The sequence below is a fragment of the Sycon ciliatum genome, chromosome 9 (assembly GCF_964019385.1).
Source record: "Sycon ciliatum chromosome 9, ocSycCili1.1, whole genome shotgun sequence".
NCBI lineage: Eukaryota > Metazoa > Porifera > Calcarea > Leucosolenida > Sycettidae > Sycon > Sycon ciliatum.
The window spans coordinates 1,103,211-1,173,811 of record NC_088651.1 but is presented as its reverse complement, the minus strand read 5'-3'; the positions used below and the strand labels follow the sequence as shown (position 1 = coordinate 1,173,811).

General features: G+C 49.0%; 2 protein-coding genes across 2 annotated transcripts; one reads left to right on the top strand and one right to left on the bottom strand.

Moving 5' to 3' along the window:
- Positions 1-13,773: 13,773 nt before the first annotated feature.
- LOC135824448 (uncharacterized) lies at positions 13,774-32,878 on the top strand. The gene is made up of 8 exons (XM_065337184.1): positions 13,774-14,515; positions 15,834-16,079; positions 18,135-18,268; positions 18,715-26,996; positions 28,076-28,246; positions 28,943-29,106; positions 29,264-29,470; positions 31,769-32,878. Exons 1-8 carry the CDS (start codon positions 14,379-14,381, stop codon positions 31,908-31,910), a joined length of 9,483 nt encoding a protein of 3,160 aa, XP_065193256.1. The 5' UTR covers positions 13,774-14,378; the 3' UTR covers positions 31,911-32,878.
- Positions 32,879-33,932: 1,054 nt separating this feature from the next.
- On the bottom strand, positions 33,933-37,336 carry LOC135824446 (uncharacterized). Its single transcript, XM_065337182.1, has 2 exons — positions 35,432-37,336; positions 33,933-35,395 (listed from the first exon to the last, which is right to left on the bottom strand). The coding sequence occupies exons 1-2, from the start codon at positions 37,014-37,016 to the stop codon at positions 34,731-34,733; spliced, it is 2,250 nt and encodes a 749-aa protein (XP_065193254.1). The 5' UTR covers positions 37,017-37,336; the 3' UTR covers positions 33,933-34,730.
- Positions 37,337-70,601: the final 33,265 nt, after the last annotated feature.

Here is a 70,601-nt window from a genome sequence, read left to right as displayed (position 1 = left end):
GCTTTTTGCTTAGTGCAACATCAACCGCTAGGGTAGGGATAGCGGCCCGGCCGTAGCAGCAGAAAGGCAGTGTATGTACTGAATTCATGAACCCATTGTACCTGAGCGTATGACACGCTGGGACACGACGCTATGGAATTGTCTTCAATAGTAGTCTGCGGTGTGGCCATGCAAGTAATTAGTTACATTGCTGAAGCTGTACTATGCCAAGGCAAAACTCCCGATCATCACAACGTACACGTACACTGATCATTGATCTCTTTGTTGCATAAGGATAACCACTACATGTAGGTTCCTTCTTGGAGTCCATACTTTGTATTTTTTATCAAATTTTATGGATTCTCCACAGGCCTTAGCCTAAATCGAGGGAGCCTCCGTCAACAGCTTATGAAGGAGAAGAAGCTGAAAGAATACTCTTATCATTGTTGTGTTGCCCTGCTACTTCTCTCCTTCTTACGAGTAGGTTGTGTCTTCAGTAAAAACGAATGAAGCTTCAATCGAATGTTCATCAGTTAGGCCGCCATCAGCTTACACAGTCCATCGCTGAACCAAGACTCAACAGGCAAGAGTTCATAACCCGGGGTAACGAGGGATGCACCTAGTGTGCAAAGAGTACTCAAAATGCCGCGGAGGCAGAGCGTAGATCTACTACAGTCAAAATTAATAGTGGACAGAAAGTAACAGTAACTGTTATGTACTTTTGGTGTAGCCTCCGAACTAAACATCAAGTAATTAGTTGAACGTTCTGGCTATGCGACCACCTCTCAATGGGACCATTCTGATTATGCGACCACCTCTCAATGGGACCATTCTGATTATGCGACCACCTTTCAATGGTGTTGGGCTGACTGCTCAGCAAACTTTCTCTCTCCCACTCTATTGCTCTAAATCTTTACTATCTCCCAACCTTTCTGTCACAGCCTGTCAGGCTACCCGTGCTTTGGTCCCGCGTGCCGAACCTTCCCGTATGGCTTTGAGAAACGCTCGTATCGCGACGTTCAATGTTCGTGGACTGTGTTCGAACTCAAAACAGCAACAACTCGCTCGTGATTTACAAACGTATCGCGTCGACTTCTGTGGACTTCAGGAGCTGAGAGCAAAGGACCCGTTCGACAGAAGCATTAGTAAAACTCACAGGCTAGTGAGCTTTGGCCTGACAGACGACAGCCATGGCGGAATTGGCTTCGCTGTTTCAAAAAAATTCGAACCGTGCATTTCAAAAATCAAAAAACTGTCGGATCGAGTGGGCTATGTAATTGTTGACCTATCGTTTCCGCAAGCCAAGAACTCATCACTGCCAGTTCGGTTTGTTGTGGCACATGGACCCACGAACCCAAGGTCGAAGGAACAGCCTGAGCTCAGAGACCAGTTCTACGACGCACTATCTTCCGCATGGAATGGGACAAGCAAACGAACGCTTGTCATCGGAGTGGGGGACTTCAACAGGAAAGTGTTAGTTGGCAGCGCTGTCACCTCGTGTGTCGGAAATTACAGCAAAGGGACCCGCAACGAAAACGGCCAGGCGCTCGTGGACTGGGCAAACTCTCACCAGGTGTTGCTAGCCAACACAGTATTCCGCTATTCAATGCGCTACCGAACAACATGGACTGGACAGGTTAGAGACAGCAATACGAATCGTACTAAAAAAATCTACAACATGATCGACTATGTGGTGGTTCCATCGCATTGTAAGCCCATCATTAACAAGGCCCGATCGTATGCTGCTACAGAGGTGTTCAGCGACCACAAGCTAGTGATCGCTGACATGCTTTTCTGTGAGCTATTCAAAATCTTCCAAACAAAATCAAAAAAGGAGTCGCCGTATGCTGTCCATGGATTAATAGATGGCTCCCGTAGACCGGAATATCGCTCGGCTCTTCGGGCACACCTTCAAGTAACTCCGGCAAGTGATGCTCCCGTTGATGTCTGGTCAGCTGCCACATCTGCGATCAAGTCTGCAGCAGACACCGCCATTGGTCATCTGCACCGATCCGAGGCTAGGAACCGTTTCGTTCAACCAAACGCACAGGTTGCTCGGCTTTCACTGCGGCAACGGGAACTGCGAATATTAGCTGAGTCCGGACACCATGATGCTGCGCAGCTGAAGAAGGAGCGCAATCGTGTCATGCATGAAATCCGTAATATCCAACGGACCGAAGCCAACTCTCGCCTGGACAGAATTGCCGAGGCGGTTGAGAGCGCTCCAACCTCCGCGCAAATGTTTATAGCAGCCTCCCAGCTCAAACGTGGCAAGCCGCAGCAGCTCTTCGTCGAGTCGGCTGATGGTCACATCCTCATGCGCGATGAGGAAAAGGCATCTCGCATACGTGATCACTATCAGGGGCAGTTCAATACTTCTGATGACCTGCTGCCACCGCCAGCTCCGCACACACTGGAGACGCCCGTTTCCACCGAAGAAGTAGAGGCGGCTTTGAGGCGACTGCGAAATCAGAAAGCATGTGGGCCGGATGGTGTATGCGCAGAACTCCTCAAATACGGTGCTGAGTACATCTCCCCGATCATCACCACCATGATCAACAACAGCATCACCAGGGGCGACCACCTGTGTAGTGTTATTGGTCCAGGCATATTGATACCGTTACCAAAACCTAACAAGGCGCGGGGACCAGCTGCAAACCTGAGACCGATTGTATTGCTGAACACCCTGCGCAAGGTCATTTCACTCGTTGTGCTCAAACGTATCACACCACGTGTGTCGCATTATCTTGGATCCACTTCGTCTGGTTTCAGGCCTGGCCGTGGCACTGCCGATGTGGTGTGGACACAGCGCTGGATTTCGGCTAAGGCCACCCACTTCGTGTGGGATTGCCACGTCCTTGGCCTCGACATGTCGAAAGCATTCGACACCATTAGCCGCACAAAGCTCCTTGCTGTTATGTCAGAGATTACCGGACCTGATGAGGCTTGCCTGATTCACCATTTGCTGTATGGTACAACACTCTCTGTGAAAATGGGTGCCACTTCAGCGGAGGCGTTTGTTAGCACGCTAGGTACACCACAGGGTGATGGGCTGAGCCCGGTTCTGTTTGTTTGCTACCTGGAAGCAGCACTGAGGGAGACTCGAAGCAAACTACCACCACGGCCAGACACTGATGCAGCAATACCACAGGAAACAGGATATGCCGATGACATTTCCTTCTATTCGACTGAGCGACAATGGCTTGCCAACTCCCTACCCGTGATAGCTGACGGCCTGGGTGACTGGTCACTCCACGTTAACAGCAGCAAAACAGAGTGGCTTCACATCTCTGCCTCCACCACCGAATGGCGAAGATCGAAGCAACTTGGCTCTCTCTTGGGGGAAGAGGAGGACTTGAGCCGACGAATGGACCAAGCATCAACATCGTATGGCCGCATGTATTCGCTCTGGATACGACGTCAACTTGTATCCGAGGAAACCAGGCTTCGTCTCTACAATGCCATCGTCCTTCTAACACTGTTATACAACTGCAAAACCTGGGGACTGACAGAGGCTGCACTGGAGAAGCTGAACGCCTTCCATAGACGTCAACTACGGAACTTGTTCGGAATTAGGTATCCCGCCATCATCTCCAACAAAGACCTATATTCCAGAGCACACACACAGCCACTTTCGCACACCGTTGCTGTCCGCCGTTTCCGGATGTTGGGTCATGTTCTGAGGATGCCCTCAGATGCCCCGCCACAGCAGGCAATGGACAACTACTTCCGTCGAGATGTCACCGGTGTGCGTGGACGCCCGAAATCGAACCTGGCCACGGCAGTCAAGGCAAGCACAGCTGCCAGAGACATGCCACTGAAGACCATGACTGATCTGAGTGGGCTCAGAATGCGCGCTTTGGACAAGCAATCATGGAGGGAACTCTCAGCCTGAGCTGGTTTTGCTCGCGGCTGCAACGCACGGGGTAGTGAACCCAGGACAGAAGCGGACCAGGCATCATGACTTTGCACATCTATCGTTATGCTGCTTCATTACGCGACCTGTTTTATTATTCTTGAATTGTTTGCAGGCAACCTGCCTACACTCAAGAGAGCACTGCATTTCACACAAATCCATTGGTATCGTTACAACGTTTCGGTCTTTATGACCATCATCAGGAATGAAGTGGACATGGAAAGAACAGCAGTATAAAAGAAGGAGGCAAGCAAGCAAAGCGCGGTACATAGTGACAGCGCGCGTAGAGAAGTGCAAAGCACGTCATGGCGGGTGTGCATTACTACATATACATGACAACACAAGCACAAACGGCGAGGAAAGTAGATACTGCGCTACAGCAGTGATAACAGCCCAGTTCCAGTCTCACACCACCAGTGAGGTGTCTAGAGCCCCGCGCCACTCGCAGTAAGGTGGTGTTATAGCAGATCCCAGCCACTGTTATTGTTAATTTCCGGGGATCGCTCCCTGATATTGATCGCCTCCCGGATCCTCCTCCTGGGGCGGTCACGCTCAGAACCGAGAACCCGGATACCTGAGAAAGCCGTTGCTCCCAATGGCAATGGGTCAGATGCATGCTTGGCCGCGAAATGCTCACCCAGCGCGGTGCCGCTCACTGTGTTGCGTGCGTCGTCGTTGTGTTCTTTTGTCCTGGTAGCGAGGCTGCGGTACGTCTCTCCGACATATTTATCACCACATTTGCACTCCAGGTGGTATACAACATTTCGCTCCGTGCATGCCCCCGAACCGGACATGCAGGCGACACAAGCAGCTTTGGGCCGCCCCCGTTTACGGGGCCTGGACGGGTCTACATACCTGCGGCATGGTGGTTTGCGGAGGGCAGACGTGCAAATCATAGAACTTAGACGGCGGTTCCTGTAAATCAGCTGGGCATTTATCTTGTACTTCCGGTGTAATTTATGAATTTTGTTGTGGATATACTCGGTGTGAAACGGTAGGTTGAGGGTGACACGGTATTCATTCTGCACTCTGACACGTCGAGGGCGCATAGCTCGTTCACGTGCCGAAACTATAACTGACTCTGGGAAGTTGTTGAATTTTAGGATGTTGGTTACTTTTTCTTCACTTCTTTTTAGGGTGTCGGCATCGGAGGATAGGCGGACGGCACGCAGGAACTCAGAGGAAGCAATTGCTTTCTTTTGCTGGTTGGGAACTGACGAGTTGTAGTCTGATACCAGTCCGCTGTGACATGGCTTGCGGTATAGTTCATAGGATATAGATCCATCTGGTGAGACATGGACGGTCGTGTCCATGAAATTGATTGAGCCAGTCAACTCCGTGGATTGGTGAGTGAATTTAATATTAGGATCGGCATTATTGAAGTGATCTAGGAAACTCTGCAGAAGTTCCGGACCGAGGTTCCATACAATGAAAACATCATCGATGTAGCGCTTGTACAGAACTGGGCTGGCAGGTGCACTACGCAAGAGCGAACTCTCTAGGTCATGCATGTACAGGATGGCAAAGGGGGGCGCTAGGTTATTGCCCATAGCCACACCATCCTTCTGGTGGTACACCTGCGCTCCAAACCGGAAGTAGTTGGAGCTCAGCACATGTGCGAGGAGCTCCTTGACCTGCCCAATTCGGAAACCGAACAGATCGATGCTGCCCTCGTGTTGTCGGAGGACTCTCATGACTGCTGCAATGCCATCGTTAATCGGGATGCTAGGGTAAAGGGCCACCACATCCTGTTTTATTATTATTATTATTTCAATGGGACCATTCTGATTATGCGACCACCTGTGTCAGAGGGCCACTGTACACTGTACACCGGACCAACGCCTTTTCCATGCTACCATTGAACTCCGATCTGTGGGTTGGAGACACAACGAGTTACGTGCTTTGAGGAAAGCGCCATGACTTGAGTGCTGCATGGTCCGCTTTGCTAGCTCACAGTGACAGTAGTTGTACAAGTATGATCCGAGTCCATAACTCCAGGCATACATAACCCTCAGCCTGTAATCTGGTTTTGCCATTCTAGTCGCTGACTCAGTGCTGTCTGCTGATCTCTTGCATGTTCGCGAACCAGAGAGTCACAGCCTGAGAGTCAAAGGCGTATAATTATATATTTATACTTCCCTTCTCTCTGTTTGTTTTTGATCTAAAAACACACAATGTAGAACTTCAAACAGGGTCGAACAGAAACCAAAATGACCCGGGGTCACCCATGCATGTCCATGAGTCCACAACTCCACGCAATCTTGATGGTACATTGTATGGACCGTGGTGTGTGGTGTCAAGGGCTCTAATTCTGAACGTTTCGAGCTTCTCTCACATCTGCCAGTGTGTACAGTGGAACCTTGCCAAACTGAAACTTTCCTTTTAGAAGCTCTAGTAATCGTGGCTCTATGCATCCATGTGTACTGGCATTTTACCGCAATCCCTGAGTATCCCTGAAGCGTTGCGCGAGTGAATGATGTATGTAGTCAACCAGTCCATATGCATGCCACTGATTCACTGGGGCATGTCACTACATTGTACTGTAGCTTCGTTGCAATTATCAGTCAGTAAAGGAAGCGGCGAAGGAAAAGGTTTGTTACGACTTCCACCACCCTGCTTGTACGTGGACATGTCATGGACATTATACACGTCGTGTTGTTGTTGTTGTTCGGCTACAGTGTACATCATGCCATGCAATACAGAGTGGGGTGATTCTCTCTACGATGTGACCCGCAATTCCCGGCGAGTATTCTTATGCACGACGGCATGTATTCTTCAGTATACTAGTAGTTGACGGTTGGCCATTAGGTATTACTGCTATGACAACGAACTACATGTACAGTCAACATCGCTAAACTGGTCGACGGGCAACCATGGCGGTGTGATTCACACGTTTGATCTGCTTGCGACGAAGTAAGTTTCAGGGGACAACAATCATCCGAATACCCTGTGCTTGCTGGGGTCCCCCAAGGCAGCAACCTGGGTTCAATCGTGTTTCTGGTTTACGTAAACGACCGTGAGGAAGTAATACCGGATAGCACCTCTCTGGCTGTATACGCAGACGACACCACAGTGCGGCCACGTGCGACATCGCGGAGAGTATGTATGTATGTATGTATGTATACTTTATTTGAATTCGCAAATCCAAACGAGCACAAATGCTCAATGACAAGGCAGCGAATATGTTATTATGTTACAGGGAAGGAGGGTTGGGGAGAAAATAAGGAGAACAAAGAGAGAATGGTAGATATCTCAATGAAGAGCGAAGCGTTATCAAACTACAAGTAAGCCAGCGAACGATAAGTCGATAGTTCTGTAACCCGCCTAATAAACTAAGTACTTTTTTCAGGCGTGCAGTGGACTGTCATTAAAACAGAAACAGAAAAATAATAATAAGGCACCCATTTTGTTTGTCCAGGGGATGGCCCACGCCTGGTAAAGAGAATAAAATAGAGAAAATATAATGAAATAAAAATAAAATAAAATAAACAAACAAAGTACTAACAGTTACTGCTAACGAGAGTACCGGTACTTGCTACTAACATCGGGAGGATGAAAGGCCCAACCCTGCCCTGCCAGTTACGGACTTACGGGGGTCGCCATGGCAAATAATAATGGTAAACAGTGAAAATCAATCACAGACAGGAAGCTGTCTCAGGGCAAGTTTCTAATCATAACATCAGGAAGATCGGAGGGTATACGGTACGACGGCAGCTTTGAAGCTGCTGAGAGACGACAGTACTCTGACTGCATCCGGTAGGACGTTCCAAAGGGCACTACCTCGGGAGGCAGGGCGAGATCGTCCGGCGCGGGTTCGTGTAGCTGGCAGACGGAGCCCCAGGGCGAGATCCAGGCGCGTCCTACGATCCGCGCAGCGTACGAAGAGCTCCTGGAGGGATGGACTCGCACTGGCGTGTATGCACCTCCAGACAAAGACCAGGACCTTCTGCCGATGTATTTCTCCAATCCTGAACACCTGCATGCGTTCCAGGAGATCACTGGCACGAGAGAACCCCGGCCGGCCATAAACTGCTCTTGCCCCACGGTTTTGTGCTACTTGGAGCCGGTCGGTCTGGGCCTGAGTGAGACCTGGGCTAAACGCAACGGACCCATACAGTAGATACGGCATGATAGCTGCCCTGAAGAACAGCACACGGCTAGCAAGTGTTAGCGACTTTCGTGTCCGCCACAGAGTTCCAATTTTCTTATTGGCTTTCGTGATGCTCGCATCGACCTGGGGCTGCCATGACATGCGTACATCCAAGGTGATGCCAAGGTAGCGGGCACTGGTGACGCTTGGCACGGGTATGCCATCGCCCTTTACCACAACGTTGGGACTCTGGCCATTGGATCCTGCAAAGACAAGGAGCTGACTCTTGGTGGCGTTGAGGATGAGACCACGGGAGGCTAGCCAGCGAGCTAGGTTAGAGACGGTGGTTGTGAGCTCAGAAGAAACGAGGTCAGCGCTGCGGCGGGTGGAAGTCAAGGCTATATCGTCTGCAAACTGGATTGACATAGTCGGGCAGGTAACAGTCGGTACGTCTCTAGTGTATATGCTGAAGAGCAGCGGCCCCAGGACCGAACCCTGCGGAACACCGCAGGTGCATGTAACAACCCTGCCGAGTCCGGTACCAGTGCGCACTTGCTGTTGGCGACTTGACAGGTAATGTTTGAACCAAGTCAGTGCTCCTCCAGTAACGCCAATGTCAAAAAGGTCCTGGATAAGAATGCTGTGCTTGACTTTGTCGAAGGCTTTCGACATATCTAGAAGGCAGGTTGCCACAACTAGACCGTCATCTCGCCCAGTGTCGACTCTGTCAGTTAGTAGGGAAAGAGCGTCTTCCGTAGAGTGCCCATGACGGAACGCAAATTGGGTCACTGGCAAGATGTTCATCCGTGCGACATGTTCCACCAACGATTTCTGCACGACCTTCTCAAGGATTTTGGACAGTATCGGTAGCAGTGATACCGGTCGGAAATTTTTGGGAACAGAGGGATCACCAGACTTGTGGAGCAGAGTGCGACCGAGCTTCAGGTTGCCGTGGACTCCATCGCCCGATGGGGTGCTGAGTGGAAAATAACCTTCGAACCGACCAAGTCCCATGCGCTCACGATCGACTTTTACCGTCCGGCAACTCCTCTTCCCCACGTACTGTTCAACGTTACCAGGGTGCCTGAAGCGGGCGAGATCAAGCTCCTCGGGATTTTGTTCGACTCCACGCTGCGATACTCGACTCACATACGCCAGGTTGCCACCAAGGCCCTCCGACGCCTCCACTGTCTCCGGAAGGTAGCGCCATTCCTGACAGCACCTGGCCGTGTTGCTGTGTCCGAGGCCGTGTTGCTGTATCCGAGGGCGTGTTGCTGTGTCCGAGACCGTGTTGCTGTATCCGAGACCGTGTTGCTGTATCCGATGGCTTCATTCGACCAACTATGGAGTACAGTCAACTTCGCCAATAACGACATTCGGCGGGGCATCAGAAAAGTGTCCTTATTCGCGAAGTGTTCTTATAACCGAAGTCCCATTTGAATGTATGTGAACCCATATTTTGTATGGTATGACATGCATATCAAAATCAAGCTCTTTTCTTGCTCTATGTCAATGTGTACTTTATTTTCATATTGCAGTTGAAAGGAACTAAAAATTCAATATGCAAGGGAAATCAATTGAAAAATATGCCTTTTTGAGCCATCTACAGGGCCAGAGACATGTACATGTATGATGATTACTGTACAATCATGTACAACTACGTGTACATTGTATACACAATCTGCGGACAGAACTGTTTCGTCCTTTGTGGACTCGTCAGCGCAGCACAGAGGAAATGAGGCCGAACCTGATAGCAATGGAAATAAAAATTTCCAATCAGGCCCGAACGTACCTTGCCAGAGTGCACAAACTGACAAGTCAGTGCATAAAGCAAACAGCAAAGGCACTACCCCACGCAAGAGTGCTCAACTGCTACAAGAGCAAGAGCGAAATACTCAATCTGCGGACAGAATAGTTTCGTCCTTTGTGGACTCGTCAGCGCAGCACAGAGGAAATGAGGCCGAACCTGATAGCAATGGAATCAGGCCCGAACGTACCTTGCCAGAGTGCTCAAACTGACAAGTCAGTGAGCTCTGTACATTGTATACATATAGGTGTGCTGGTAAATCCAACAATTTTGAAGCCAACATAAAAAAGGAAGAAAAAGCCCCCGGCCCCCCTTGGCTGCATTTTCTTGCATGTGTGCCTTTATAATAATAATATCCATCACCATAGGTTCTGGTACTTCTGCATGACAGGTGCATGTACTTGACTGACAGGTACTTGAAATAGCTGTCAAAAGCCCAGAAAGTCGTTATTCAAGCAGTGAATATGACCTCGGGGCACTAAAAGCATGTCGCTATACGCGAATTGTCGTTATTCAGATAGTCGTTATATCCGAAGTTAAATGTATACAGTTAGATGAGACTTTGCTCTGGGCATAGAAATTCGGTCGTTATTCGCGAATTGTCGTTATATCCGCAGTCGTTATTAGCGAAGTCGACTGTACTACAGACCTACTCCTGCCTGGTCTGGATGGTCTGGATGGTCTGGATGGTCTGGATGGTCTGGATGGTCTGGATGGTCTGGATGGGGGCTCCACTGTCCCGCCTGGACGCAGTACAGCGCCGGGCACTAAAGCTGATACAAGTACTGGTCCTGGAGCATAGTATAGGTACCACGCCTGGACAGGCTGGAGCATAGGCGCAGGATGGAGGCCCTGAGCTTCCTGTACCTGCATACGCTCTGCTGCCTTCCACCGACGAGCGCCTTGAAAGCAATACTATGCCCAAACCTCTCCAGCTGGCGGATGAAACCCGCAACACCCGTCTATCGGCGGCCCAGCGATGCCAGTCACATGACTTTCCTTTGGCGTGCGTAACTATAGGTACACAAAGGCACACAATGAAAAGTTAAAACCTTCGGAAAATTCCGTTGTGATTCAGAGTTTCATGGCTGAACCAATCATCAGACAACTACATGTATAAAGGTAATCACGTGACGTTGAGAAACTACAACAGTTACTACAACACTTTCTATCCTTCGCTTTCATATAACTGGGCCAGGAACCCGTTTGAACTTGCGAAGTAAAATAAAATCAATCATCAACACTCAACACTCAACGAGGTGTAGTGAAAGAAGTGGGCAAAAAGAATATCAAGGTGAAACTTACAGCTGTAGCAATACCGACAGAAAAAGAACAAAGGAAGAAAGGAAGAAAGGAAGAAAGGAAGAAAGGAAGAAAGGAAGAAAGGACAGGAAACACACTACACCTCGAGAATTCTTCATGACGCATTCACCATCAATGATCCCAAGCAAATGCAAAGACAACGCGTTCTCCGCCTTCTGAACACATACAATGTAGTTCAGGATCAATCTTACGAATGGACTACAAGTACAAGGCTTCTAATACAGCAACATGCAACTAATTACTTAGACCGAGGCTACCACGTGTCAAAACAGAAAAGACAGAATCAGTACTACTACTAGTACTACTAGTACACCTCTCACGCCAACTACAGTACAGTCATGTAGCACTGACTACTGTACAGTCATGTAGCACTGACTACAGTACAGTCATGAAGCACTGACTACAGACACACACAGTACAGTCATGTAGCACTGACTACAGTACAGTCATGTAGCACTGACTGACAAGTGATTCTGTCCGCTTTCCTGCAGGACTCTGACACATTCATTGTTCCCACTTCCGATGTCGCTCTTCCCGGGTCTCCTCCATTAGTTACAATGTCATGTATGTGTAATGCCTCCATTTCTCCGAGTGACTCTTCCCGAAGGCGTTGCCTCTGCTCTGTGTCCAATACAGCTCTTGGCTTGTTGTGCGAGATAACTTTGGTGCATGCGTATACTAAACACTAGATTGAATTGGTGCATGCGTATACTAAACACTAGATTAAATTTCTTTACTTAGTAATCATGGTAATACACTCTACCACAGAACCATCAGACGCTGCACAGCAGGGGCGCGGTGGCATCTTGGATGGAAGTGGGGGCGGGGCAGAAGTAACTCCTCCTACCAAAGGCTTTCAGTTCACTTCCTACAGTCATGGAGAGGCTCTGCAGTGATCATGGTGAATTCCGTGAAACGTTCAGTTCACATCCTTTCAATCCTGCCTGATTAGTGATGCGTGTACATGTACATGACTTGTATGATGAAACAGTTGCGCTGTCACGTGGTGTAGCTACATGTACATGTAGCTGAGAACTACTTCGAACTACATAAAATAATAAGTACATGACCATGATTATAATTATTATAATCATGGTCATGTACTTGACAAGTACTAGTTACAATGACGTAATTGCCTGAGAACTTGCCTCATGCAGTTACCAGTTACTTAGTACTGTAGTCAGTGTAGAAGAGAAGTGATGTGCTCTTCTTTCCGATAAATCCAGGTAAGACCCTTCAATGGCTGCACGCGCAGTATAGTAACGATTACTACAATCAGTACATAGCAAAAATCATGAAAGTTACTTGAAAGAAGGTCATTAAAAAATAGTTTATACAGTAGGTATCAAAGTCATACGCACACTTTAAAAATCCAGACATACATGTACCATTGATGTACATACCAACAGTACAATGAGTACAATGACTGTAGATCACAGCTTGTCATGTACATGGACATGTACAATGTAGATCAAAGCTGATTGTATTACTTTTTTTAAAGGAAAATACTTCACGTAACAACTAACAACAATCGCAGCTACATGTACATGATGCATGTGGACTTTTGTGGAGCATCATCAGATCTCAGACTGCCAGACTGCCAGACTGCCAGAGTGCCAGAGTCAAGTCCTATTCAGGCTTCGTAGTCAGTCACTGAGTCTGTCAAGCTGGCGAAACTGACCATTTACTAGTAGTGATTTAGTGATTTAGTGGACGAACCTGAGCACTCAGCAGCCGGAAGCAAAACACATGGCCCATGGGAACAATGAGAAATATCCGGACACCCGGACAATAGCAGAAACCCCGGGAAGGAAATAGGCACATGTACCTACGCAGGACTCTGAGGAGTACTAGTAGTAGTAGTAGTAGTAGTACTTTTATTAGTAGTATGCGCGTATTGAACTGATGCTGACGGTAATTATGTTGTGTGGACTAAGCCGTTAGCGGAGAAGTGATCAGGAACTGTTACTTCTTTGTACAGTTTGTCTTCATATCACTCAGCCCAACAACACAGTCAACTACAGTGTACAAGTACAGTCATGTACATACTACATGCTACATGTACATGTACATGACTGTACTTGTATTTGTGTTGTGTATTTGTATGCGAAGAGTCCAGAGGCAGAGTATGTGCCAGTACATGATCGTATTGTTAGCATTATTCTAAAAAGACTTACCAACCAGACTCATTGCTACATCGTGTGCAGGGCGTGTGGACGCTATGATTGAACACTGCCCGGCGCCGGGCTCTGCTCTCTCTGACATCGGCGGTGTTTTGAGTGGCGAGTGAGAGATCTCTGCAGACACCATCAACACTGAATGAGTGAGTCTGTCGACCAACCATGTACTGACTGTACCAAGCCAGCTCGGAGGGCGCAAGGAGCACAACTGCCACAAAGCTACAACTACTTGAACTAGTACAAGGCACATGACATGGCGGATGACTGCGCTAGCTGCACTCCAAACAAGTCTACCCTGCCATGGTCACCCTGCCATGGTCATTTACCATGCCCATGGTTTACATGCTTGCTCTATGCCTATGAAGTATGAGTATGACCAGTTCATTCACCCGGCCGTAGTCATGATAGTGGAGTCTGCACTCAGAACTCTCTGCATCGTTCCCTACTACCTGCCCGGAAGCCTAGACAGAGTAGAGCCTAGCTAGCTAGTGCTGTAGGGTGTAGTGTAGTAGAGCCGCTAAGTATGCAGCAGAAATCACGAGATTGAAGTCTGAAGAACTCCACTTTCCCGTTGCAGAATTAGAAGTCACTTGTTTACCCACACAACTGCTTTGGCCTGTTGAGGGAGGCCGTGGTGGTGCGACTTGCTGGCTGGACGACGTTCGGTGAAACGTCGTTGGCTGCAACCGCGAAGCTAGTAGGATTGAGTCCGAGTTCTCTTTTGCCAGTTGTCATGGTTGTGTAATGTCGAGTCGCCTACCTAACCTAGCCGTTGTGCGTATTCACCACTCCAGTGACAGGATGCGAGCAAAAGTTACTAACTGACTAGCTCGTTAGGCAAACGTACTACTAGGTATTACAATTATTATGCACTTGTTTCGCTTTTAGTAAGTTTTAGTAATTATTTGGGCACTCGCTAACAGTACCAACACTGGAGCTGCAAAAACTTGATAATGAAGCGAAATACCTGACAAGCGCGTCCTCCCGGCCAGAGTGCGTGCTGAGTGCTCGCATTTCGCGGAGTACATGACTCGACAGACAGTCGAGTCCATGCCGTAGGACTGGGTGTGTGCTGGTGTTGAAATGGAGGCTGGCGGTGGCAATGACTCGGCTGGTCCAGTGTTGGATTTGAGTCACCTTCAGGAAAATGAGCGGGCGATCATTCTGTCCGTACTACGTCGTGATGAGGAACTTCGCAATGAAGTAGAGGCCAAAGTCAGGTATGTCATTTGTCAGCGCAACAACCAAAAGATTAGTGAGCGTGTATGCACTGGACACCGGACATGTGCGTGCACTGCACGGCCGGTAGGTACATGACTGTATGTGCTGCGTGCAGTAGATGTAATATTTTGCTGAAAAATCCGGCCAATGCTGCATACATCGTAGTGGACTACCATGTGCAGCATTGACCGGATTTTCTTGGCGAGTATAGTAGTACAGTATAGTAGTAGCACCGTGCTGCTCAATGAAATCCAGTCTTGTCACTCAAGACTACGCGCGCCAGGTGTTGCGCAGTCCTAGATCTGCGAACACTGGGCTGCGAAATTGTGCAAGGTGCAAACTTGAGCGCACAGACGACTATCCCTTGAACCTTGGCCCCATGTCAACCACATACATTTCTACCATAATAGAATGTGTACAGGTGCTTAATCCACAGTGAGGTTGTACCACTCGAAGTTAGGCCCGGCAGTTGAACAGCTTGATAGAGTTACGTGAATACTCATATAATTATCATGTATGCATGTGACCATCTGTACTTGCATACATGCTGAGAACTTTGCCTTTATTTGATAACAAATTGGGTGTCGGAATGAAGAATTTGAAAAGCGCAAGAAGGCAATGCTGAATGTAACTGTCTCTACTAGAAGTACATGCATGCTTGTACACATCATTTAAATGTTGTGTACAAGCAGGTGCGTGCCCCGTATGGGTTCCTGGGTGCCCGGAACCCCCCTTTTTCGTTCAAAATACAGGATTTTGCTTCATTTTTTGAACATTTTCCAGGGGGAGGCCTCCCAGAACCCCCCCCCCCCTTTGAAGGGCACCGGCGCACGCGCCTGACAAGCATTCATATAGCAACAGTTTGACAGACCTGTAAGAAAACATTTGCGTTAAAACATCGTACCTGCTCATTAGATTCACTGCAAGCCGGGGATTCGCAGTTCCGAACTTCGTGATGTTGCTGCGGAGCATCGCCTGTTTCCAATGACAGTGTGGGACCTAACCTTTCTCACAACAACCTACGAAGCCATGGTGTCTCTCTAGGAAGCCATGGTGTCTCTCTAGAAAGCCATGGTGCCTCCCAGTCATTTTGTTATCCTCTTAACAGCGTGCAGAGATTGATAACCATCCGCCCCTTTTCGGCCACCATCTGATTCTTCACCAAAACAAGACAAACAGGAGCTACTTCTTATCGTTGCTGTAGTCTATGTGTAGTGCTGTCCTGGATGTACATGTACTTGTGTGGACAAGTAACAGCAGTCGTGTCATCTTCTGATCTGTGCTCTTTCTTTTGCTATCCATGCTTGCCTGGTGCAGGGCAACGGCAGAACGGGTCAAGGAGTCGGGTGCAAAGATTGCATCCCGGCGAAGTGTTCGCGTTAAAGGAAGGCCAGGTACTCGACAGCGTGAGTGTGGCGTATGTGGCGCCGGAGAGGGTGGTGCTTCGACGAGCAAGCTGCAGAACTGCTGCCAGTGCAAGACGCTGGTGTGTGCAGGATGTCGTGAGGTGCTGGGAAAGAAGACCGCCGGTAACTGCCTCTGCGTTGGATGTGCATCGGCAAAGTGAGTCCTTCGGGTCCATACATGTACACATGCACAGTCCTGCTCAATGAAATCAGGTCGCATCACTCAAGTTTTTGCCTTGAACAATTTCGCAGCCCAGTGTTCGCAGGTCTAGAGCTGCGCAACACCCGGCGTGTACTTGAGACGGACCCAACTGGATTTCATTGACCAGCACTGTAATATTCTCAGCTATACAGTTGTCAGGCTGGTCATTCCTCTGCATAGCGTGTAACTACCGTAGAATCCCGCGTATAAGCCCATGCCCGCGCATAAGCCCAGGGTTTGTTCGAACATCACAAAGCTTCATCGTACAAGCCCATGGGCCTAGGTCATACCAAGAGTCCATAAATTATGGACTCTTGGCCATACCATGCATGTAGTACATGCATGGTATGGCCAAGAGTCCATAAATTATGGACTCTTGGCCATACCATGTATGTAGTACATGCACATTATTATATTTATACTTATTACAACATCTCAAGACTCGGTGGAAACACCGGCCAATGTTAAGAGAGTGGGTGATTGCCAACCACGGCGATAAATAAAAGTAAGGGGAGGGAAAAAGAAAGAGTAGCAAAATGAACAGCAACAACAACTCCGTAAAGAAAGATAATGTCAAATAAAAACAGTAAAAAACACAGAGACGCAAAGGACATGTGGATAATGAGCTATTTATGTCGTAGTAAATAAGGGGCGGCACGGATCTTAAACAGGCGGTTATAGTTTTCTTCGTACATTTCAGCACAGTCATCGGTTGTTTTTGTTTGCACAGTGGTTTTCAGCAATGTACTTCTCACTTCCTTGATATTTTTCAATAGCACAACTTGGTGTCGGCGTATAAGCCCATGCCCGCGTATAAGCCCATGTTCTCGTATAAGCCCACCGACATGTCCTTGTGAAACAGATAAGCCCTTGGGCGTATCTGCGGGATTCTACGGTATTTCAAGTCATACGTCCACTTCCTTGCATGTAAGTGCACCGATCGCATACTGTAAGTTTAGAAATTTTCGGCACATTCAAATTTTGGCCTCCCAGGGCTAAAACCCATTTCGGCTGCATCAAATTTTCGGCCTGTACTGCTGCCGCCTGTATACCCCGTCACACTGAACCTTGCAAAATTTCGGTCACAACAAATTTTCGACCAAACATGACCAGATCGAAAATAGCCGAAAATAAAAATATGTGCCGAATAGTTGTTGACTTTCAGTAGCTCATTATTCTGTAGGGCTAAGAGTCATATGAGTGTGGCCATCACGGTGGCTCCCCGTTGCATGACTGCCCTGTGAGCATGCCACTCCTTGTTGTGTAAGGATAATGATATGACCATGTGATTCTGGTGTAATGATTCTACTAATGTGCTGGGTCATGTGATCTTCTGCTCTAGGTCTTATCTTGTACATGTGCTGGGTCATGTGATCTTCTGCTCTAGGTCTTATCTTGTACATGTGCTGGGTCATGTGATCTGCTGCTCTAGGTCTTATCTTGTACATGTGCTGGGTCATGTGATCTTCTGCTCTAGGTCTTATCTTGTACATGTGCTGGGTCATGTGATCTGCTGCTCTAGGTCTTATCTTGTACATGTGACCGACCGTCAGCTGTACATTGATTTGATCTTGCTCTACACCGTACAACAATGTGATGCATAGGGATGCTGACTCTAGTGTAGTAAATACGGATGCTGAGTGCCGTACATGTCGTGAAAAGTTGACTTTGCTGACCCCAAATTCTAGTAATTCTCGATTCTACTTTCTCTTGATTTGGCCGTTTTGGTCACAGTGCACTTCTACGTTGTATGATTGAGATTTCGGCATGCCTTTATTCTAGCCCAGGTCATGACCATACATGTACATGTGTGTGTGTGTATGTGTGTGTGTGTGTGTGTGTGTGTGTGTGTGTGTGTGTGTGTGTGTGTGTGTGTGCATGTGCGTGTGTACGTGTGTGTGTGTGTGTGTGTGTGTGTGTGTGTGTGTGTGTGTGTGTGTGCATGTGCGTGTGTACGTGTGTGTGTGTGTGTGTGTGTGTGTGTGTGTGTGCACGTGTGTGTATGTGCAGGAAGATGAGGTTCCTCAGCGGAGAGTGGCTATTCGGTAGCTCTCCCTCTGCTGAGCAGAAGAAGCAAGACACGTTTGGCAGTGGTCTGATACGCAAGTCCATCTATCGCACCAAACCGAAAAAGCCGAGAAAAGGTGAGATCATTCAAGTTAGAATGTATGCCAGTATTTCGCGTATTCCCACCGGGTGTGCAGCCTCTATAGAGGCGGTAGTGCAGTTTCGGGAGCAGGCAGCTTGGCTTCATTACATTCTGCATTTGTAAAGCCATGTGTAATCTGTGCTGTACTGTGTGCCAATGCTATGCTTGGTGCTCTGTGTGTTACTATGTGTTACCATGACTGTGTTGCTATGTGTTACTATGTGTGTACGTCTACTGAGCATGCAGTATTCAGCATGCAGCACCACTTGCAGGGAGTCTGGGGCCGTGCAAGTCCAAGGGGAGGAATATACACCCTGGGTTGAATATCACCTACCACAACTGTGCATTTTAAAACGTCAATGTTCAGTGGAAGCGTGTTGCAACGACAGCACCTGATGTCCTATTCATTTTATCTTTGTGTGTGTTTTTCTGTGTACTCAGACTATGAGCCTTCACTTTGGTCACCTGCTGAATATAGCATGGGTGAGATTCCTAAACCGTCTGAAGAAGCATTACCAGAGGGCGGTGAGCCCTCAAAGCGGACAGCGCCAGCAGTTCAGGTACAGCAAGCAGAGCACACGGACCCGCCAATAAACGGGGAATTCCCCAAGCAGCTAGAGCCAGCGAAACAGTCAGAACCGTCAGCGGAGGTTGAACGGCCAAATCACGGTGGAGAAGAAGAGCAGCCAGCGTCCGCACCTATTCCGCCAGAATTCCACAGTGAACGCTGTAATGCAGAATCCCACAGTGAACGCTGTAATGCAGAATCCCACAGTGAACGCTGTAATGCAGAATCCCACAGTGAACGCTGTAATGCAGAATCCCACAGTGAACGCTGTAATGCAGAATCCCACAGTGAACGCTGTAATGCAGAATCCCACAGTGAACGCTGTAATGCAGAATCCCACAGTGAACGCTGTAATGCAGAATCCCACAGTGAACGCTGTAATGCAGCAGCTGTTACTATACAGTCCTGCTGGAGAGCTGTTAGACTGGGGCGTGAACAGCGGGCACAGTACATGAAGACATGGAGCGCCGCAAGACTCATCCAGCAGTGGTGTCGAGTCAGGCAGTGTCGTCGTGATTTCCTGAGACGCAGATCAGCAGCCCGATGCCTGCAGTCCCAGTGGAGAGCGTTCAACGCTGGCAAGGATGAGCGGTTACGCTACCAGAAACAGAGATGTGCCTGCATTGCCATTCAAGCACAAACACGCGGCTTGCTACAACGTCATGACTATGCCAGGAAACGCTACGCTGCCATCTGCATTCAGCAGCGCTGGAGAGCACGCGTTCAGGGTCAGTCTTGCCGTGCAGAGTTTGAACGCAAGCGCAACGCCTGCAGAACACTACAACAGCACTGGATAGCTCACAGAGCAATGATTGTGGAACGGAGGAAGTTCTTGAAACAGCAGACTGCATGCATCACACTACAGCGATCCTGGAGGAACTACAAACGCAAGTGTCTGGTGAAAGCTATGTCCAGGAAGAAGACTACACTGGAAAGCTGCGAGCAAAGTCTAACAGTACCTAAGCAGGGAGATAGAAGAAAGCTGTCATCAAGGCGACGACTACCGGCAAAGAAACTCGGACGGGAGCTTGACGCCGACAACAGTAACCATGGCAACACTGACCCTGCACAACCTGGCGAGCAGCATCGGAAATCTCGACTGAGTACAAGCAGACGACGTCATTACCAAGACACCGGTGGTGATGTCATGGAGGAGCCACAGGAACCTATGATGTCACCTAACCAGCATGAGCAGTTGTCACATGATCTGGAGCAACATAGTGAAGATGTACTGGGACATACTGAAACTGGCGAAGGGCAACACGCAGGGGTATCGTTGATGGCGGAGCTACAACAAGCCAATGCTATTCAGTCATCTGATCCTGTTTTACTCGATGATGTAGAACAGCTAAAGAAAGAATCCGCTGCAGTGACTGTCATACAAGCTCAGTGGAAAGCCAAGAAAGCCCGAGATAGACAGCGAGACACGTACCTGATGTTGAAACGCTCATCAACTGTAATACAATGGTGGTATCGATCATGGATAATAGCTAGGCAGTGCCGTCGTGATTTCCTGAGACGCAGATCAGCGGCCCGATGCCTGCAGTCCCAGTGGAGAGCGTTCAACACTGGCAAGGATGAGCGGTTACGCTACCAGAAACAGAGATATGCCTGCATTGCCATTCAAGCACAGACACGCGGCTTGCTACAACGTCATGACTATGCCAGGAAACGCTACGCTGCCATCTGCATTCAGCAGCACTGGAGGGCACGCGTCCAGGGTCAGTCTTGCCGTGCTGAGTTTGAATGCAAGCGCAACGCCTGCAGAACACTACAACAGCATTGGAGAGCTCACAGAGCAATGATTGTGGAACGGAACAAGTTCTTGAAACAGCAGACTGCATGCATCACACTACAGCGGTCCTGGAGGAACTACAAGCGCAACTGCATCCTGAAGAAGCGAGCTGACAAGAAGAAGAGGAAGCGGGCAGCCCAGGCGGAGGGTGCCGGTTTGTCCACACCATCACGTTCACTGCATCGTTCTGGTCGTGTACTACGTAGTAATCAGCGCCGAGGTACTGGTAAATATCACAAGGATCACGACGAAGTGGATACTGCTGTTGTGAATGATGATGATGGTGGTGGGCCCGCTGGCAATGGTGCAGATGACAAAGCTTCTGAGGAGACTGATGGAAGCATGACTGTGCCGGATGGTGGCAGCGTTTCCACGTTTGTCGTCGAGGACGTCATGGCTCCTGCAGTTGCACACCTGGTTGAGGAAGTTGGCTCGGCTGCTATTCAAGCCACCTTGCCCCTTGTGGCTGCCGAGAACTCTACAACCACCCAGAACACACACAGTGGAGATGGAGAAGACGACGAACATCTGCAACCCAGGAGAAGAGACAGACGCAAGGTGACGACATCAAGACGCCGCCCTGACAAGCAGGCTGAGAGTTCTCCAAGCACTGCTGCTGCAGCAGGCGACGCAGAGAGCGAACAATTTGCGACTATGCCGCAGTCCAGGAACAGGAAACATTTGAGTGTAAGCAGACGCCATCGAGGTCACACGGGTGATGAGTCGCCTGCGGATGATTTACCGCCTGCCGACGATAGCTCAACCAGAGAACAAGTTTCAGTAACTCTAGCAAAGAATGCGCACACACCATCAGCAAGTCAAGATCAAGATCAAGATGAGTTATCTTCCAAACCCAGTAGCAATAGTCCAGATGAAAGTCTAGGTCAGCGGCGCAGAGGAACGAGAGCAGATAGAGATCGGCGGAAATTGGCAACTAGCCGAAGACGACGAAATGCTGATCCCGTGGAACAAGGCAATACAGAGCAGACAGAATCCCAGCTTCAACGTGACAATGCTGATGAAAGCCAACAGACAGAGGCTGCAGCGGACGAGGACGCCAGGAGGGCTCAGTACTCTGCGGCAACTATCGTACAGCGGAACTGGCGAATGGCCCGTGCGCGACGGAACTACAAACAAGCAAAGTGTGCAGCAATCACCATACAGGCACAATGGCGTGCCCACTTACTGCAGCGCGAGATGTCAAGCAACTACCAAGTGCTGCGCAAAGCAGTGATAGCGGTGCAGGCGTTCTGGCGGTGTAAGAAAGCCAGGGATGCTTACCTCAACCTACAGCAGGTCACCATGGCAATGCAGCACCGTCGACGTCAGCTCAAACTGGCAAGAAGCGATCGAAGTCAGTACGTGAAGCAGCGAACTGCCTGCATCACAATCCAACAGCATTGGAAAGCCTGCAAGGTTGGCCACACACAGCATGTAGAGTACCAGCAAGTATTGAAGGCATGTCGTGTGGTACAAGCACACTGGCAGGCTACTTTGCTAGCTCGTAGAGACAAGCAGTGCTATGTTGAACTACGAAAGGCAGCAGTCGTGTGTCAGCAATACGTCCGCGGCAAACAACTGGCAAAGAGAACGCAGGTGCAGTATCTGACCCAGCGCAACGCCTGTATCTGCCTGCAACGCCATCTCACAGCCACGCTAGCCTCTCGCACACAGAGGCACCACTACTTGCAGGAGCGACAGGCAGTAGTTCATGCCCAGCAGCGAGCTCGGGCTACCATCACAGCACGTCATCAACGTCAAGTGTTCCAGCAGCAGAAGACGGCGGCTACTCGACTGCAGGTACGATGGAGAGCAACTCTCCTGGCTAAGCACGACCAACAGGAGTACAACAAAAAACGTCAAGCGTGTGTCCTGTTGCAGTCACACATCCGCCGACATCTTCAGCAGAAATCTTTCCAAGCAGAACGACAGCTGGTTGCCAGGCAATGCCAGCGTGATGCTGAGCTTGTCGCGCGGCAAGAGTCAGCAGCACTGACTATTCAGTCCTGGTGGAGAATGGTGCAGGCGCTCTCTGATTACAAACACCAGTACAAATCCGTGGTGCTGCTGCAGAGCTTGGCAAGACGGCAAGTATGTCTCAGAGCGTACCAACATCAGCGGACGCTGCTTGTCAGGTTGCAGCATCGCCGCAGAGCCACTGTCGAGATGAGGGCATGCATGCGTCAGTATCAAACAACACGCAGGCATTGCATTCACCTGCAAGCTGTCACCCGTGGCTGGATAGTGCGTCGCCGACATGCTAAGGAATGCCAGGCTGCTCTCCGCATCCAGGCAGCGTGGCGTGGAGCGAAGCCCAGAAAACAGTACAACAGAGTGCGATGTGCTACACGATGCATGCAGAAGCAGTGGCGTCGACGCCAGCTGCTGAAGAGCCTGAGCGATCGGGAGCTTGCAATGCTGACCAGTGCAAGTAAAGTGTTACAGACACGATGGCGAGGATACTGGACACGCAAACACTACAAACGTATGCAACAATCCGTCGTTCAGCTGCAATCCTGGTGGCGATGCCAGTACCACTCACAGCGCTATCGGAGACTCCACAAAGCCGTAGTTCTGATACAGTCACACATCCGTATGTACAAACAGTCGAAGGCCTATCGGCAACAGAAGCATTGCGCCAGTACCGTGCAAGCTCATTGGCGTGCATACAAAGCAGGTACTCGACAGCATGCGTTGTACACCAGAACACGACTAGCGTGTGTGAAGATCCAGGCCGCGTACCGCGGGCATGCAGTACGTCAGAGGAACGTGCGTGAGAACAAATGCGCTACCGTCATCCAATCGGCATTCAGATGTCACCAACAGCAACGGCAATACCAGTCTACGAGACAACACATCATTGCCATGCAGGCATGCATACGTGCCTGCTTGGTCCGTCGCAGAGCTGCCCAGCGCAAGACCTCTATTGTTGCACTACAGTCTTGTTGTCGTGGCTACCTGTCGCGGAAACGCCTGTCCAATCAGCATCGTGCCGCTACTCTGTTGCAGTCGTCATGGAGACGGCGTGTGACTCAGCAGCGGTACTGTGCACAGCGTCGTGCCACCGTGCGTCTACAAGCGATCGTCAGGGGATACATTCAGCGCGTGCGGACTGCGGCACTGAGGAGACAGCGGTGCAGTGCAGCAGTGCGTATCCAGTCCTATTGGCGAGGTCATCACACCACAGTTCAGTACAGGCAGCAGCGTGACACGATTGTGTTGCTACAGTCCGTGTGCAGAGGTTATCTAGTCAGAATGGCTATGGTGCAGCAGTGCGCACGGCGTGTGAAAGCGGCTACCTGTCTGCAGTCGGTATGGCGCGGTCACACTGCACGTAAAGCTTATCACAGTCAGCGCAGGTCTGTTCTTGTTCTGCAGAGTCACTGCAGGCGCTACTTACGGCATCGCGAGCACAACACGCTACGCCAACAGCAACGGAAAGCGGCAGTGGTGCTGCAGTCAGCATGGCGAGCTCGTCACGCTCGGCAACGGTATATCAGTACACGTCACGCAGTTATCCGGATACAGGCCCAATGCCGAGGACATCTTGCACGGCGCTTGTACAACACTCAGTTACGTGATCACACGCAGGCAGCTATTACCATTCAAGCTGCATTCAGAGGCTTCACGGCTAGACAGATGTACAGTAGACAGATGCTAGACAGTAGACAGATGTACAGTAGACAGATGCTAGACAGTAGACAGATGCTAGACAGTAGACGGTATCAACAGGTTGTACTATTGCAGGCTGCCTGTCGGGGTACTTTGCAGCGGCTGGCCCTCAACCGCTTCATTCAGAGACGAGAGCGCTCAGCTTTGTTGATTCAGGCTTGCTGGAAGGGATATGCTCAGTGGCGACGTTACACAACTCTGCAATATCTAGTGATTCAAATGCAGGCTCACTCTCGTGGGTTTGTTCAGCGACAGGATTTCCGGTCAACTATTCGAAAACGTGAAAAAGCGTCCATTGTTCTTCAGGCATCCTGGCGAAGGCACTCGGCGCAAGGGAAATTCACAAAGACCCGTGACATCATTAGTAGATTCCAAGGTGCATGCCTGGGCTATTTGCTACGACAGCAGATCAGCTGGCAGTTGTCGCGTCGCAAGAAGTCTGCCGTGAAAATACAAGCTTGTTACCGTGGATACCAGCAACGCTGTGTGTATTTGAAAATGAAACCATTGCGCGTAACTGCAAGTCATGACAATGACGGGGATGAAGGTGAAGCACGGTCCGAATCGCGAGCCCCTCCGATTGTGGACTTACCTCCTGCCGATGGTCTAGTAGCTGAGCCTTCTGAAGCCAGTGGTCCATCACCGCGTACCGGTAAGCGTCTCGGTAGAACACGAGCACTGAAACGTCGCCCTGCACCTTCCGGGGAGCAGGCTGCTGACACAAGGGCATCACCCGAGGTCTCCCGAGCAGCCAAGGCAGACGATGATGACCGTGTGTTCAGCTACATGGATGTACCGCAGACACCGACTCTCAGCCACCTGACCACCAACAGGGCTAAGAATCCTCGGACACATCGCCTGCCCTCGCGTGAGTTCCGTGTTCAGCAAGCTCAACGACAGGATGAAGAAGAGGACGACACGGTCAATGTGGCATCAGCAGAGGACGATCAGCAGCCTGGTGACAACACTTTAATAGATTCTGATGACAAACCATCAGAAATCATGTCTTCACCCACAGCCACTAGCAGTAATGTAGAAAGAGCATCAAAGTCGACACGGCCCGCAGGTGCCTTCGCCTTGCCTGGCATGGTACCTAGTGTTCCAGTAGCAGCAGCAGCAGGTAACAATCATCAGCCTGCTACTCTAGGCAAGCCCAAACATGGTGGAGTTCTGCTGCCCGGTATGCCGGCTATGGCCGACATCACAGCATCACCGCTCTTCAAGAGAAACGCTGCCGCTGAAGAACCTCAACGTGACGATGCACAGGCAAAGAAGGCTCCCCCTGCAGCACCTAAGCCCAAGCCTAAGCCCAAGACACTAAAACAGCAGCCATCGACCGAGAATGATGTACAGTGCGAGGAAACACCATCAACTGACCAGGTAACCAGATCACCAATCAGCGCTGGTGACAGCAAGCAGGATGAAAACACCGTGCATGGAATTGAATCCTCAGCTAAGGACAATGCAAAGGAGAATAATGATACACCAAGGAAAGGTGGTGATGGTCAAGATGATGATCTTGATACGATGGGCTCTCCGCGCCTATCGTCATCCTCCGTGAGCCGGCAAGCTCGTGGCAGGAAGCTGGGTGGTCGCAGGCAACGGCCAAGTGTCTTGCGGCAAGGTGGAAACGGTCCGGAAATGGCACACATGACTGCTGGTGCTGGTACTGCTGCTGGTACTGGTGATGGGGAAGATGCCATGGCTCAGAGTGTCACGGCAGCTACTGCCACAGCGAGTGGAATTCAGGCAACAGAGGTAGAGGAAGCCGGTCAGAACAAAGCTGCCGATGACAGTTCTCCTGTTGACATAGAGAGCAGCAGCAAGACAGTGGATGAGAATGAAGATGATCATGACGTCGTGCTGGATCAACTGCAGCCAACACACTCTGTGAGTCAACACAACCGAGGCCGGAAGCTGGGAACACGCCGACAGAGGCAGAAGGGAGCTACCAAAGGAGGTGATGCTAGCCCTCGGGCTGCACGTGATGATGGCGAAGAGAAGGCAGGTTTGGATGCAGACACTGCTCCAGCAGTCTGCACTGCTGATGCTGCTGTCCTGGAGACCACCAGTAGCAACAGCAACAGCAGTCAGATTACCGAGTCAACCGAACCGGACACTTCACAGACTGGCAATGCTATGGCAATCCGGCACGGCGACACTCCGGAGATTGACAATGCTAATCAAGCTGAGAGTACCGTGAGTAGAGAAAGCACGGGTGAGAATACGAGTGTGGAGACCAGTGTGGAGACTAGCGTGGAGGCTAGCGTGGAGGCCAGTGTGGAGACTAGTGAAAAGACGAACAGTGACAACGACGAGGAAGAAACGGACAATGCGTCGGAGACGAATAGCAAGTCCTTCTCCAAGATGCGACGTCAGAATGTACGCAGACGTCCACCAGGTCAAAGTGGCGTTGACCGCAGGCGGGTTGGCAGTGGCTCAGCTGCCACTGCTACTAGTGATGCTGGACATGAATCAGGGCATGCGCGGGCAGAGCAGGATCAAGCAGAGACTACTGAAGACTCTGTTGCATCTCTTCCAGAGTCGCAAACACAGCGCAGTGGATCTAACGTGACGGGCAAGGATGTGGAGTTACTGGATCAAGCACGCAAGTCTGCACTGGCCAAAGCTCGAGCAAAGAAGGCTGCTCAGAAACTGACAGGAACAGGAACTGGTGCAGATCCAAAGGTAATTACTACAATGACAGATAGCTCATGTGCAAGTGCAGAGTGAAAGTACAACCTTCTCCTGGAAAGAACCTTATGTCTGGTGAGATTTTCCAATGAGATTTACACACAGCAGCTCTGTGAGGTAGCCATGTGCCGGCTGAGAGCGCACGGAGGAGGAGAGATGGTTGCGTTAGCTCTATAAGGTAGCCATGTGTCGGCTGAGAGCGCACGGAGGAGGAGAGATGGTTGCGTTAGCTCTGTAAGGTAGCCATGTGTCGGCTGAGAGCGCACGGAGGAGGAGAGATTGTTGTGTTAGCTCTGTAAGGTAGCCATGTGTCGGCTGAGAGCGCACGGAGGAGGAGAGATGGTTGCGTTAGCTCTGTACCTTACACTAGCATTCTAATGTAGTGGTGCATGGCCGCAGCGCAACTGCATGGCCGCAGCGCAACTGCATGGCCGCAGCGCAACTGCATTCGGTAGCGTGATCAGTGGTAAGCGTGCAGTAGCTAAGCATGGAGGCTTTATACAATGAAATATGCACAACATGACATGCACTATGCCTGCAAGTGCAGGTCGTCAGGTCGTCACCTTCAATGTCTCCGACTGCTTGCATGTTGCCACTTGGGATACTGCAGGGTGGCATGAGTGCCACAAGATGCATGAACCGCAGTACTAGCTACTGCAGTATTGTAATAATACCTTTGGGTGAGTGTTTTTTGCCTGATATGCTTCCTCTGTACACTACTGTACAGGCAGAAAATTTCGTCGGTCAATAATTTCGTCCAACTCCAAAGAAAGGGATTTCGTCCGGTTGAAAATTTAGTCCATGGACTATAACAGTGTATTGAAACGCTGGACAAATCGACATTCGTCCGGCATTTAATTTAGTCCCAAAGCTCCTTGGACGAAAAAGACGAAATTAAATTCCAGACGAATAGTTCTGCTAGAACAGTGCTTGTATACCGCTACGCAATAGCGCCCTGTTATGTTAGGAATTAGTTGCTATGGTTCGGATTTAGGAGGTTCGTTCCTATCTCAGATCTGTATAAATTCTCTCACGTTAACGTCCTCGTGTTCCTTCTCCTGATCCCATACAAGGATACTGCTGGTGTAACAGACGGCACTGAAGCAGCTGTAGGGAGCAGCCAGCAATCAGGGGAGAGACATTCCTCCGTGTCTTCCACCGGCTCACGGTCATCGAGTTCTAGTCGTTCGGGCTCTCTGTCCAGGAGCTCATCACGATCACGTCTGTCATCTCTACTTCAGAAGGTATATGCATACATAATCTTACTACATTTGTGCTGTATGCCAAACTATTGCTTATGTTGCCAAGCAAAGCATGAGTGTATACGCACGCGCGTATGTGTGTTTATGTGTGTGTATGGGTGTCTGGCTGCGCGCGCACGTGCGCGCGCGTGTGTGTATATGTGTGTGTGTGTTTAAAAAAGAAAGAAAGAAGAAAGCCAAAAAGTAGGGATTCACTGGCCAGAAAAAACCACTTCATAGCTGTGTGGTGTAGACCAGGCTGAACAGTGGCGGTCATTTCTTCAGCCTTGCAAGCTGTTGAATGGTGCAATCCCAGCACAAGTTGCTATGGCTTCTGCTGTAGCATCGCTATCATCACCTCCGGCGATGGGCGTCAAATGGTCAAAACTCATTGGTGTGTGCTTGTGTCTATATGTGTATGTGTGTCTTTGTCTGTGTGTGTGTCTGGCTGCGCGCGCTTGCATGTGTGTATGTGAGTATGTGCGTCTTTGTCTGTGGTAACTGGGCATAACCAACGCACGGGCAGTACGTGCACATGTGGCAATAACCGACATCTCTCCTGCTGCCCCTGCACAACTCCTGCGCGACCAGTGCTGTGTTCAGTCCTATTACCATAACATGTACGTGTACATGCTGTCCGATAACTTACAACTGACCAGTCTGACTGTGTGATGTTATGCCGGCATTCCCAATGTGCAGAGGAAATCAGCAGCAGCAGTGGGAGAAGAGGTGGGCGCTATCAGCATCAGTCTCAAGCTAACAGCACCCAAGACATCCAAGAGTGCGCAATTGTCTCTGGAGATTCTCGTCAAGGGAGTGGCGGATCTGCAAGTTGATCCTCCTCCGGATACGTATGTCAAAAGGTAAAACAGACCATACGTAAAGCCGGGAAATTTACCCCAAACCGGGAAATTCACACTAACCCGGGGAGTAAACACCACTGCGTTACTCTCCTGGTTGCTGAAATAATACTTTGATCGACGTCTCTCATTTCAGGTCTGAATGATTTCTTTTCTGCAGTTATCTCCTGCCAGACACGAAAACAAAATCCAAGACCGCAGTGTGTTCATCGTCTTCCAGCCCAAGTTGGAATGAGACATTGGTGTTCTCCAAGGTATCGTTGGCTGATCTGTCCAAGTCAGTGCTGGAGGTGACGCTGTGTTCGCATTCACGTCTAGGGCGATCCGACACCCTGGCTGGTGTTCGCATCGGATTCACGCCAGCAGGGTAAGTCCCCACAGTCTTTGCAGCACTCTGCCGCTCTGCCATATTTAGCAGTGCCCTGCTACATGTGTATTTAACAGTGCTCGCCATGTATGGAAGCACTATATTATATGTACAGTTGTGGCCAAAGAAATCTGACCCAAGTGCCAAAAGCAGCGCCAAGGCTCTTGTGGCGCATGTGACCCTCCGCCTCGGATCGGGTTTTGAACGTGCATGATGGAATAGAATTGGAAAGGCGGCGCTACTTTTGACACGATTTTCTTTGGCCACAACTGTAGCAGTGCTCTGCCATATACAGCGAGTGCTACATCAGTTAAGAGCATGAATAGCTGCAAAATCTCTGAAAATTTGGTCTCGATCTGACCAGCCGTTCAAGAGTTCTGGCCGAAAATGTGCCCTTGCAAGGAAAGATTTTTTGTTGCACGCTGTCATTTTTTGGCAGCACTGTATTTGAATGTGAGCAGACCGTGCGCAACTTGTCGTATCATGGAAACACGCGAAAGTGTGCAGATTTTGCTCCAAGTCCAAAAAATCACGTTTTTTAGCCATGTATTGGGCTGCGCCGCCGCCGTGCAGCAGGACTTTTGCCAGCACCCTCGTGACGTTGCAGATATGTGGCTTGATTATTGTAGTTGACGTTGATTTAGTGACTTTGGCAAGTTTGAGTCGTGTCAAGAAGTCAGGTAGAATTCAGTACTAGGCAGTAGTGGAACGTGAGTGGTAGTCTTTGCCGATTTTTGAGGGTGTCCTGGATTTGGTTTGCAGCGCTGTGGAAATGGCTTGCTGTGGAGGTCCCAGCACTGGATGTTGTATCAAAGGTATGACCTCGTAGCACGCCCTAAACCTAAAAAAATTCAAAAATTGACTTGGGTCTGTGGGAGTCTGTGAGAGAACGCCCACTCGTACCGTTGTGACAGATTCCAGGGCCACATTGAGGGGCTATACCCCACCACCCATGGCTGCTTCTGGACTTTTTTTAGATTTGGATTCCGCGCACGGACAAAATGGGCAAGAAAATGTGAAAATATTGTAAATGCATTTTTTGGCTCCTGGGTGACTCGCACACCGTGGCACTATGCCGGAATTTTGAGTTTTTTCGGCCTGGAAAGCCTGTCAGTGAGGCGCAAGAACGTTTAAATCATGTCCAGAGGGCCAGCATAGTGGCAGGAGTGTGTGGTGAAAATTTCACTCAAGTCCATAGAGAGACACCAAATTTACGGACAATTGAATGCCACATGAAATTTATGGGTAGGCTGCTACCTTTTAAGGTGTGTAACCCTACATGAAAGTAAGCAACCTGTTGCCGCGCCCAGAACCCCCCAGGGTCGTCACCCAAACCCCATGACTGTCACCCGCACCTCAGGTCTGGGTGCCCGCACCCCAGGGCCCAGGTCTGGGCGCCCGCACCCCAGGGCCCAGGTCTGGGCGCCCGCACCCCAGGGCCGTCACCTGCACCCTAGCTCACTTCTGTATCCTCGCTTGTCGTCACTTGAAGCCAGGTGAAGCTTGACCAGCGGTTATACTACACGATTGGAAGGCTGTACTTGCACCTACTTGTAACTCAGCGATGTACTGCTGTACTTGCACCTACTTGTAACTCAGCGATGTACTGCTGTACTTGCACCTACTTGTAACTCAGCGATGTACATGCAGGGTTCATTCGTTCACAAAGACCTTGCAATTTGGTGTATTCGATCATGATGACAATAACAAGGACAGCAACAACAATGATTTGTTTCTTCAAGATAAATCACTATCTGTCGAGTGGATTACTCTAAACTCTCCACTCTCCACTCTACACTCACAGTGACGATAGTGATTGAGAAACATTACTGTTAGGCTGTGTTTACATGAGAAATTTCAACCCGGGTCGAGTTCAGCCCGGGTTGAAAGTCTGTACGATAGACAAAACAGGTGGGCGTTTACATGAAGACAGATGACCCGGGTCAAATACTGATATGCCGCCAAAAGTCCACTTCTAGAATCCTGTATGGTCACGTGAATCCGTTCGCGCGAAATTTGCATGTGCGGTGCTGTTCAAACCAGGCGCGAGATACGTTTGTACGATTTTCTTGACCCGGGTTGATTTCAACCCGGGTCAAGCGCAATGCGTCATGTAAACGCGCCATTCATTTTGTACACATGGCGGGTTGAAATCTGACCCGGGTCGAACTCAACCCGGGTTGAAACGCCTCATGTAAACACAGCCTTAGTTGACTTGGGCAAGTCAGTTTTGGTGTAACTTTGTCTTGGACACACTTGTGTAATGCTGACTGGGTTTACTTGTGTTGTCGATTGCAGGGTGTCTGACAGCAGCACAAAGTCAGTCGCTTGGCGGGACTGCACCGAGGAGGAGGGCACGGCTTGGAAGCAGCTTCTTTCCAGCGTGCCGGAGCAGTGGTTGGACGTGTCACTGCCACTCAGGCAAATATCTCAGCGCTGACGATACATGCTTGTGTGTGTGCATGTGTGTGTGTGTGTGTGTGTGTGTGCATGCGCGCGTGTGAGTGTGCGTGTGTGTGTGCATGCGCGCGCGTGTACGTGTGCGTGCGCGTGTGTGTTTTTGTGTGTGGTGTGTGTGTGTGTGTGCGTGCGCGTGTGGTGTGTGTTTGTGTGTGTGTGTGTGTTTGTGTGTGTGTGTACGTGGTGTTTGTTTGTGTGTGTGTGTTTGTGTGTGTGTGTGCGTGCGTGCGCGTGTGTGAGTGTGGTGTGTGAGTGTGCGTGTGGTGTGTGTTTGTGTGTGTGGTGTGTTTGTGTGTGTGTTTGGTGTGTGTGTGTGTGTGTCATGCGCGCGCGTGTAAGTGTGCGTGTGCGTGTGTGTTTTGTGTGTGTCTGTGTGCGTGTGCGTGTGTGAGTGTGCGTGTGGTGTGTGTTTGTGTGTGTGTGGTGTGTTTGTGTGTGTGTGTGGTGTGTTTGTGTACATTCATGCACATGTGCTTGCGTCCGTGGCATGTACGTGTGTGTTTGAACTGGAAACTGAAACTAATGATGGTAGAAACATTTGTTTGTTCCTCGCCAGTACTTACTTGAGCTCATTGAATCCAAGAAGGTCAACGTAAAACACCCTTTTCCGCGTATCTTTATTTTATCATGCCAAGATTTCTATCGTGCATTTGCTTGCTTCCCCACAATCAATTTCTCTATACTCAGCCCCGGAAATCCCTCCATCCCTTGAAAGCTTACGTCAGCCACACATCTACCGACCACTGAAATATTTCTCTCCTAAATGTTTGCGCCTCGGTATCAGAACTCTCATTGTCCGTCTCGGACCGGATTCTACCTGCCCTTTCCCCAATATCGAATATTTTCTGCTTTTACGTTCCCTCGTGCTTCTTGGCACCTTCATTCACTTCCTTGTTATTGGGCACTTTCGATTGAACAGAATGAACGGATTGCGGCCATGTAAACAAACTACTACACGTAAAATTCGTAAAAGGGGATTACGTGGGATCCCTTACACCCTCGCGCACACGTGGACCTAGCATGACGTGTACGTCGAGCGCATAAATTCTGGTGGGAGAATTGGCAATTCCGCCGACGGAATTTGTGTAATCGAACAGTGCATCGACCATAACTAATTCTAGAATTGACCGAAATGTGTGTAATCGAATGCGCCCATTGAGTACCTCTGCTCGTTTAGTCGCTGCGAATTAAAATAAAATCAAGCAACACCATCTCCCCTTCCGTTGGGCGTCAATGAAGGTCAAGATCAAAGGTGTGTGAGGCGGGGGGGGGGGGGGGGGGGGGGTACTCTGTGTAATAGCTACAGTTTCGCGCGCGCGCGCGCGCGCGCGTGAGCAGCTGTATTGTATTCACAGTAACCATGGTGACCGAGATGAGGAGCTTAATTGCTTTCAATCACAAAAGCAGCTCAAGTACTGCCTCAAATGCTTGGATTGAGATGCTGCTGCAGTTTGGTTTAGGTTGTCTCTGATCAGATCAGGGTACACCATAGCCTGGCATAGGTCTTGGAAGGGCTATTACAAGGCGAGCTCACAGCCATGACAACTAGCCATTGGCGGACTATGCTCGGCCAATCGTCAAATTATGCTTTTGATTATGCCACAATTATGCCAACAAATATGCTGAATTATGCTCGGTTCCACTATGTATTCACGCTGTACAGAGAGGATTGAGAAACCACGCATACACACACGGCCATGCCCTAAGCATAATTTTTGTCTAAACCGAAAGATTATGCCGACCTTACACATTGAAATCCGTATATTATGCCGGAGCGTAATTTTTTGACGAAATCCCAAGATTATGCCAAATGTTATGGCGGCATAATCCGCCAAGGGCTAATGACAACGCCGTGGAAGTGGGGATCCACTCGGATCCAGTTTTTTAATGGATCCATACAAATTCGGGTAGTTTCCCTTCAGAGGCTAGTGACATATCAAAAGTCACACCTGCGGGCGACACGAGGGACCCACCCACCACATCACAAAGCAAAACAATGTAATGAACTCGGATGTAAAGCCAATGTAATCATGGATAAAACAATGAATCAACAGCATAAAAATAACAAAAGCCAGAAAGATGCATTCAAGCCAAGTCCGCTTCTGTCTCCTTATTACTGCTAGAAGCAACTATAAAAAGAGCAAAACTATGAATCAATAGCATAAAATTAATGACAAAAACAAAAACCAGAAAAGATACTTCGAAGTACATTCAAATCAAGTCCGCTTCTGTCTCCGCAGCTCCGTATTACTGCTAGCGGCAACTACATGTATAAAAAGAGCAAAACTATGAATCTATAGCATAACAATGACAAAAACCAGAACAGATACATTCAAACCCAGTATGCTTCATGCACAGTCTAGTCCAGCAAGTCTGCTTCATGCACAGTCTCCAAACCAGCAAGTCTGCTTCATGCACAGTCTCCATACTCGCAGCAGCAGCAGCGGGAAAAGGGCAAACTACTGTGACAAAATGACAGTGAATCAACACTCGGCATAAACTAAAAAGAAAAAAGCTCAAGACCTGTGTAATGTTACAAAGTCTGATCTCCATTTTGGTTTGACGGTTGCTAAGGACCATAGTAGTACACTGTACATAGTCAAAAGCCGCAATCCTCTTTACTGTGACTTTAGTGGAATGTTGCGGCTAACCAAGGCATATGAAAAATACACTTCAACGTATAATACAATATACATGACTGATTGTACACTGCGGTTTGCAAAGAAGTTTCTAGGCAAAGCCAGCGTGTTCCTAAGCAGAGTGCCGTCGAGTGACCAGTGGCAGTAATGGGTTCTGGCCCTTAATTAATCCGCAGCAAGCACAGATGACCATCTCGGATTTTGTCAACGAGTAAAGAAATGACCCTTGCGGATTCGTTCCAATCACTGGCTAGTAAAGCAATAAGAGGACCACGAGGGCGATGAGAATGGCTGTCGTAGAGACGCACATGTACTCCGTCGTCAGATGGCAAGAATATCAGGGAGATGGAGAATGGAGGGTTCACAAGAACAACGCCCAGTATACTCCTGTCACGACCTGCTTCTTTAGCACAAGCTTGCAATGCTTCCGCCAGCTCAGACTCTTTTTTAAAGGGCAAACGTTTCCTAATAGACATCGATATATTTCTTTTGGTCTGAAGAATGTGGCATGCGTCATAAGCAGCAAGATGTTTGTCGTCAGGTTTAGCTTCATCGTAAGCCGAGTTACCATCACGGATGTCACGAACGAAATCCTGGCATTGCGATTCGGAAATGCTGCGGCCGGTTGACTGCCTAGTAGAGAGCCAGCGGTATACAACAAGACAAGAGATCACTGTACAGGCTTGGCTGTAGAGACGGCCATCTATTCGATCCTGTGACAAATTCTCCTCCAAGTACATGTACATGCACATCATGCACGGCTGTAGGATCTTCTCAACTGCGGCAGTCGCTGTGGTATCCTCAACTGAGGCCTCAACTGCGTCAGGTGTGGTCTCCCCAACCTCGGGCTTAACTGCGTCAGTCGGTGGGGTCTCATCACCTACCCATGCATCAACTACCATACATGCCCAGCGTGTCACTTGTGTAATATATGCTCGCAGGATGTGGTGTAATAGAAGATCAACAAGCTGGTCGATAGTCTCGACCTGGTCGATAGTCTGTCGTAGATCGTCTGCGATGGTTTGTGACAGCTCTCCCACATCTCCTATCGCCTTCTTTAGATATAGACTGCTAATCCGTTCATCCTCGAGTAAACTTGTCAACACCTTCTTTACCTGCTGTGCTGTCCTTACGGCGTTCGCCTTGCTTCCAGGAGGACTGCTATCCTGAGCAAGCAGGGGCGTGACTGCGTTCTCCACTGCTTCCTTCAGATCTTTACAACATGTCGTGTTGGTTGACAGCGTGAACCACTCATGGTGACCATATGTCTCATCATCATTGTCAGCTCCCTTGGTTTCCAGGTTGTTGCACACCGTGCAACGTGTTCCGCCCTTCTTACATTTCAAGCGACGCAACTCCGTTGTCAGGTACTCCTGCATGTTCAGTAGCCGGTGAGTAAGTGACTCTGCCCGGATGCACTTCTTTGTTTGAACTGGTGTGCCAGTTACTTTGCTCTCAATCCAAAGCTTCTCTTGCTCCCCTAGACGACGTTTACCCACGTCTTCAGGTTTTTCGGTTTCCCCACTACGGACTGTTGCAAAGCCAACTTTTACTGGTTCAATGAGATGTTTAACTTTAGGGTTGTTCAACAACTGCGGCTTTTTCCAAAATTCGCGGGATGTGAAATTATAGACACATCCATCGCAGCCGTTTTTCAATACAAGGCGTTCCCTTTTTTTTGTTGGGTTGTTTGGTTGCCTCTTGCTGTTCCCTTGCTTCTTCTTGGTGGGATTTTTTATATGGTATGTCACAAGACGCCATAGCGCAAGAGCGGGTGACACTTGGCCTTGCTTCTCCCTGTTGCGGTGCGGTTGATTCCCACTGGTGGTGTCGCTCTGAACTTGGTCTTGATTCTCACTGGTGGTGTCGCTCTGAACTTGGTCCTGATTCTCACTGGCGATGTCGCTCTGAACTTGGTTTTGATTCTCACTGGTGGTGTCGCTCTGAACTTGGTCTTGATTCTCACTGGTGGTGTCGCTCTGAACTTGGTCTTGATTCTCACTGGTGGTGTCGCTCTGAACTTGGTCTTGATTCTCACTGGTGGTGTCGCTCTGAACTTGGTCTTGATTCTCACTGGTGGTGTCGCTCTGAACTTGGTCTTGATTCTCACTGGCGATGTCGCTCTGAACTTGGTCTTGATTCTCACTGGCGATGTCGCTCTGAACTACTTGGCCTTGATTCTTACTGATGTTGCTCGGAAAGAGCGGCCTCAAAAATACATTCAACGGTGGACCTGGAAATGTACTATAATTCTTCTGGATAGCACGAAATAGTGGCATGCAAAAAGCCCTTTGCCATAGGTCTCCTCCTTCCGCTAGCTTCCGCTTCGAAGCAGCATTAACTAACTTGACCAGCTTGCTCTTTGAGTACACAGTTTTCTCAAAATCGGCAGGACTAACCTCCGCTGCAGCTGCCCCACTGGCAGCGGCCTCCGCGTTCCCGGACATTTCTGACGGAGCAGTTGCCTGTATTATAGAAGACCAACTAGCGTTGAACGTCTGTCCTCGCTGCTAGTGAGGCTACACACACCTGCTAGATCGTATTCACTTGTGCAGGATGAAGAACAAAACAGACACACTGGATCGGCACCACACAAGGCAAATCCAATCCTGGTCATTCACGAACACAAGCTTCGCTCGCAAAAGTGAGCTGGAAAAATCTACAATCTAGATTCTAACTGCATTAGTTCTTACTATTGGCGCTACCCAGTGCAGCGAAGTATTTGTATTAGTTCTCTTTGTCTTTGAACGGTCACCTCTTTCACTCGTCTAGTCCAGTACATGCTTAGATAGCCGACTACAGTATGGTTCCTGGGTGTAGGTCATCCGGTAAAATCCAACATGCGCTGGTGTTTCGTGTATGTGCGCTGTACAGGTCGTGGCGTGCAAACCAGTACCTGACTTACTACCGGACTGTACTGCAGTATGATGTGTACAGATAACAATACATTGCGTGGGAGCCGGGACTCAGGAGACGTCTAGACCAGGAGGATCTAGGACTGAATCTCTGGCAAACAACGCTGACGTCATTCCGCATGTCACCAGAATCTTCTAGAACTAGCAGAAATGCACATATATGTACATTGTACATGTGCACTTCTGGTGCCATGCGGGATGACGTCAACATCGTATATTGACATGATGTGCATGTGGCCTGGTGATTAAAGGGGAAGTTATTAAAGGCAAAAAATAAAATTTCACCAGTTGTAGTCTTCGGGGTGCTGAGTCGAACGGTCTTGGTCCGAGAAAGCTGAGACGCTCCCTTCCTACTTGAATCCCAATCGAACTCGCGCACTTCCACCGAAACTGGGTGACTGCGCCCTACTAGATGGGGATTTGTATGCAAAATGTCACTAAAAGCGCCATTTCGTTCTTATAAAAGCACGGATGACCGCGATTGGCACATATGTCTTTTGGACGCTGAGTCGACTGGTTTGGGTCTGAAAAGCCTGCGATGCAGCGTTCCTCCTTTATTCCCAATCGAACATGGTTGAACAAGTGGTCACGTGCTCCTGGGTGCCCAAATCACCTGGTCACCACGCCAGCAGGCGACAACTTTCACACCAAGGTTCAACTCGAGTGACAGGACTGCACCCAAAAAAGGTCAAACAGGCTAGTAAGTTGTACCCTGCAGGCACGGTGACCAGCTGACTGGTGTACGCAGGAGCACGTGACCGCTTGTTCAACCATGTTCGATTGGGAATAAAGGAGGAACGCTGCATCGCAGGCTTTTCGGACCAAAACCAGTCGACTCAGCGTCCAAAAGACTACAACATATGGGCCAATCGCGGTCATCCGTGCTTTTATAAAAACGAAATGGCGCTTTTAGTGACATTTTGCATACAAATCCCCATCTAGTAGGGCGCAGTCACCCAGTTTCGGTGGAAGTGCGCGAGTTCGATTGGGATTCAAGTAGGAAGGGAGTGTCTCAGCTTTCTCGGACCAAGACCATTCGACTCAGCACCCCGAAGACTACAACTGGTGAAATTTTAATTTTTGCCTTAACTTCCCCTAAGTGGTGATGGCATGACTCAACTCAACGGTCACATGACAAATGCGTGCCTTGCTAGCTTGCTGTAGCCTGTACTAGGCTGTAGTGTAGCCGGCTGCACAGCTAGCCAACCAAATGAACTGGCCCAACTCCCCATCACCCACACTAGACCACCCAGGCACCCACATTACTCATTAGACCACCCAGGCACCCAGGCACCCACACTAGACCACCCAGGCACCCACACTAGACCACAGCATGATCTTGTTGATCCTGATAGCTACTGAAATCCTGCAGTGCTGGTATTATCATTATTTGCTTGTTCGCGTTGACATCACCAAGAAAGCTTGGCTAGTCTTCGCATACACACACCTCCTCCTCAGACTTGCCCATCGCGGAAGCGATGATAGTGAACAGCTATGTTAGACATAGCAACTTGTGCTGGGACTACACCATTCAACAGCTTGCAAGGCTGATGAATTGACCGCCACTAATTTTAGCCTGGTATCCACCACACAGGTGATTGAGGCGGCTTTTTCTGGCCAGTGAATCCCTATTTTTCATTTTTTCATTTTTTCCATTTTTCTCTTTTTACACACACACACCACACCACATACTCCGGCATACACTGGCTGTTGGTAACCACCCAGGAGAATGAAAGAAGAGAATGAGAAAGAGAAGAAAGACGTGTGCGACCATAATCGTCGGGAATTGAACCCGCAACCTCTCGAATGGAAATCGACTGCACATACCACTGCACCATATGGGGCATACACACACACACATACAAACACACACACACACAAACACACACACAAATACACACACATGCACACACACACAGGCGATGATAGCTATTAGGCGAGGCAGTAATTCTTGTTTCTGGATAAGTCATTCGGACGGCGAAAGTCACTGTCGCAGACATATACGAACACTCTTGGTTGGGGCTGGCTTGGTGGCTTCCGATGGCTACGCTCACGCCAGTCCCTCTGTTCTTGACCATTGCACCTCCGAGATGCCGGTCGCACGCAGGTCTGAAGCTGCCACATATCTCTCCAACGACGCTTGGGTCCATGGCGGGACCGCGTGCTTGTGCCCTCAGCAAACAGGATCTACTTTGGCAACCTGGTGTCACCCATCCTTGCGAGGTCGCCCAGCCATCACAGGCGATTTATGAATGGACCCTTCCAGCGAGGTTGGCATGCCGCTGCGCTTCTCCAGGTCTTCATTTGACAGACTGATGTTCATGCCATTGCTGGTCTCGGTTGACACCCAGGATCATGCGAACACACTGCCAATGGAAAGTATCCAATCTACACAGGATGAGCCTGAGGAGGGGTGCATTCAGCGTCCAGGTCTCAGAATCATACAGCAGCATTGTAAGGACCACTGCCTGGTATACGTGAAGTGGGATCCCAAACGATAGACTCGAGTTCCGGAAAATTGGTTTGAGGAGGCTACCAAACGCCCTCGATGCTTTGGCAAGACGAGTAGTGACTTCGGTATCCAGTTCTCCATCGTCACTGATCGTACTGCCCGGGTAGGTAAAATTGCTCACCACGCCGATCTTGTCATCAGCACTCCCCCGTATCGCAATATCAGCACGAATGACACTCGGACCGACCGCCAAGAACTTCTGAACATTCACAGTCATGCCCCAGCCTGAAACGCACTGTGTAAATTCCTTCACCATCGTCTCCACGTGCTCATACGATGTTGCGTACAGGGCAGCATCATCCACGAATAGCACATAGCACACAGACGCACACACACACACACACACACACACACACACACACACACACGCACACACACACACACACACACACACACACACACACACACACACACACACACACACCTCAGATCTCAGACCTGCCCATCGCAGAAGCAATGATAGCGAACAGCTATATAACTTGTTAGACAAAGCAAGTAGTGCTGGGATTACACCATTCAACAGCTTGCAAAGCACATATACACAAACATACACACACACACACACACACCACACACACACACACACACACACACACACACACACACACACACACACACACACCATGCACCATGTATACGCCCGTCGCAAGAGAAGCAGACAAATCTGCAAATGCACTGGATGTGCACACACACACACACACACACACACACACACACACACACACACACACACACACACACACACACACACACACACACACACACAAACACACATACACACACACACACCACCACCCCCCCCCCCCCCACACACACACACCATTTGACCATTATTTTGACGCCCATCGCCGGAGTCGATGATAGCGATGCTACAGCAGAAGCCTTAGCAATCTGTGCTGGGATTGCACCATTCAACAGCTTGCAAGGCTGAAGCATTGGCCGCCACTATTCAGCCTGGTCTACACCACACAGCTATGAACACACTGTCACACACACACACACACACACACACACGCACATACACATACACGCACATTCATCATGGCCTGCAAGAAGTAATTTTGGGAACTGTGTGTCCCCCAAGTATCGCCAAAGAAAAAAAATCTTCAAGAAGCAATTTTGCTGAAGCAGAGTGGAATACTATTTGTGTGCCATGCACTGCTCATATCCATGCATTTGGCCGGAAAGCTGTGAAAGAAATCAGGGTCACTGCAGCAAGCGGGGGTTATAAATTTTGATAATGTGGCAGTTTGATCATACATACATATACATAATATGATTACTTATTAGCGCTGAATCTAGACACTACGAGTACAAAGGGAAATGCACGTGATGCATAATACACGTGTACATAATACTGATGTATACGGTCATGATCACTTTTGTTCCACCGGATTTTCGTTTGTTTCTATTACTAAGCTGCACGCCTAGTTTTTATCATTCAATTTTGCTGTTCACCTTTTGACTTCTTTGCTCTCCTTGCATTCATATCATCATTGCTTTGTGCGTTCAACAAAACACATTTTAGTAGTAGAATTAGAAGTGCACATACATACAGTGCATGTGCACTTCGGGTGACATGTGATGCGGAATGAAGAGAACATCGTTTATTGACGTGTGACTAAATTTTGGTGGCATGACTTACCGGTAACTCAACTGTCCCATGACTAGCCCTGTCCCAAAGATGCCAAAATATTTCGCAACTAATACTTATGCTTTTCGCAACCATGCCAAAACAAGCGAAAGTTGCTGGAAAAACATCCATATTTTCAGAAAAAGCTCGAAAGTTGCTGATATCGCAACTCAAACTGAGCGAGTGCTTGTGCATAATATCATAGCATCATTGTTCTGTGCACTACAACCATCCACGGTTGGTAGAGCCGGTTCAAATGGTCGCAAGACTGGGGCTCTGCCAACCGTGGATGGTTGTAGTAATAGGCGATTCACACGACAGGCAAATCCACGTTTACAGGAAAGTCACCATGGAGATATTCCTGCGGGTGACCAAAATTTGCCCGCGGGAATCAAAAGTGTCCATGGCCTTTTTGCCCGCGGATGCACTCATCTGCGGGCACTTTTACAGTTATGAGGCTGTGAGGTCGTACTATGGTACGGTAGTCTTGAACCCTGGTTGTTTGGCCTTTGTTTTTGGGTACTCATTCCAAATCACCACAGTAACGCCGTATACTCACCGGATACTCGCGGGAGCTCTGGCCGCCACCCGCGGCCGTGTGAACTGCGGCCTCACGTTTCACTTCCTGCGGGCACTTGACAAACGTGGATTTGCCTGTCGTGTGAATCGCCTATAATCACACCGAGCTCGATTCAGCCGTTCAGCCAAAACAAGCGCTTGTTTACGTCACTATTACCATGGAAATGGCTGAAAAATGTCCTACAAGCGACTTTCAGCCGTGGCTGCAGCGCTGACTCTCAGCCGTTTTTTTCCGGCTTGTTTCAGCCACAGCTTGTACAAGCGGCTGAAAGCCGAAATTCAAAAAATAATTTGAGTGCGCTTGGAGCTCCGGACCGCGGAGCACACCATGTAGCTAGTTGACATGATGAACTGATATTGATGTTCTTTCTTGTGTCCGTGGAACCGTGCTATCCCTGTGCCTTTGGTTTTGACCGTGAGTCTGTCTACCCCAACTACACTGTATTCAGTTTGATTTGGATTTTGTCCGACGACCATGGATTTCTGCCGCTGTGCCTCTAGACTGCTGCGTAGATTGTTGGAGCTGTGGTTTGAGGCCAAGACAAGGCACCACACTCACGACCGAATTCATGAAGAAAGCCGGGTACGAAGAAGAGAGTGGATTGCAACTGAGTTCAATAACGGCAACCGGCGGGGCAGAAAGCTCGACATCAGGAAACACCACCCGAACCATCGCGTCCATGCACACCGAACAAATAAAAAGAGCACGACTTCGCAATTCAGATTCCGGGCTTCCTTTGCTTCTTCATCAAAACTGAACACTAGAACAGTACAGTTTTAGATCGCGAACGTTCTGCTCTCCAGTTTCTTGCAAACATTGGTGTGTTTCGAGATATTCAAAATTTGGCGGGTAAGAAAAACAAGCCATTCAAGCTTTGCACTCAAGGTCTGGTGTGACCGCGTCACAGGGATCACGCAAGCCAGCTGAGCGCCAGCGATAACAAGCCCAAAGTGGCTTGTTTCGGTGTGACCTAAGGTCACTGTTTCCAAACACAGTGGTCCTCCGTCTTGTAACAAGTCATGTTGTTGTTGACTGGTATTTTACTTCACCAATGCGGGAAATGGTACAGACATGATTGCCTCTTTACCGTCCTATAGCCTAGTAGTATAGGTCTGGTTCTCACAGAACGATGAAGGATGGCATGCTGTCAACCAACAATGTACAATGTACATGTATGTACATAACGGATGAGTGCCTGAGATGGCATGAAACTTTTTAAAAGTTGTGACTGATCAAGCCATATGTTGTTCTGACTAGTGTGTATGTACATAACGTGTATGTGCATGACGTGTACATGTACAAAGTATGTGCATGACGTGTACATGTACAAAGAATGTGCATGACGTGCACATGTACAAAGTATGTGTGTGACTTTTGTTACATTTTATACATCATGTACATGGTCTAGCTTCGAGAAGTACACTTGTTATGATGATTTGATGCAATTTTTGTTCTTGTTCTTGTTGAAGCGGAGCATCACGGACACTTCAATGGTCTCTTCCAAGGCGCGTCTCTGCTCACGGTTGCGGAAAGTTGCGAAGTAGTTCGTGAAAATGAAGAAAGTTGCGAAAGTTCTGTTGCGATCTCTTCCACAACAACCAAAAGTTGCGAAAAAAGTGGCGAGCATCTTTGGGAAAGGGCTACCCATGACAAATGCGTGCCTTGCAGCATGCTGCAGGCTGCAGCACAGCTAGCTACATGTAATTGTAACTGGCCCAACTCTCCACTACCCACACTGGGCCCACAGTCGCTTTGGCGACCAGACTTTTCAGAGTGCAGTAAAACCTGGTGTAAGCGACCTCTGTGTTTCGCGACCACCTGCTCTTGACGACCGTTTTTCCATGCATCGACAGTTCTACACAGACACTGTGGGATCTGGTTCTAAAGACCACCTTTAAACCAGCCATTGCTCTCAGGTACCTCCGATGAAAGGTGTCAATCCCCCTTATGACGGCATCTGTGATGGCCCCATGTCGCACAGTTGTACAGCAGCACTGGCTTCACATACATGACGTTATTGTACAGCGCAACTCCAAGCAGGAGTGAGCTGAAGTAGATTGATGCTTGAAGAGTGCGTACAACGAACAGAATGCCTGGGTTGCTTGGGCCTTTCTGGCTTGGACATCTTGCGCTGAGCCTAGCCGTGATCTCAGCGACTTAGCATTTCTCCATGCTTCGGAACCACGCTCCTCCGGATCATCAGCCTGGTATATCTTTGTTCGTTCAGTTTTGGAGGTATTGATGGTGAGGTTATGGTTTGGGAGGGTCTCGGCACATTGATCATGAATGTCCTTTAGCTCTTGCTCGTTAGTTCCAATGAAGTCTAGATCATTCGCATACTGCAGTTCAGGTGGTAGGATGTCGTCAGGAGGAGGGTCAGATCTGATACCTCGCAGTGCGCTCTCAAAGTAACATGTGAACAGACTAAGACTGTCACCCTGTGGTGTGCCAACGTTCGACCTAAAAGGTGGTGCTGTTTTCCCCTGCACACGTACCTGAATGGTGGTCTCTGACAGCAGAGTGTGGACTAAGGGTAGCACATCCGGCGTGGTAGGAGCAACGCTGGCAATCGTGCTAAGGATATCTGAGCGGTATGGCGTGTCGAATGCCTTCGAGAGATCTATGCCGAGCCTGTACAGAGACCATCGCTTCGTCTCAGCAGTGCTGCTGAGGATCGGTAGAGTAAATACCACATCAGTTGTGGCTCGGTCCCGTCGGTACGCGCTCTGGGATGAAGGGAGGTAGTCCTCAACCTCTGAGCTGATCCTTGCCAGAGTGATGGTCCAGAGAATTTTGCGCACGCCATTGAGTAGGACTATGGGGCGTAGACTTGTGCAGAGTCCTCATGGCTTTCCTGGCTTCTGCAAGGGTATAAGCAGCCCCGATCCGATGGCAGGATCTGGTGATGATGATTCTAGTGAACTCTGGAGGATCTTGGTGACGCCAAAATAATGATAGGCCTTGGGACACACCATACTTCAGTAGCTCGTTTTGGACACCATCAGGGCCTGGAGAACGCCTATTCTTCAGCTTGATAATGGCTCTGCAGACCTCCGACTATGTAACCTGTGTAACGACCACATCACCCCTGCTCGGAAGAGGTTCCGCACTGGAGTGAGAAACCTGTGTCTGAAAGTGACCTGAGATAAATTCCGCTTTCTGCTCTGGACGATTTACCAAAGCGTCATCGCTGTTCTGAACGTGGATCTCTGTGGGTTTCCTTCTTAGAGATTTGAGCGCAGCATGCATCCTAGCCGTGTCATTTCTCTTTGTCTCTATTTCTGTAGCCCTTGACTCCAGCTTGGATATTGATCTCTTCTTGATCTCTGACCGTAACTCGTGCAGGACCTTGTTGCGCTGTGCTTTAAGGTGGACCTTGGTCTAACGGTTAATGTAGACAAGTCTGTTGTCTTGTTCCTCTCCCCATCTCCAGTCCCAATCCCGCCTCCACTAATCTCCATAAATCATGTCCCTGTGACCGTTGTTGAGTCAACCAGAATCCTAGGCGTTACCATAGACTGCCGCTTTACCTGGACACCCCATATTGATGGCATTGTGCGCAAGGTGTCAAAGAAGATAGGCACTCTCCAGCGCTCTTTCAGATGTTTGTCAATACCTGCTCGCCGTTCCTTCATTCTTGCTGTCATTCACCCGGATCTTTTGTATTGCTCCCCTTCTTTCCTCACGAAGTTGTCTGCTCAGGATAGGAACAGATTACAATCACTGTTTCGGCGTGCTGTTCGTGCAGCATGTGGCGCTGACCACCTTGATGACCCTGGTACATTATTACGCAGGTTATCGCTGTTTCCTTTTGATCAATATGTGCTTATGTCCTTTGCTAGATTTCTACATCGCAATTTTGTCTCTCACCCTCTACCTTCGCTCTCCTCCCTCTTCCCCAAGCATTAGGCCTTGACGGATTATGCTAGCATTATTTTTCGCATAATTCCTACCAAAATCGAATAATCGCATAATTCGAGGCAAATTGCATACGAATCGCATAAATTGGAATAATCCGCCTGTTCGCATCAAATTCCATACAGCTGTACATGTTCTACAAGTACAAGTACAAGTAAATGCACCAAGAAGTCGTAGGTTTTCGACTCCCTTGATAACATGTCCAGTCGAGTCCACTACAATCAGTGACCATGGTGACGGTCGTAGCTACATGTACATGTACATGTAGGTCACACGGTGCGTTGACCCCGTTGAACTTTTGCTACTACAGTACAGCGCCCTCTACAAAAAAATCCCCTGTTATTTTGCACTGAACCATCAAACATGTACATTAGCAGCATATGTGAGCATAATGCGGCATAATATGATAACTTTTAGCATAAAAATAGCATAATTTTGCAATTTTTTCAGCAATGCGAAAAGCATAATTTAACGAAAATATTAGCATAATCCGTCAAGGCCTACCAAGCATCGTGCTGCCCGTTGTACGAGGAGCCAAACCACCCCATTCATTGCAGTGAACAGATTTCGTACTTCTGATGGTGTCAATTCTTTTTCTAACCGTGCTGCATTGTTCTTTAATGCACTACCCTCTGAACTCCGCAGTTCTTCACACACTCAGCATTTCATGCAGAAATTCAACAACTTTTGAAGGACCCAATGCAGGTCAACCGCTTTCTTAAAGGGGAAGTTAAGGCAAAAATTAAAATTTCACCAGTTGTAGTCTTCGGGGTGCTGAGTCGAATGGTCTTGGTCCGAGAAAGCTGAGACGCTCCCTTCCTACTTGAATCCCAATCGAACTCGCGCACTTCCACCGAAACTGGGTGACTGCGCCCTACTAGATGGGGATTTGTATGCAAAATGTCACTAAAAGCGCCATTTCGTTCTCATAAAAGCACGGATGACCGCGATTGGCCCATATGTTGTAGTCTTTTGGACGCTGAGTCGACTGGTTTTGGTCCGAAAAGGCTGCGATGCAGCGTTCCTCCTTTATTCCCAATCGAACATGGTTGAACAAGCGGTCACGTGCTCCTGGGTGCCCAAATCACCTGGTCACCACGCCAGCAGGCGACAAATTTCACACCATGGTTCAACTGGAGTTCAACTCGAGTGACAGGACTGCACCCAAAAAAGGTCAAACAGGCTAGTAAGTTGTACCCTCCAGGCACGGTGACCAGGTGACTGGTGTACGCAGGGGCACGTGACCGCTTGTTCAACCATGTTCGATTGGGAATATAGGAGGAACGCTGCATCGCAGCCTTTTCGGACCAAAACCAGTCGAGTCAGCGTCCAAAGGACTACAACATATGGGCCAATCGCGGTCATCCGTGCTTTTATAAGAACGAAATGGCGCTTTTAGTGAGATTTTGCATACAAATCCCCATCTCGTAGGGCGCAGTCACCCGGTTTCAGTGGAAGTGCGCGAGTTCGATTGGGATTCAAGTAGGAAGGGAGTGTCTCAGCTTTCTCGGACCAAGACCATTCGACTCAGCACCCCGAAGACTACAAGTGGTGAAATTTTTATTTTTGCCTTAACTTCCCCTTTAACTTCCTTTTTGGCCGCGTTACCAATGTGTAGTGAACGTTGTGTATCCTTGAGTGACCGTTGTATATCCTTATTGACTTCTTTTTCCTTGGTGCAAATCACACTCCATGTATGTTCTTCATTATCTTTACCTTTACTGGGTCTTCACATTGTCTATAGCCTCATCATTTAACTTTTCTTTTTCCTGTTTGCCTCATCGGCGCTCCTTGAATTTGTGTGTCAACACTGTTGAGTTGTTCTTTGTTAAATAAATACTACTACTACTACTACTAAGCTGCGACGTCACGTTGACATTGATCGAGGCCTGTTGGCTGTATCTTGATTCGCAGTGATTTCTGCTGACTGGAGAGGGTGCTGATTTCTGGGTCATCCGTGATGTAGTTTGGATGGTGTGCGGTGGTATCCCTCACTCCGAGCACTTCCTCTGCTGTTGTCTTTATGATGGTGGCGAGATTGTCCCAGGAATCCGCTGCTGATGTTGTGATCGCAGTTTCTAGCTTCTGTTTGTATTCATCTTGCAGTGCGTTGTTGCCTGGTAATTTGTCAACTAAGATCCTGGGGTTCTTCTTGCGTCGGACGAAGCTGGTCTCTGAGGATCTGATGGAGATTGACCATGGTCGTAACCATCATCCTATGATCTGACGATAATTCACAACCTGCATCTGACCTACCGTTTCTGAGGCCGCGAACAAGGCGATTGGGGACAAGCCAAGGATAAAGTCGATTTGATTGTAGAGCTCTGGTGACTGTGATGACATTGTGTAGTGCGTGTCTAGTGTCCTGCGTACGTTGTGCACCTACTACAAGAATAGGTGTTGGCGGATAATGCCGGCATTATATCGAGCATTATACACCACCCGGAGCATTACGAGCATTATAAAGCATTACGAGGCCAAAAATGGCATTATACGACGTTCTTCAGGACTGCATAGTAGATCTACACACATCCTCATGTACAGATTCGTATCGGCAGTCGTTGGTCTTTGATTGGCAACATTTATTTTTATTACTATACGCGATGTATTACTACAACAAGCGATAGACCACCGCACACATCATGCATGGTACCAAACAGATCGTGGCATGCACGCAGTGCCAGGCCGAGCATGCAGCTAGCTAGCTGTGGTCCAGCACAGTGTGGAAACTTCCGGTCCCGGAAGTCTATCTTCGGCCAGCAACTAATACTTACTTTTTGAAGATCCAGGTAACAACGCCGAACCAACGAAACAAATATGAGCCAGCATGGAACGGTGGAGGTGCGCACATGCACACATTCCAGACCTTACCCGGTCACAATGTTACAAAAAACATTTTTCATCGAAGCAAGAGTCCATGTCTTTGCATTTTATTTGTCGAAGAGTAACGCTGGACTTTCACCGGACATTGATCATTGTGTAAGACCAGCTAACTAGCAGCCAACGCTGATGGCTGATTCGCCGCGATGCCGTTCTTGGGATTGGGAGGAAGCTGGGCTTTCTCCAGATGAGCTTTTGGCGGAGTCCTCTGATGATAGTGACGTCGTCGAGTTGGAAACTGCAGATCCTGCCGCGATAGCGAGGAAGCGGTCTTTTCAGAAAACAGCGTCTGAAAATGTTTCCAAAAGGACGCGAGTAGCTCATGGACAGAGCACTGAAGTGGCCATCAGTGCCGAAACACGGGTGCGGAGCCGCTCAAAAGCGACTGTGGCAAGTTAGTGTGCCTGGCATGCCATACAACATTGTCAGGGAAGAAGAGTATAATCATGTCCCATATTGCTACCGCGAGACACAAACAAGGAAAGTCCCGTTTGGAGAGGGAAACTCAGAGGCAGAAGCTGATCAAGGAGTCCTTCTTGGCGTATCAGAAACGACTTGGGAAGGCTCTAGCCGGCACCGGTCTTACTGAGGCCGTTAGTTCAGCCGAGTCTCTGCGGCGGATCCAGATTGTGCGTTCTATGTTGCATAGCATGCGTGCAATATTATAGCATTTTTCTTAGCCGATACAGCAAGGTTCAGGAGTTTATATTCCATCCGGCGGAGCATTATCAGCATTATTTGGAGCATTATATGGCCTTTTGTGGAGCATTACTGAGAGCATTATATCCCATATTACCGAGCATTATCCGCCAACACCTATACAAGAACCAAGAGTATAACCCCCCATGCTCTTGCTAGAACATGTAGTACTGCCACTACTGGTACCAGTAAAAAATAATATTTTATTTTATTGATTTATTTTTATCGGTTCCTATAATTGATTTTTGTAATTGTTTTAATCCGCTTGGTATTCGCATTTTGTATCACAATTTGTGGTTTTCCCGAATAAAGCTTTGAGTCACTACTAGTAAGTAACCATTTTTATATTTTTATTCCAAGCAATACATGGCTGGGGTAGCCAATGACCACTTTGCATGGCGATTGCAGGGTTTTTATAGCCAACCATGGCTAACATGGAAAAGAGTAAGAAGTCAAAAAGAAAAGGAAAAGAAGAAAGAAGCAAATATGGACTAAAATTGTGGTCTACTGGTAAAGCAAGGCGTTCCTGAATGCTGTTAAAGTAGAAAGGCCCTTTGTCTCCTGGTGCAGCTTAAGCCAATGCAAATAGCCATTGAAAAGGGGGGAGTGTAGCAATGCAGAAGAGTGGGCTAGAGGAAGGGAGAGTTGGTTCCTAGTGGAGTTATCCCGTCGGAACCAGTCAAAATTAATGGTTTAAGATGCGGGGTATTTTGGAAAGTCGAATACGATGGATAAGACAGCACATCATGATTCGTCGTCTTTTTTTTGTATTTATATCATTATCTCATGGCACATCATGATGACGGCCAATAGAACTGAGACAAGGGTGAAAGCCAACCACAGCAGTAAAACAGATAAAAGAATACAAATAAGAGGCAAAGAAGGCAAAGGAGGAGACAAACCAGCAGGATATACATGAAACCTATAATTGAGCAGAGATTTTAGCAACAAAATTATCCATCGACGTGCTGGTCTTGGCCTGCGTTGATAATGTTGCCCAAAACACATAGCCAGCAAAGATCGGGGATCTAGTGAATAGGGTGGAGGCAGCGCGTGGGAGACTGAGTGAGTTCCGGGTATTCCGTGTTTCGGAGAACCAATTATAAGCCTGCATATGCAAGGGTATTTTATTTAGTAATATTTTATGTATGAGAACACAGAGGTGGTACTTATGTCGAGTGGAAAAGGGGACTGATCTTGGCAATTTCGTAAAGACTAGCGGAGGGAAAGCGACGATCTTTGCTAAATAAGATTTTAAGGAGCATGCGGTTATGGGTTTCTAGCTTGTTCAATACAGTAGTAGTTATGCCACACCAAGCAGTATCACAGTAGTCAAGTAAGGGCAATATATAGCAACCATAAAACAAGCGTTTGCAAGAAAGAGGAAGATGTCTACAGTGGGCTTGAAGAGCCCCAAGGATGGAGCTTGTGCGCTTGCAGACATACTGCACATGGGGTGACCACGACAATTTAGAGTCAATAATAACGCCAAGATGCTTATGCTCTTCAACAATACGAATAGCAACACTTGAAGAAGGAAAACAAAGTGGCAGGGAAGGGGGAGAAGGGGAAATGTACATAGCTGCCGTTTTATCAACGTTTGGCTGCAACTTCCAATCATGCATCCAGGTTATAACTTTCCCAATGCTATCTTGCATGGCTTCGTGCAGGCGTATAGGGCAAGCATTGGAGCAAAGCAGAGCTGTGTCGTCAACGAAAAGGCTGACACCAGGGGCAATATCGGGGAGGTCATTAATATACAGGAGAAATAGCAGTGGCCCAAGGATTGAACCCTGGGGGACTCCAGAAGTAACGGGTAAAGGCTCCGATAACACAGTTGAGAGGCGTACAAGCTGATGTCGGTTAGAGAGATACGATGAGAGCCAGCCGATAGCCTTGCCATCAATGCGATATACTGTTCGCAGCTTAGCTAAGAGACCCCTGTGCCAAACAGTGTCGAAGGCCTTTGCGAGATCGAAGAAAACTAAACCAACATGGTTATGGGCGTTCCGGGCGGTGTGGATGTCTTGCACGAGGCGGGTAACCTGGTACCTGGTGGAGTCACCCCGACAAAAGCCCGACTGTGCTGGCGAAAGTGAAATGCGAACATGATCATAAATGATGTCATATACAACACGTTCGCACACTTTTGATAAAGTAGAGAGCAATGAGATAGGGCGATAGTTGCTGGGGGTGGTGCGTGGTCCTCTATTTTTGTAGGTGGCCACGACTACCGCAGTTTTCCACATGGCTGGGAATTTCCCTTCACGAAATGACATATTCAAGATAATTGACACAGGATAGGCAACAGACGGAGCAAGAGCTCTCCAAACTTCGTTGGTAATTCCGTCTTGACCAGGGGACTTGCCAGTTTTCAGATTACGGAGATATTTCCTCACTTGGGCTGTACCAGTCGACAATGATAGGAGGGACGCAGGTATTGAGGGTGAAGGGGTGAGTGGTGGTATAGGCCACGTAGGGTCGTCAGGAAGTCCAAACGACGTAAACTGCGTGTTCAATATGTCTGCTATGTCTGCGGGATATGTTGCTACCGTGCCGTCTGAAGCTGTCATTGATCGGATCGGCTCCCGACTACAGTTCTTACGGAGATGGCGGAGAAATTGATGGAGACTAGGGCGATCATGGGAAGACAGGGTGGCATGAACCGACTGTACATACTGACGATGGAGGGTACGTGACAAACATTTCACTTCGTTACGCTTGCGCTTAAAGGCAATGAAGTTTTCACTGGTTGGATACTTCCTATAAATGCTATACAAATCTCGCTTCAGTTTCACAGCACACTTGAGGTCCGGAGTGATCCAGGGTCGGGATGCATCCCGCATAGTAGGACGAGGCCGAATGTAGTCTCCTGTCCGCGGAATAACTTTGTAAGGCAACAGATGACGATGGAATGCTGACTGTAGTAGAGCATCAAACAGGACAATGGCATCATCAACATCAGAATGCCGATGAAGTAATGACCAGTCCAACCTAGACAAGTCTTCATTCACAACCTGCCAGACACGGGTAGGCACTTGTTTATACCTGTACTGAGCCTGGGGATGGAGGGACGATTTAGCAGTCGCTTGTGGTGTCGAGCACGATGCATAGTTGAGCGTACAAACAACCTGCAGATGATCAGATGTGCCAAGAGGAGCTGCGTGGTCGACTGAGAGGACATGTCGGGGTTTGTTGGTTACCAACAAGTCAAGACATGAGTTGGCACCCGGTGATGAAGTGTATGTTTGGAAACTCACTAGTTGTTGGAGCCCAAGCATTGAAAAAACTGTCTGTAGGTTGGTACCGGCTGTAGAGGTGGAGTCAGAAGAGCACCAATCATTATGTTTGGCATTAAAATCCCCCGTCAGGAAGAAGTCACACTCGTCATAGCAAGAGGACTGTATAGCATCGACCAGCATATCCGAGAAGAAGGACAATTGTTCCGCCGTTTGGGAAGGGGGTCGATACATGCAACATACAAGAATAGGGTTAGGGGTGCATTGAGACTTAACTTCCACCCAGGTAGATTCACAGCCCTGACGCTGCAGGTCGGGTCTGTGGAGAATATGTTGAAAAGCATCAGTCCGGACAAGCACGGCGACACCACCATATCCTCTAGTGAAAGAGTGTGCATTTCTGTTCTCGTGTGCTGGTCTGTCTCTTCTGAAACAGGAATAGCCCGGTACATGCACGGAAACAGATGGGCACAGCCAGGTCTCCGTGAGGCAAACAATACTTGGCTTAGTGCTCTCCAGAACAATCGAAAGTTCAGCTAATTTATTGACGAGAGACCGACAATTCATGGTTATCAGCGTTAGGTCGGATTCTGATCTGGGGTAGAATGGGGTAGCATGCAAGTTGAGGGAAGACATAGACAACATGATTATGACGAGGAACTATCACCACCACGTTCAGTCACGTTGGTACCGTCGGCAAAGCGCCACTTACGGACGGTGTGGCTAATTGTTGCCGGCCAAAATCCTGCACTGAGTATTTTGCCTTCATCCGTCGCTAGGACAGTCAGTCGTGCATATGCTGTGCCAAAGGTCCGGGATTCGCTAATACTGCAATTGAGCACCTCAACCTCACGGTCCTTGCACCAGTCAGTAATTGCGTTAGCGCTACACTCCATGTGGACATTGCCCACGTAGAACACAGATTTCGCGACTTTTTCTACGCCTGTAAGGATGTTGGGGTTAGCTGGGGCCACAGGCTTCACGTACCGGGACGTGACCCGACGCCGTACAACTTCGGCCCAGCCATCCGAACTGCTTCCCGTATATTCACTTGTACTAGTTGTAGCCAATGTTGATCTGGTTGGTGCAGCCGGTGGTGTTTCAGGGCGTGATGAGGTCTGGTGTACATGTGTCGATGTTTGGGAAGTGCGGGTACGGTTGGTAGAGTGTGCGTTGGGGGGAGTACGAGTCCGAGTGACGGTTTCCCTCACCCCAGCCCCTGTACTACCTGAACTAGCTACACTACTGTACGTTGTACTTGGGGTTGTAGATTGTGCAATCAGGTTTGGACTCCCGCCTTCCTCAAGGTGTATCATCTTCGCCACGAGGCCATCAATGGTTGCTTTCATTTCTCTAACTTCCCTATCCCTGTCCTCCCTGAGGGAGACCATTTCCACAGTTAATGCAGTGATAGTCGAGGACAGGGCACTGATAGAGCTCACTAGCGCTGGCATACCTGATTTGCCGATGTCCATGGCGCGAAGTTGAAGTACAAGGTCCGGTCGGGCCAACGAGTCCACACCTGCAAGTCCTGACTTTTTGGCCAAGTCACGAATCTCCCCATCCAGCAGCAAGGCCAGGTCCATATTTGAGTTCTCCACCATATTAGGGCTGGGACTAGCTCCAGGTCCACCTATACTTACAAAAGTGGCCGAAAGGCTATTCCATAGATGGAAGGCAGGAGCTAAAAACTTGCTTCCTACTCCTACGACTTTTACTATTGTCTTTCTAGGAGAGGTCTGGTCGAGGATAACATATAGAGAGCGACACTAGAAAGGGACTTGGGCATATGATAAAGAATCTTAAAGAGGGAACGATTGTTTTTTGTTTGTTTGAAGTTTTATTTTACATCGCAAACCAAACGGGAATTGATGCCCAATATTATGATGGCGATAGAATAAAAAGTGTGGCTCGATAAAGCTTCACTTGCGAAAATGAGAAAACAGTCAAAAGGAGGTATTTGTACCGGTAATTACAAGTCAAGTTCGAACGAAGTAACAATCAGGGAGAAATAGGAAGATGAGGACCTATGCCAGAGGGAGGTGCTATTCGGCCATATTACCCGTAGAAAAACACTTTCAGCAATCTTTTAAACGGGGTTGGACGACGAGCTGACGTGAGTTCCTGTGACAGGGTGTTCCAAAGCTTCACGGCGGAAACCAATGGTCGGCTGTCGCCAGATGTTCGCCGAGTTAGCGGAACAACGTATTTGCAATTGTCATTGCGACGGGTGTTACTGGGAGTTTGGAGGGCTACTTTATCTTTCAGAAGAGGGCTGATGCTGCTGGTGTGGACACGGTGCATAAGGAAACGGAGTTTGCATTTGGCACGTTCAATAGATGACTTGCACAAAGATCCGAGCCGCGAGTGAGACGGGGCAAGTGCACCCAGGCTACACTGCGGGCACCCTACAGTATACACCGTCTGTAGTGTACTTTTTTTGTCAGCATGAATGAACGTTGCACGGCATGTACATGATGTACATGTACATGATCAGTACCGTCACTGTCTTCAGAAGCTCATGAGTCATGTGCACTTGTAGGGTTAGTGGAAGTACATGATTGTATATTATATGAAGAGAAGCCAGGTGTCCAAACCAACCCAAAATACTCTTGCCATATTTTTCGGTGAAATAGTTATAAAAAATTTGTCTTACTAAACAACAGTGAGCATAGAAGCAACCTCGATGCAACCAATAATATGGCATCCGGGAACAGCAAGTGTTGCACGAGGATCCCAAGAACACGTCAAGTTCCATGCTACCCGCCGCCATCAAAAGAACGAAGGATAACTGTGCTAGCCTAGTTCATATTCAATGTAACACTATCGGTACGGGATATAGGAGCCTGTTGGGAAGGCGTGGGTGAGCTGTTAAAATCGTGTACGGTTCGCACAGCACAACATACATGCAGCAGTTATTGCGACGGTTAACGTCGATGGACGAGAGTCATAAAGCACAGTCCATGGGGGTTGACGTTTCTGGGCTTCCTTTCCGAAAGGAAATTTTTATTTCTTCTCTAATAAAGCAGAATCATGCTGATAATACCAGTCTGTTATGAAGACAAGAAAGCAGCCATGGACATTGTGCCACACTAAAGGAACGACAGGTAAAAGATAAAGCACTTCATCTGAAAACTCAAGGACTATCCATAAATACAGCAAATGATAATCCTAGCCTGGTAATGTCCAACTCCGTCATGTGAGCCATTCGGTATAATGTTCGAAATGCTGAAATTTGAACAGTTGCAGGTGTGTTCGTCGCCACACAATGCCATCGCCAGTTCACATTCGAAATGTAGCCATTTTTACGCTTGTGTCCCTGTACACGGCATGGAAGGCTGAACAGATTCAACTCTTCCATCGCTTCCTGATCTGTACAGTAGTGCGGTCGCGTTCCCGTTCCTGACACTCACATCCGTCTCCGCTAACCAGCATCATGAGCACTCCAATGGTTCCCGCCGCTCCTTCCGTATCGTCCCAGCACGCCCCGTCAAGATGTGAATTACTGTAGGCAACGGAGCCAGTGTATGATGAAGGTGAATGCACTGTTTGATGATGCTCCAACAAATCCTTTCACCGTTGTGTGGAATTTGTAAGAAGAGTAGTGGCTCAACTGTAGGTCCAACGCAGAAGGTACCTCACAGCGCAGTTATGTTACGTCCACAATAATGAACATACTCAGCAGACTGTGATGTGTATCAGACACACTCTGGCATTATTTGTTCCACATTCTCCCAGGAGGAGATGAAATGCAGTTCAATCATGTCTTCAGTACATGGGGTACCGTTGCCTCGTTGCAACTAAACAGGTATGCAAGTTACTTTCCCATGAGACCCAGCCGGAGCTGCATCGTCGTCATTACCAGCTAATCATGAAGAGGTATAATGTGACTTTCCACCACTCCCTGATTCAATCATAGTTTGCAAGCCCGCGCCAAACTGCTTTCTCACTAGAGCCAGGCATCGGATACATATGGCTTCAGTAAGGTTTACAATGCTATGTCTCTGGCCTAGATCCAAGCCTAGATACAGCTGCTCAGAGTAAGGGCTGATGAAATGTTCATATCGGAACAAGTGAGACTTCAACAGTAGCTAGTACACATCAGGCCTGAGGACTTCGCAGCGTTTCTCCAGCACACTTGTTCTCTCCTTCAACTCAGATACTACTCGAAGTACTACTAAAGGCCATATGGCTCTCATACTCAGTCCTTCCACCCTTCATTTTCGTGGTTTAGGCTTCCACTCGTCACTCGGCAGGTTCCTAGCCTCTCTGCAGTCTGTCCTCAGGAGAGGGTCGCTCTGGAGCTAGTGCAGCCGATTGAAAGGGAATCGAGTTCTTTCTCAGACGTCCACAAACTTTCGTGGTGCTTGACTTCGCTTCCACTGCGGGAAAGTAGTCACACTTCAGGACCACGACGTGCTTGTTGCAGCCTACACCAATGATACTAAAATAAATATTCCCTCATTTTTCTGCCTCCCGCCCGGCCGGCTCGGAAAGCCATAATGGGAGCCTCAGTTCCATCTCTCGTCTGCTAGTTCATTCAGGAGCGCAGCAGCGCTTCGGCATGACGATACAAGTCGAATCAAAACAACTCTACTCTCTAGCCAAAAAAAATGGCTCAGTGTTCGTCAGGCAAAAAGCGAAACTTCGAAAGTCACGAACTCAAAAGGTGGGGAAGTCAGAGTCAGAAGGTCCACTTGCCCCGTCTCGAACCCAGACAATCTTTGTGCAAGTCATCTATTACAGGGGTCAGGGAAAGGCGAGTGTATATAGGAGTGGTATGGGACGGGAAGGGCAGATTGGCTACGCAGCGAACACATCGCTTGTCGAGGACAGTGAGCTGGTGCCGCTGCTGAGCCGTGAGGGCAGAGAAGAACGCGTTTGATCCATAAAGCATGTCAGGAAGTATAAGGGCAGAATAGAAGAGGAGCGACTGGCGTTCAGATAGCGACGGGCGGATGGTTCTCAGGGTGGTTAGCTTCTGGGAAGTTTTACGTACTATGCTGGAGACCTGCGCGTCCCACCGAAGACAGGAATCGATCTGTAGGCCCAGAAAGCGAGCAGTGGTGGTCTGGGTGAGAGGCGTCCCGTTGCAGTTAACGTTGAGTTCCAGGGTACTACGGCGTGATTCCTCAATGGCTAAGACCTGCGTCTTGTCAGGGTTTAAAACCAGGCCTTTCCCGTGTAGGTAGTCAGCCAAGTTTGACACAGCAACTGATAAGACTTGATTTAGGATTGCTACGGATCTGCTTGCGGTGTCGAGAAGGATGTCATCCGCAAACAGCTGGGAGTGTGCTGGGCTGGTGACGCTATGGACGCCCATGGTATATAGTGAAAACAGCAAAGGACCCAGTACACTACCCTGAGGGACTCCACACTCGCATGCAGTTAGGCCCGAGCACTCTCCACTCGCCAGAACTTCTCTCTGTCGACGGTCCGTGAAGTAGCTCGCAAACCAACGCAAAACAGTCGAAGATACACCCAAAGCAAACAAATCTTGGATCATGAGCTGGTGCCGTACTTTATCGAATGCCTTGCTCATGTCCACTAGTACTGCGCCAGTATGTAGCTGGTGGTCTGCTGACGACAGATAGCGGTCCATGGCCAAGGTCAAGGCATCTTCCGTGGAGTGTTGTGGCCGGTACGCAAACTGATTGGCGGGCAAAAGTGAATGGGTTTGTAAGAAGTCACACAGGCGTTTGTGGACTATCTTCTCCAAGATCTTCGATGCTATTGGCAGCAAAGATATGGGACGGTAATTGCGAGATGCGTTCTTGTCACCAGACTTAAATAGGGGTCGAACATTTGCAATCTTCAGGAAGACGGGCACAATGCCAGACGAAAGGGATGCATTAATTAATATGGATAGCGACGGGGCGAGGGCTGCTGCACAATGCTTCAGGATGAATGCCGGAATACTGTCGCCGCCCTAAGCTTTACGAGCATCGAGTCTCACGAGAAAGGTGAATACCTCCTCAACACTAGTGGCCTGGAATTCCCGCAAAGGTTCCCGTGGTGACGGACCACAAGGTAAGGATAGCTGCACAGGTCTACTTGGATCGGAGACTACTCCACTGAATTGCTCGCTGAGTGCTGCTATACTGACAGAGGGTGGAGTGGAAGTTTTGGTCCGGCCGCTGAGCTCGTTTATTGTCTTCCAAGTGAGGCGCGCATTTGCCTGACTCCGTGTGAGAAGATTCTTGTAATACTGGGCCCTGAGGCGTCGGGACATTCGCTTAGCCTCGGCTCGTGCTGATGCGAATACAGTTCGCAGATCCATGTCAGTCGGCGAGGCTCGCCAGCGACGATGTGCTGCGTTGCGAAGTAGAATAGCGTCGTGGAGGGCAGGTAATTTCCAAGGACAGGGCGTGCGGGAGGAAGATTTAGGCCGATACGTTCGGACAGGAGCGTGCTCGACCAAAACGGAAACAATCTTGTCAGTCCAAGAATACCACATGGCATCCACAGTCTGAGCGGTTGAAAAATTCTCCAGGTCACAATGATGCAAGTCATGAGCGAATCGGTTCATATCGATCCTTGCTAGGTTACGACCGCACTTGACAGCAGGAGGTTCCACAGTGCACTTGAAAGGGAGGTCAATTACGACCGCAAAGTGGTCGCTTATGGTACAAGGGAGAACCGTGCAGGAGGTTATCGCTCCATCCACAGCTAGGGCGAGATCCAGTGTTGTTCTGCTGCCGTGGGGGGGGGGGGGGCAATGCGGGTAGTGTCCTGCACCTTGTTGCTGATATTGAGCTGGTCGCAGAAGCGATGTAAATTGTCGAGCTGAGGGGCTTGGCGCCGGCTTACGTCGACATTGAAGTCGCCCATTAAAATCAGCGGGGACAATGGCATTGACGCCGCTGCTGTGTCCACTGCGTTGGACAAGTCCTGCCAAAATTGTACTGGCGTGCCTGGAGGTCGATACACTCCTCCTAGGAGAATCCGGTTTCGATGACTTCTGATCTCCAGTAGCAAAAGTTCTATGTTGGTGTGGTCTCCCACCACTTGTGAGTTTCCAGTTTCTGCTGTTGGGCAATAGATAGATTTGTCCAGGCAGTACAGCAGTAGTCAAAATGCGGCAAGATTATGCATTATAGAAAAGAGCACGGCAGCTGTCAGGAAGATGGGCGCGGTGTGAGTATATTATACCTATGGCTTGACTAGTCTTCTTACATATGTGGGCAACATGGTGAGTCCAGGAGAGACAAGTGTCAAAAATGACACCAAGATGCCTGTGATGATCTACATATTCTATGGGAGTGGTGGAGAAATGGAATACTAGGGGAGGGAGAGGGTAGTAGAGAGTAGTAGACAGAGGGGAAATGATCATTACCTTGGTCTTCCCGACGTTCGGTTTTAACTTCCACAATGCCATCCACGAGGTGATATCCGTGATACCCGCTTGGAGGTCTAATATAAGACGGGAAACAGAGGGACTACTGCGCAGCATACAAGTGTCATCTGCATGCAAACAGAGACACGCCAGGGTTGAGGACAGGGAGGTCGTTGACGAAGGCCAAGAAAAGTAAAGGTCCTAGAGTGGACCCTTGCGGTACACCAGAGCAAATAGGGATAGAATCTGAGAGGACTGGACCAAGCTTGACTGATTGAGTCCTATTGTTGAGATAGGAGGTGAGCCACGACTGCAGGCGTCCGGTGACCCCATAAGCATGCAGCTTGGCTAGTAATCCCCTATGCCAAACGGAGTCAAACGCTTTCGCCAGGTCGAAGAAACACAGGCCAAGGTAATGGCGGCGGTCTCGGAGGGTGCACAGTCTCTGGACAAGTTTGGTTAGATGTAGAGAGGTAGAGTCACCATGGCGGAACCCAGATTGCATATCATGGAGCAGAGGTGCCAGATGATGGTACAGCCGATCATAGACGATTCGCTCAAGTATCTTGGAGCAGGTGTTCAGCAGAGAGATTGGGCGATAGTAACCAGGATCATGTCTGCTTCCCTTGTTCTTGTATATGGGCACAACCACAGCATATTTCCAGGCAGAGGGAAAAACGCCGCTGGACAGGGAATTATTGAATATAAGGGAGAGAGGATAGGAGATAGAAAGTTTCAAGGCCTTCAGAATCTCGTTGCTTATACCGTCATAGCCTGGGGACTTCCCTGTGGGGAGTTTCTCAGTATATCGAATCACGGCCTCGGAGGAGATAACAATGTTTGAGAGGTTCGAGGCCGGAGAAGGGAGATGAGACAGATCTGGGACGGGCCAGTCAGGATCATCCTGCGTGCCAACCCGTACAAAGTGCTCGTTGAGAGCAGCTGCCATCTCAGCAGGATTATGTGTGAGGGTGTCAGTAGAGGTGGTCATTGCTGAGGGTGCAGGGTGATGCGAACACACACCAGACAGGGAGCGGACAAATGAGTAAAGCGACGGGCGGGCTGAGTTAGTGAGTTTGCTTTGGAGTGACTGAATGTATCTTTTGTGAGCACGGCGAGAGAGGTGCTTGACCAAATTGCGTTGGGCCTTATAGCGAGCAAGGGTTTCTGCTGTGGGGAACTTCCTGTAGATGCTATAGATATTCCGTTTATTGACGACTGCATTTGATACTGAGGTCGTCAGCCAGGGTGGACGTGCTGGCCTGTCGATGGAACGACCCTGTGAAGAGGGGCGATTGAGGGTACCTGATGCAGGAGAAAACGTTGGTGCTTGGTAGTGTTGCAGGCTAGGCGCTTCCATGCGAACCAACACGATGTCGTGGTCAGACTGACCCAGAGGAGCAATAATGTCTGAAATGGAAAACGCAGATGGTGTATCAGTGATTACCAAGTCCAAGGCTGCTGCTGTTCCGGCTGGAGTGTGGTGAGTAGGGCAGTTGACTAACTGGGAGAGGGAAAACATTCTTAGCAGGCATTGTAGCTGGTGTCCAGCAGTGTCCGTGATACTGCCGTGCCAGTCACAACACTTGGCATTGAAATCACCCATCATAAGCATAGAGGAAGTGGTGTGTCTGGTCGTCTGAAGGACTGTTTGCAGACAGCCCACACAATTGTCAATATCAGTGGAACACGCATTTGGTGGCCTGTAAACGCAACCATGGTAAAATAAGAAAAAAATGTTATTATACCATGCCAGCTGGATATTATTTTAAGGTCATGCAAGGGACCGGCGGATTCTGCTCGAAAAGCAGTGAAATTGGCAGAACCATACAAACCGTATGGCGGGCAATTCCTCGAATTCTGCTCCATTTTTTTATCCACATACCAAACATGCATGAAACTTACCAGAAAAAGTACCGAATTCTGCCAATTTTTCTGCCGGCAGAATCCGCCGGGCCCTAGGACTCATGCATAATTGCGTGTTAGTATGACGATCACCATCTTGTAAATCTGGTATCAATGGTTTACTGGATGAAGTGTTGCAGAAGTCCTTTTCTCTCCTCCATCACACATATCCACCTTTCGTGCAGCCATTCGAGATACTGGTAGCGGTGCGATCGTTCCCTTTCCATCAGGACACGAAGCCCATCAACTGTCCGATGCTGTAGAGTAGCAGACGCCTAGAAGTTCGCTTCAAATACGTAATAGCGTGTACGTGTACGTGTACGTGTACGTGTACGTGTACGTGTAGCATAAAGCACGTGCCTACACTGTACTTGTACAAACGTCATGTAAAATGTTGTCAGCGCATTATCAACTCGACCACGTGCTCCTTGGATTTCGGTTTGGATTTCGGTCGTTCGCATGATTTGGACGCAAACATTACGGCATGTTCCGGCATAATAAAACCCTCGGATCGGCCTGTCCTGCCTGTCCAATAGTCGTACTCAGGAAACAGCATGTTCGCGTTATGTTGTCTGTCAAAGAGCCGTTATAATATGTACATGATAATATACAATGTATACATGTATAGCCAGGTACATGGATGTGGAGCGAGCTTTGGCCCGTTTGGGAGGGGAATCAGGGGATGCTATAAGTACTTGTCCCCAGGGTCACCCAGTTGATATTATTGTTCTGTAAAATCATGTACATGTACATGTACATACACACACTTGAGAGGGATGAAAAGCGTTTCTTCTGTAACTCTGAGTTTCATGGTTTTAACCGATCATCAGACAGCAACTTGACTACAATTTTCAGAAGATAAGATTGATATAGGCTGCAAGCTTGGATCATAGCGCGAATGGATGATCCGGGCTGACTTTTATAATTACACTATCAGCCCGGATCATCCATTCGCGCTATGATCCAAGCTTGCAGCCTATATCAATCTTATCTTCTGAAAATTGTAGTCAAGTTGCTGTCTGATGATCGGTTAAAACCGTGAAACTCAGAGTTACAGAAGAAACGCTTTTCGTCCCTCTCAAGTGTGTGTACTAGGCTCTGCACCTCGGTGTATTGAGCACTCTCACGAGCAACCACAACTCCCTCCGAGTAGTTTACATGTACTACATACATGTAGACCATCCCCTGCACCTCCTTCTACAATGTCAATGCTATACACTTTGGGTACATGATTGTATTCTTTTCTCTGATTGCGTGACCAAAGTCACGTGTTAGTCAACAAGGCACTGTGGCGCCAGTGACCTATCCGTTCTTCAGCCATTTTAGGCCATTTCCTGAGAAGGTGCAGTGTATTGACTATTGTTCTAGTCTCCATTAGGGCGTGGTGCCGTACACACTACCGTACACACTACGTAACACAGGTTGCAGTCGCATCAGTAGGGCGTGGTACCGTACACAGGCTGCAGTCGCATCAGTTACATGTATGCTGTTTGTCTTGAGACCGGGTATGAGATCATCCATGGTTTGGAGTTTTCTCCCTTCTGACTACTGCTGAACAACACATTCAAATGCGTGTACATGTAACTAGTACTACACTGCAAATGCCATGACTGTATACTGAGTCTGTACACTCATGTTTGTACACGTATGATATCCTTGCACTGACTGAGTTGAGGTGACGCGATGACGGGCAGGCCCGCGCGGGGGGAAGGAGGGGGGTAAAAATCACGATTCGCGTGAGACTCGCCTGGAGGCCGAGTTTCCCGGATCCGGAGGAACGCCACCACCCTCTAGTCTCGGATCAAGGCGCAGATGCATCTCCTTAGCGGTGGGAGGTGAGTCGATCAGACCCACCGTACGTGCTTCTTAACTGTGGGTCGCAGCACGGCTGAAAAAATCCTTCCGCTTCCAAGCAGGACTTGAACCTGGTACCCTCTGTTTCTCACCATGGACTCGTCTTAGACCATCCCACTGTGCCTGCCTGGGGGGGGGGGGACCTTGGCGTACATGTATATTCTACTGGACGGTCGAATTCCTCTCAGCAGATCGGCACGTCGGCCCTACGTCCCCTGAGTTTGTCTTGGTTTACGCTGCTATCCACATTTTTCATAGTAGAGCTGTCTTCAGAAAACACGCGGCAGAACGAACTAAGATGTTGCGACATCGACGCTAGCTTATGTACATGTACATGTACATGTAGAAGGTGGCTGCTCCAAACGTAACGTTAGAGCTTGTCCCCGACTGACGTGTAGCCCTAGAGGCAGAAAGAATACTGAATATTCAGAATTTTGTACTTTTCCGGTAGTTTCATGTTTGCTTGGTACATGTACTTGTACATGTATGGGGAAAGAGAAATGGAGCAGAATTCAAGGAAGTGTATGCCATAACGTTTGTATGGTTCTGCCATTTTCACTGCTTTTCCAGCAGAATCTGCCAATTTCTTTTAGCATTATCAGCCAAAGGCTACTGACTTCACACTTGACCCACGGCTGCCGTCTCAGCCTCTCAGGTCTGGAGCACACTAGAACTAGAATTGGTAGAAGCACGTGGAACGGTCCACTTCCCCCCCCCCCCCCCCCCCCCACCACCTCTGAAACACTGTGTAGAGAGTTGTGCTTAAAATAATAATAATAGTTACAGTTCGCATGTCACTCATGGAAGGATCCATGGGCTTAACGCGTCTGTCAATGAAATCCAGGCAGAAGAGCCAACAAGAGGCATCTCAATATTGTTTGAACATATCGCAGTAAGAACAACTACGCAAGCGCAGCACATTTTTCCACAAGCATCAGCCATTTTTCTTGTCTAGAGCCAGTTCAAAACAGTCAGAAATAGCAATATTGGCCTCTTTTGTATATCATTGTCAATCCATCTGAGATAGGGTCGGCCATGTGGGCGCTTGATGTCCCGGGTATTACTTGTTGTCGTCACCCGTCCTCTATAGTTTTACCTCGTTCTGGCGCCCATTTCCTTAAATCCCCTCTCTTCAGTTTATCTGTAGAATGGACCAAACTTCCATAACACATCCGCTGCGTTTAGTCCTCTGTCAATTTTCGCATTGCTCTAAAGGCTCATTACTCACAGCATAGATATTCTCTGACTGGAATTCCGAACTTTTCCGTTTGAGAAATTTTTTTCCTTGAAATTAATCCTTGCTGGGTTTTTTTCATCTAAATGTCCCGCTATTATCTGCAGAGGTGATTTCTTCCCTCGTCGATTTCTTTCCTGCTTTTATACCTCGATATTTAGGTACTTGTTTCCCTTCTTCCCATGCTTCATCTTCCACTCTCCTCTCCCCCATTTCCCCATTTTTCTTGCGATATATATGTGGGAGACTTCCGTGATAAGCATCCATTTGCTTTTGAGAATCCTTTTAAATAAATACAATACAATACAATACAATACAATACTTGCCATCTCCAGTGCTTGGTAAGACGCTGAGTTACATGTACATGTAGGTCCTTCAGTGGTGCTTTCTTCAAGATAAACCAAGGAGGTATGCATGTTCCACTACTAGTACTACTTACTGTACTGTGGTACTAGTACACTGACACTCCCTGAATAGAACAGCATGACGGACTGACAAGCATTGTTGCCGTCTAACACACATTGTCATTGTTATGAACCCTCTAAGATTCTCTAAATTGTCAGGATCGTACGACCACACGGCACGAGGACGACTGTTTTCCTTTACACAGTATATTTCACTTCATCTGATACTTAACAATGAACACTAATCACACCAGCTATTTATAGCATGCAAAAACAGCGTACATGCAAAACATAAGCATATAAAACTGGACATAACAGCGTATACAGCAAAACGCACACAACGCATATAGCGTGTGCCATGCAGCAACATCAGCGGTACGGCGGAGTCGAAATACAACATTTCAACGAATACAATGCCATAAGCGCGAAGGCCTTTCCCAATTGAGAACTGGTGGTTTGCAACATTCTCCCCACCAAAGGGCTTCTCAACGCCGTACAACAATACACACAAGTCAAAAACGATCCGGGGCTCTGACTATGCGCCCAGAACGCGTCATCTCCTGCTGCCGTGGTGGTGGTAACGGTGCTGACGGTTCATACGCTGGCTGCTGAGGGACGATAGCAGGTTGAGCGGTATCTGCAGGCCCAGGAGCCACGTCCTGTGACGATACTTCTAACGGCACTAACCTTTGGATCGGCCTCAACAGGGTACTGGTACTCAACTTAACCTTGGCAACACGACGCTTACCATCTCGACCAGGGAATAACTCGATGATCCGTCCCAAACGCCAGAACTGTTTGCGCTTGGTATCATCGAGAACAAAGACAACATCACCCACAGCTAAAGGGCGCGACATGGTCTGTTGGTGTTTGTTCAACTGACTTAGGTACTCCACCTCCCAACGATTCTTGACATGCTCCAGTGTCCGACTGAGGTAACGCAATCTCGATGACATCTGCGCAGCGTCCAGGGTACCTGCTGGCTTCTCTGACGACATCCAGAGGTCACCCATCATCATTGCAGGGGTTACTGGTGGCTCATCCAGGCTATCAGACACATAAGTTAGCGGACGACTATTCACCACTGCTTCAACCTCATACAAGAGGGTCTCAAGCTCCTGGACCTTCAGAAACGCTGTTCCCATTACCTTTTTCAAGGCACTCTTCACTGTACCAACCATTCTCTCATAGAAGCCTCCATGCCATGGTGCAGCTGGAGGATTGAACATCCATGGCACACTCAGTTTGTCAGATGCCGCCTTGAACGTTGTAGCGTTGTCAGACCTGATCCGAGACGGCAAACTACGTCTCGCGACAAACTTCCGAAATGCCATCAAGAATGACTCGGTACTTAAACTATCGACCACCTCCAAGTGAACTGCTCTGGTGGTGGCACACACAAACAATGCTATCCATACCTTCGGAGATGACTCACCACGGCGCACGTACAACGGACCAGCATAGTCGATGCCGGTAGTTGCGAACGGCCTCTCGTGAACAACTCGGTCTTCTGGCAGCGGCGGGCAGACTTCTGAGGCAGCCTTAGCCTTGTAGCGGCGGCATGTAACACATCGCTGAGTAATGTTGCGTAGCGCTCGTCGACAACCGATAATCCAGAATTTCTGACGGATGAACGACAAGACTCCTTCTACACCTTGGTGCATCCTTTCAACATGCTTTTTCTCCAACAGCAACTCGGTCAGATGATGTTTGCCTAACAGGACTGGGTGCTTGGCTCCATACGCCAACTCGCTGTGCTGAAGTCGTCCCCCGGCTCTGAGCACTCCATGCTCATCCAGAAACGGTGCAAGCTGATACACCTTCGACCCGGGCTTCACTGGTTGACCTTGCTTGATCAGCTCAAGATCCTCAGCGAAACATGCGGCTTGAACGATGCGGTACAATACGTTGTCTGCTGCAAAATAGAGTTCAGCACGAGGCTCAGTGTGCTTCCACTGCAACATCCGAGTCACCATGCCCTGTGCCCTCGACCATTTACTGAATCGGAGCCACCATTCCTTATCAGATTCTCGACTACAGGTGGTGGCTGACACTCGTACTTCTACACTGGACTCATCTGTAGCTGCGGTTGAGGATGCGGTGGGCCAGTCATTGGGCTCCGTGATCCAGGTTGGTCCGCCCCTCCAGAACGGACTACGGATCTGCTGTGCACTACTCCCACGCGACGGTAAATCTGCTGGGTTGTGAAGGCCCGGGCAATGGTTCCACACAATGCCGACCTTCTTCGATATCTCTTGGACTTGACTGACGCGGTTAGCCACAAATGTTTTCCATTTGTACGATGGATTACTGATCCAATACACGGTAGTGAGACTGTCAGTCCAGCCATAGACTTGCGTGACGGTCACACGCAGCTCCTTCACCACAAACTGAGTGTAGCGAGCCGCTAGACATACTGCTTGTAACTCAAGGCGGGCTAACGTGGGCGGAGACACAGGTGCCACTTTGGCCTTGGCAAATACCAAGTGCGACTGTCCATTGACGACTGCATACATAGTATGTTCCCATTCCGTTTTTGCTTTGGTGTAGCCCTGAGGTTGATTGCTTATTTATTTCTACCCTTCCTCTCTCCATACTTCTGTCCCCCCCCCCCCCCCCTCTCTCTCATTCCTTCTGTCGTCCACATGTATCAAAGGAGGCGAAATCGCCTGTTTGTGGTGCGACGTTAAATAAACTTCTACAACAACAACAACAACATACAAACAACATCCAAACGCTTTCTCACTGGCATCGGCGAAGGCATGAAGCGCAATCGGCGTGTCAAGATTGCAGCAAATCCAACGTGGTATGTCAATGCTCACCACTTCGGCCAACTCTCCCCACCATTGCGCACATGCGGCTGCGATGCCCTCAGGCAACATATCATCCCAGTCGCCTCCGACTTTCCAGGCTTGCTGTAGCAGTATCTTTCCCGGCACAACTGCCGGTGCTGCTAGACCTAGCGGATCAAACACTGATGCAACACACTTGAGGAGGGATCGCCGGGTCCAAACAGACGGCCTATCGGACTCGCCTAGCGCTGCTATGCTGAGCAAGTCATCACTGGTTTTCCATTTCAGACCGAGGACTTTATCTCCGGCCTCTGGATCGCACGGGATTTCGTTGCCTCGCCACTTGCGTAACTCCATGCCAGCATCCGTAAGCACACGCACGCTGAACTCTTGCATCTCCTTGGCTTCCGAGGCATTTGAGACACTAGAGACCAAATCGTCAACGTAGAAACTCGTGAGCAAGAGATCAATACGATCTCGCTCTTTGGGTGCAGACAACGCCCGTAGCTCCTTCAAGTGATGCTGAATCACCGCAGTAAGCATGTACGGCGAGCAGTTTACGCCAAATGGCAGTTTCGTTAGCCTCCAGGTTAACAGTTCATCGCTGTCGCTTCGACCGGGCCACAAGAAACGCAGGTACGGACGGTCTTCGGGATTAACCGCGACCATGAAGAAAGCCTTGCGGATGTCCGCTTGCAGCGCGCTCTTATATTCACGGAACCGTAATAGCATACCTGCGAGACTCGGCAATAGCGACGGTCCAGGGTCAACCATGTCGTTCAACGACTTGCCATCTGGAGCCGTCGCCGAGGCATTGAACACCACTCTTAACTTCGTGGTTGCAGCGTGCTCGCGGAATACACCATGATGCGGTACATAGTACCCGGCATCGCTCTCACATGGCTCCAGCTCAATTGCTCCAAGCTCGCGGTACTCCCTGATCAGCACATCATCATAGAGCGCACGCTTCCCATTCCTCTTCAGCTTTTCAAGAAGCCGCGTTGCGATGACTCTAGCTTGAGCAAAGTTATCCGTTGGGCGACGCTCATTTCGCCACAAGAGACCCACTTGGTACCCGCTGCCCTGGCGACATAGCGGGAAAGATGGCAGGTGCTGATGTTGTTCTGGAGGTTCATCCAACTGCCATAGTTTGTCGATGTGGGCTGTGACACATGACACGGTCACCGGCTGACTGTTTCGACTTGGTGCAGACGCTGGACCAGATAATACATTACCTATCTCTGTGTTCCACACCGTCTCACCATTAACTTCCTTCTTGCTGTGCAGTACCGCGTTGATATAGTCTGCACCAATCAGCATATGTATTTCGTCTGATGCCCCTTGTTGAGGCTTGTCACTCAGCTCTACTCCCCAACTGTGCCACTGCGCAATGGTCTGGGGACTTGCGCACTTCAGGTCCAGCTCAAGCGTTGGTTTCACGAACGCGCGTACCCGAATGCTAGCGGAGCTACCCTGGATCGTGATGGCGTACTTATCCATGCGCTGTTGGGTTGGTTCCGCGCCGAACGGCTTCACCTCTACATTTTCAACCCCAACGTGTTCTGCATCGATTGCTGACACCAACGCTGCAGTCACGAATGACGCCTCAGCACCCGAGTCCAGGAACACGCGAACCTTCGCGTTTCGAGTTCTTCCCTCAACTCGTGCCACTCCGGTCATCAGCCGCACACTTGGCGAGTGTAGACAGCACGACCCAACATTCTTCTCCGTAACTATCTCAGTCGGTTTCTCCCGGCTGTAACCTGCTCTATCCAACACATCATGTATTAGCAGGTGGTGTTTCCTCTGGCATTTCGTGCATCTCGAGCCTGACCGACATTCTCTGGCCATATGGCCATACTTAAGGCAGTTCCAGCAGAGTCTCTCTCGCTGCAGAAAACCCTTTCTCCCTTCCTGTGGCAGCGACTTTAGCTGCTTCTCTGCATCTGCGACCGATATCGCCATGCACTGTGCCGACGCCGTGGGCCTTGGCACGGATCGTTCTACTGGCTTCCTGGCAGTATCACCCTGTCGTCCGTGCGCGACCTGGTAAGACGCGCCGTGCTCCTGTACCTGGCGCAGTGACATCCCGTAGCACTGCCGTTCGACCAGGTACGTCTTCATCTCAGGT

Coding starts and splice junctions, on each gene's coding strand:
- LOC135824446 (XM_065337182.1), bottom strand. CDS start 37,016: ATGTCCGGGAACGCGGAGGCCGCTGCCAGTGGGGCAGCTGCAGCGGAG. Junction 35,396..35,431: donor AGGTGATGAGACCCCACCGA/CTGACGCAGTTA, acceptor GGGAGACCACAC/CTGACGCAGTTGAGGCCTCA.
- LOC135824448 (XM_065337184.1), top strand. CDS start 14,379: ATGGAGGCTGGCGGTGGCAATGACTCGGCTGGTCCAGTGTTGGATTTG. Junction 14,516..15,833: donor GAAGTAGAGGCCAAAGTCAG/GTATGTCATTTG, acceptor TGCCTGGTGCAG/GGCAACGGCAGAACGGGTCA. Junction 28,247..28,942: donor TGTCATCTCTACTTCAGAAG/GTATATGCATAC, acceptor CCCAATGTGCAG/AGGAAATCAGCAGCAGCAGT.